General features: G+C 36.9%; 1 protein-coding gene and 1 pseudogene across 1 annotated transcript; both read left to right on the top strand.

Moving 5' to 3' along the window:
- The first annotated feature begins 4891 nt into the window (after nt 1-4891).
- Nucleotides 4892-6043, top strand: NPY2R (neuropeptide Y receptor Y2). Its single transcript, XM_029952391.1, has one exon. It carries the CDS (start codon nt 4895-4897, stop codon nt 6041-6043), a length of 1149 nt encoding a protein of 382 aa, XP_029808251.1. The 5' UTR covers nt 4892-4894.
- Nucleotides 6044-15753: 9710 nt separating this feature from the next.
- LOC115301081 lies at nt 15754-22895 on the top strand (annotated as a pseudogene).
- Nucleotides 22896-68428: the final 45533 nt, after the last annotated feature.

The following is a 68428-nucleotide window of genomic DNA, read 5'->3' as shown; positions in this document are numbered from 1 at the left end:
GTGGCGCCGCTGCCGGGCGGGCGCCGCGCTGCCGCCGCTCTTCCGCGAGCCACTGGCGGTCCTGCGCCGTCGGAACGGACGGAGCTGGGCTTGTGTCTGGGGACTCTCCAGCCTCCGGTGCCCTCTTCAGATCTGACGGCTAGATCACCGTCGCACGGACGGGGCTGTACGCGTCCTGCTTCCACGTCTCAGCAGAAACGCCAAGGCCGGGCAAGTAAGTGTAAGTCCTACCTCTGATTCACAGTCCGAGAAGGAGAATACCCCCAAAGAAGAGCCGTGGTCTCAAGAAGAGGGAATGGGGGAGGTCCTCATGAGTGTGGGGACTTTCTCTCATTTAGACTGAAGGTGGGGATTGGGGTGATAACATCCCCATTTTCTACTTTCGCTAGAAGTTTCCTTTTCTGCTGAAGATTCTTCACTATTTCCATGACCTTTTTTTAGGGAGAGGTTACCATCTTTCCAGAGCAGCGAGTTGTTACTGTTTCTGACTCTTTATTAAAAAAAAATCAAACACCTGTCTAAAGCAGCAGGTCATACTGAATTCTCCAAAGCTGTTCAAGAATGAATACATTTATTTAAGCACTCACTGGTTTTGCACCACAAGGACTCACCCACTGGGTAGGAGCATATGGTGCACAGGGAGGAGGCAAAAGTAAAAGCTTTCAGATGTTTTGCAATAGAGGCATGTCATTTACACGCAATGACATGAAATAGATCATGCTATTTGCAAGGAAAGGCCAGAAGTTCAAACATAGGGAAAGTGATATATTACCAGACTCTTCAGTGAATATTATCAACTTTCTGCTTGTGAACCAAACAGTCATGTCTTATATGTAGCATTCTTGGAGTCCACGCTCCTCCCCCAGGACTAACCAGTATAGGGTCTGTGGCATGATTTCTGGGATATTTCCCTTGGGACAAACGCCTGGAAGGTGTTGTGATTGATCAGATGTTAAGTTTTACTAAGGCCAATCTGTGTCAATAAGGATTCTGTTGCATAAAAGCCCCACAAATTTAAATATACGGTGAAAGCATAACCTGGTTTGCCTCTCAGGTGATTTGAAGTTCTTTATCTCTGAAAAAAAAAAAAGAAAAGAAAAGAAACCTGCAGTCATTTTCCTATTCTGCAAATAGAAAAATATTTCTGTAGCAGAATCTCTAAAGATTCAATTGTTCAAGAAAACTCTACCATTTATAGTTCTTAAATGATTTGACAGATGTGAATGCTTCATATTGCCTTGGTTTAAAGAGGGTTTTCCCCTCACCTACTTATCTTTTAATTTTTGTGCTTTTGAGTTTTTAATCAGTCAGCTCCCTCTGTGTACTCTCTTTTCCTCTTCCACTTTTCTGGAAGTCCGGGCATGATATCATGCATTCTCTGGGCAGTGCTCTGACCTGGCTGAAGGCCAGCAGTGTGCTGGAGAACAGCGATTAGTATCCATACACTAATTGCCTGTGGATCAATAACCATTCCTGCAGAGAAGTTTTAAATAAAGGGGCTTTGAAATAAAGAAAATGGAACTGAAAAGAAAAAGCAAAACAAGTTAATAAATGAACTCATAGCCTTCTATCTCGGGCTTACTCTCAATTTAGCTTTGTGGCAAACCTCAAACTCAGACCTCATGGAGTCTTGTTCATCTTGTTAATGACTTGTCAGCATTGACTAATAGTGCTCTGTAAAGTCTCTTTTAGTTTAAGAGAAACAATGTAGCCTATCAAATATACCCTCCAATATTTAGATAATTAGTTGCACTCCCCCCCAGTTTCTAAAGGATGGAGGCAAATACAAAAGAGGATTGAGGCTCCTTGGAACATGTTATTTGAAATTTATGCAGACAGAACTAGAATACATCAGTAAAACAACATATGAGTGTATGGAATTCTCTCTCTGCAGAAAGCTCCTTGAAAGGGGTGTGTGTGTGTGTGTGTGTGTGTGTGTGTGTGTGTGTGTGTGTGGTAGGCCCCTCAGATAGAAAGTTTCCTTAGGGTCTATACTGACTGGCACTTTTTAATGCTCTAATAAGGGGTTGATTTAAGAGGGATCTTGGAACAACTTTTTTGCAGGGGTGGTTACTTGACTAAGAACAAGAAAATAAACACAAGGATGTCATATCAGAGCAAGGAATTATGCTTTTCTGTAGCTTCATATTTGTTTTGCCAAATTATTGGGTACTGTTAACGTGTTAGTGTGCTAAGGATTACACACTGGATGGAAAAGATCCAGTTCTGTCCTTACAGAAATTGCTGTGGTGGGGAATTGCTTGCATTGTGGCTTGTGCTTCTTGTAGTATGACAAGTGTGCACAGATTGTTGGGAAACTGACAGGATTCCCAGGTTAGAACGGGAAAGCAGAGAGGCATGAGAAAAGCTGATGTTCTTGCAGGAAGGAATTGGGAGTAGTTTAGTATGACAGAAACGCAAGATACGTACGTAGCGGTGTGTGGGGACAGATGAAGTCAGATGGTAGGCAGGAATGAGTTCTCAAAGAGCTTTGAATGCCATATAATAGAGTTGAGATTATCGTCTGTCGGCTGGTGTTATCAACCTAAGAGTACAGAACCATTAGCGGGAGAGCAAGTTAATGAAATCATGTATGCATGGTATCAGCAGATCATGCAAAACAGAACCTATTCAAGAATGTAAGGGAGGAAAAATTAAATGCAGAGAATTTATTATACAAGTAATGAAAGCCAAACAGGATGTTGAGGCCACTGAAGGATTAGCAAGAGCACAGAGTGGTTTGTACCTCCAGCCAGAGAGACACAGGGAGTAGGTGGTATGACCAAAGCCTAGGGACTGGGGCCATCCACTGGAAATAGAATCACTATGGATGGCACAGAGCCCGGTGTGGGGCTCGAACTCATGAACTGTGACGACATGACCTGAGCTGAAACCAGGAGTCTGATGCTTAACCCACTGAGCCATCCAGGTACCCCTTAGACTGATTTTACACACCTTTCTCAGTGGTCCTCATCATTCCTACCACATTGGCTTTGTCCTTGATTTCTTACTACAATTACTCTGATAGTCCTGTGACTTATATCACTTCCTCTTCTCCTGCTTCATTCATTCATTCATTCACTCAGGTAACAATAATAAATTGAGCCTGTGCAAAATGCCCGGCATGCTTCCACCCTTGTCATGTTTACACTTATTCTACCATGCGTTCAGCAAACATTTAAAAACTTATGTCAAGAACCAGGATTTGTGTGTGGAGGGGTGGGGTGGGGTGGGGATGAGGTCGTGCCCTCACTCTTAGGCTCTTGCCTTTTACTAGAAAGAGCCTACTCTGGCATTAAAATGGTCTTCCTGAAATTCACATGTGATCATATCATTTTCCCCATGTCTCCAGATTGCTTAAAACAATATAACATATTGGTTTCTAATATGAAATTCTCTTTTCAAGTTTGTAAAAACATCCAGAGCCCAACATCTTAGTATGTTTTGAATGTATTCACAATGACAAAAGGCTGCTGTCATTAATTCTGAACCTTTTTAAAAATAAATTTGATTTTTATTAATCATAATAGCATCGTCCTACCTTGGTGAGTCATATTCAGCCCACAGCAACGCCTAGTTGGCCCTCAGCTCCATTCCTTCCCCTTCCTCCAGAGGGCTGACTCCTGCAGACTATATTTTCAGGCTCCCAAGTCATTGGGAAGCTTGGCTGAGTTTGGTCATGGGAGGAATTGGCAGGTAGTTAGAGGGCACAGGAACGGAGAAGCCCCTGTGTTCTTCTCCCTCCCTCTCTCTTCTGGGCAGCGCCTCAGTAGCCCCTCTTTGGATCCTGGTCCCACAGGACTCATCCATAGTGATTCTATTTCCAGTGAATGGCCCTGGTCCCTAGGTACTTTGCATTTAGTTTTCCCTCCTTTACATTCTTGAATAGATCCACTTTTGTGTGATCGCTGATAACATGCATACATGATTTCATGAATTTGCTTGGGATTCTCCTCTCTCTCTCTGCCCCTCCTCCGCTTACACTCCCTTTCTCTCTCAAAATAAATAAATAAACTTTTAAAAAATCAGTCTGAGGGTTCTTTTAAATGTGGAGGCTAAAGGAGCTGACCTTCTCTCTGGTGTAATCAATGGAAATAGCATTGACTGACGTAGGGCACCCAGAAAGAAAAGTCTTGGGAGCATGTGATTGAGGAAGAAAAGTGTCCAAACTTTTATATTTCGAGGTTAGACAGAGATACGCTTCAGAGTTGGACATATTTTTCATGTAGATCCTTTGTGGGTTTCTCCTGTGTGTCAGCAGGAAGTTTATTTCAGAAAAAAAAGGAAAAAAGAAAAGCAACCATTTTACACAAGCTACTTATTTTTAACACTAACCCCAACTCTAGAAAAAATGGCTATAAAATGGAATCTGCTCAGTTTGTATTTAACATGTTATACTCCCAAAGTCCCAGCACCATGCAAAGGGTTTTTATTATTTTTCTCTTTTCTGTGCAATTAGTTGTGCTATATTTATAAATTTGAAGCATTTAAGATGTTGAAGGTAATTTTCTCTGTCTATCTTAAAATTAATTTGAAGAGTTAATAAAAGTTATAACATTAATTGATAACGTTGCTAACATTTCTCCCACTTAAAATAGATTGACTCAATTTGGTAACATTCACATTGGATTTATGTCTGCACTGTAGGTATTACATTTTACCACTGTAATACACATTTAAGGGACCTGCTTTAATTCATCCATATTTGTGGATAGACTATTAATGGTCCTGCTTTATTAAAATGTTACACTATGTGCAGTTTGAGGGATCAGGGGACAGGTATTTTGAGCCCAATCTACTTGTGATATTCCTTTGTGTCACCCTTGTTTTCCTTATTCCATATTTCTTCTCCATTTTTTTTTTAAATTGTAGCTTCTTGTGCTACGTGCTAAAAATGGGCCCAGTAGGTGCAGAGGCTGATGAGAACCAGACAGTGGAAGAAATGAAGGTGGAGAAGTATCATCCACGGCAAGCCACTCCTAGAGGGGAGCTGGCCCCTGACCCCGAGCCGGAGCTTATAGACAGCACCATGCTGATTGAGGTCCAGATCATCCTCATCTTGGCCTACTGCTCCATCATCTTGCTTGGGGTAATTGGAAACTCTTTGGTGATTCACGTGGTGATCAAGTTCAAGAGCATGCGCACCGTAACCAACTTTTTCATTGCCAATCTGGCTGTGGCGGATCTTCTGGTGAACACCTTGTGCTTGCCATTCACTCTTACCTACACCTTGATGGGGGAGTGGAAAATGGGGCCTGTCCTGTGCCACCTGGTACCCTATGCCCAGGGCCTGGCAGTACAAGTGTCCACAATCACCTTGACAGTAATTGCCCTGGACAGGCATCGTTGCATTGTCTACCACCTGGAAAGCAAGATCTCCAAGAGAATCAGCTTCCTGATTATTGGCCTGGCCTGGGGCATCAGTGCCCTGCTTGCAAGCCCCCTGGCCGTCTTCCGTGAGTATTCACTGATTGAGATTATTCCCGACTTTGAGATTGTGGTCTGCACTGAGAAGTGGCCTGGAGAGGAGAAGAACATCTATGGCACTGCCTACAGTCTTTCCTCCTTGTTAATCCTGTATGTTTTGCCTCTGGGCATCATATCTTTTTCTTACACTCGTATCTGGAGTAAACTTAAGAACCATGTCAGCCCTGGAGCTGCTAACGATCACTACCATCAGCGAAGGCAAAAAACGACCCAAATGCTGGTGTGTGTGGTAGTGGTGTTTGCCGTCAGCTGGTTACCTCTCCATGCCTTCCAGCTTGCTGTTGACATTGACAACCAAGTCCTGGACCTGAAGGAGTACAAACTCATCTTCACCGTGTTCCACATTATCGCCATGTGCTCCACCTTTGCCAACCCCTTTCTCTATGGCTGGATGAACAGCAACTATAGAAAGGCTTTCCTAGCAGCCTTCCGCTGTGAGCAGAGGTTGGATGCCATTCACTCTGAGGTGTCCGTGACATTCAAGACTAAAAAGAACCTGGAAGTCAAAAAGAACAATGGCCCCAATGACTCTTTCACAGAGGCTACCAATGTCTAAGTAAGCTCTGGCGTGAAAACATGTAGATGGATTTTGACCAGAGCTAAAATTCCGGTTGAGGAGGGTTCCGGGTGCATCCTGATTTCCCATGTTAAGGAAGAAAACGAGGATCTGAGTGGAAGCATCTGCAGGGTAATCGGTGGAAAGAAACCCGGTTGGCAGAGCCTAGGGGAAAATACTCCTATTCAAAGATCAGGCAATGAACAGTTTGCTTACAGCTGCTGGGAGGGTAGGTCATATTATGAGTAAAAGCAGAGAGGAATGCTTTTGACTCTTTCTCAGAACGAAGGAAACCTGAACAAGGAATTGACATGACATCAGCATTGCTAGAAAGTGGTGGCTAAATAAATTGCCTTTCAAATCTTATTAGGGCATAGACTGAGCATGATGTGCAGTTCACTGCCCCCTCATCTGATGAAAAGACTACCCAACACCAGTTTCCCTAAGGAGCTGCAGCCTCTTCTGTATTTTTAAAAAATATTCCTCCTATGGACTAATCCTTCAGGGAACGTTACCAACTATTTGCATGACTTCCAAGAGATAATCCAAAATTTGCTATATAATTAGTATTTTGGTGAGTGATGAGGAAAAACTTTAACACTGAGTTAACGAGGTATTCTTAAAACCAGATACACATTTAGTGAAAAGTTTCTCCAACTCTGAATGGAAGGCTGAAATTCTCAGAGTTTTAGAAATGTAATCCATCATTTAGCTTCTCATGTCAAGTTGTTGCTGCTTTATAAAGATACTATTTATGTAACAAAGAGGCATACAACTCAATACTTTTAACCATTGCTAATTGTTACAACTTTTTGAACATGTATTATTCCTATGTTGGAGCTTAATTTGTTTTCACTAAATTGATTCAGATTAGGAAATAATTTTTGTAGCATTTTGCCACATTCTGTGGTTATTGGTAAACAGTTTTAGCACAGATACATAGCTCTATTGTGTTTACAGATCACTGTAGTGTTATTTTTTGAGATTCATCTTCCTGTTCATGACTAATAAAACAATATAGTTTCATCAAAATGGAACCCATTTAGTAAGAAATATTAAAAACACTGCATTCATTTCACTTTGCAGATGTTCTATTTGGACCAATTTCAACATAAATTATCTTCTTCTCAAAATAACTAGCTCTGTATTTTCGGATAACTTATGCATATATACACAATAAAATAATACTTAGAACTAGTGCTGTAGATGCTGTAGTACTCCACATAGATTTATTTTGTGAATACTGTTTTTACTTCAGTGGTACCCAGTTAAAGATGCTTAAAACCCTAGTATGTTTATGAAAACACATAGGATGTTAAAATAGTTGTATTTCTTCGGAAGCTGTTGAAGAAGTTTCATTGCAATCATATTTTTGTCAGTATGACTGGGTTTGGGAATAGATTTCTTAAATTAAAAAAAAAACTTTAGCATGAATATTACATTTAGTTACAAACATGAGCTTTATGAACTAGAAAATTTAATTTTGTGGGTATATTTAAAATTCATACTGTGACTCCTGTTGAATTATTTCTGAGGTAGAAGTAAAGCTCTTGAAGTGGACTGTACCTTTGGAATACTGAAAAAGAATGAAAACAGTGGAAGACTAAGAAACCAACAAAAAGATATATATATATGTGTGTATATGTAATATATCTTGTAATGATGACTTCAATTTTTGTTGGACTTTACATGACTGTCCAAGAAAAAGAACTTTTTTTTGTCCTTTAAATAGCAATTATTTTGCTTAAGATGCTAATAGATGATTGTAGTTAAAATAGTTGGGTTTTTTTCCCTCTTGGAGAATCTTACCCTGTAAGGAATGTGTATGCTACTGTATTACCAGTTGTAGTAGTAAATTGTTAGAATCAGTTAATGATCCAATTAATATATGTGATCTAATTCTGTTAGCTCATTAATAAAATATCTTTTCATGTAGTGATTTTATCTGTTGCAATAAAATACATTGGGAAATTAGAGAAATTGTGTCATATTTTGTATCGAAGTTTCTGTCCAAAATGAAATAGTAAGCCTCTGACACAACCAAAAGAAGGGAAATAATGGTGGCTTCTAGGCAGTTTAGCTTGCTGTCTTTTCTGTACATGAAAGTGAGTCAGTGGATTCACTTCTATGGCTGCAGTTATAGTCCATATTTTGACAGTGCTTGAATCTTTAAGACCAGACCTTTCTTGTAAACTTCAAACCTGTGTCTCTATCAGCTGACTTGACATGTGTACATGGGTGTCTCATCAGCAGATTAAATCCAACATGTCTAAAACCTAACCTGCCATTTTGATCCATACCCCACTTCACCTCCACTTTTTGTTCCCTGTATTTCTATCCTAATGATGACACTGCTTTTCATCTAGTTCCCCAAAGCCTTTACTTTGGGGTCACCCTTGACTCTTGTGTCTTTTTATTACACATGTCCAATCAATTCCTGAATTTTGTTCTAATTTCTAGATTTTCCTTGAATCAATTCATTTTTCTTCATTCCTATGCTCCCCATCATAGACCTTCCCAGACCTTTATTGTCTCTCATCTGGTTAATGTTGCGGCTTCCTAATTGGTCTCTATATTCAGTCATCTTCCTCTCAAATCCAATTTTTACTCTCTAGCCAGAGTGATTTTTCAGAACCTCAAATTTTATCAAATAACTCTGCTGATGAAAACTTTCCAACGTCCCCTCATTATTGTTATGAGACAGTCAAAATCTTTTTATGACTTGGAAGGCTGTTTAGTACCTGACTCTACCTCTATGTTTTATCCCTTGCAAATTCTCTTTCTCTAATGTTTCTGCTGGATTTTAAGCATTAGAGGGCACTGGACAGGGACTGGGTGAATCATTGTGGTATCACAGGTACTTGCAGCTTCTGGCACCAAATTAGTGACCAATAAATATCCCTAAGTCAATAAGTCAAGGAAATATTAAAGCCAAGATTTGAACATAAATCTTTAAGATTGTAAACCATAAACGTTTCCCAAGTTTATTATACAGCTTGTAGGAAAGTAGGGTTTATCCATACAGGAGTTGAATGAAGATGCATATTTGTTCAGGACTAAGTTTTTTTGAAGCCTTTAAGTATAGACACTGGCATAATTGGAAAGGGCTCTCTATATATACTCCATTTAGTGTTCACTCAAAATTATCTAGAATCTTGCACAAGGGAAGAATGAAAGGGCCAGTGAAATGTACTAGTCATGATTCTGATGGCTAAAGAGAAGCCATGCTAGGTATTTCTAGGAAAAAGTCATTTAATACAAGAAAGTAAAATTTGCAAACCTACTGGAAGAACTGCAGAAGTGAAGGTTAAGAAAAGCATCCACTGGCGTTGAAAAAACCAGGAAGTATGTAATTGTCTGAAACCACTGCTAATGTCTACAATGGAGAGTGGATGATGTGCAGGAAAGAGTACAGGTTTATCTATTAAAATCTTATTGCTTCCTAGTGTTTGTTGATGGACACACACACACACACACACACACACACACGAATACTATTCGGCCATAAAAAATAGATTTTTGCCACTTGTGACAATATGGATGGACCTGGAGGGTATTGTGTTAACTGAAATAAGTCAGAGAAAGACAAATACCATATGACTTTACTTATATATGGAATTTACAAAATGAAACAAATGAACAAACCAAAAGCAGGAGCAAACCCATAAATACAGGGAGTAAACTGATGGTTGACAGAGGGAATGTGGGAAAGGGAAAGGGCAAAATGGCTGAAGGGGAGTGAAAGGTACAGGCTTCTGGTTATAAAATGAATGTCAAGGATATAAAACCTACAGTACAGGGAATATGGTTAGTATAGAAATAATGCTATGATACAGTAACTGGAAGAGAATGTGAATACAAGGTAGGAAAACCTAGAAGTGTGCTGATTAATTTTATTATAATAATAAGTAAACTGATGTTTTTAATAGCTACCAGATCAATCTATAAAAGCTCAAATATAATAATTAAATATATAAATAAAAATATAAAAAGTATGACCAAATACTAGTGTGTATAAGTCTCTGATATTTATTTATTTATCTTGAGAAAGAGAGTGAAAGAGAGAGACAGAAGAGAGAGCAAGCCAGGGAGGGATAGAGGGAGAGGGAGAATATTAAACAGGCTCCACGCCCAGTGTGGAATCCAACATGGGCTCAATCAGGATTGTGAGACTGAGCCCTAAGCTACAATCAAGAGTCTGATGGTCAACTAACTGAGACACCGAGGCAACCCCTCTGATGCTTTTTAAAATGTTTTTAAGTTCTCAGCCCTTATTTCCACAAATTCTGATTCAGGTTTTTGGTCTGGGCTTAGGAGTATGCCTTTTAAGCAATTGTCTTCGGTATAATTGGTATGTGAGCGGTGTTTTTGTGTCATATTAAAAAGTAATATGCAGATTTAATAATAATTAAACTTAAGTCATAATGTGATAGTGGGGAAAGATGAAAGGTGGGAGTAAGAATAAGTCCTTTAAAAGAAAACTACGGATTAATATCTCTCATGAGGGTAGATGTAATCATTCTAAACAAAACGTTAGCAATAGAATCAAAATACATCATGATCTAGTGGGGTTTGTTTGAGTTCACTTTAGATAATCAATAAATGTTATTTACTATGTTAAATTTAAAAAATCATCTTAATAGACACATATAAAACTTGTGACAAAGTAAAAGGTTCATTTCTGATAAGAAATCAATATTATTAAGTATATAATTTTCGTCTTCTACTTATTATTTTACCAACTTTATATTGCATTAATTGAGAGAATTAAATTAAAACTTTCCTGTAAATATTTTATGACTAATTTTTATCTAGATCTCTTGAATATTTTATATTTTTTTAATTAATTTTGATATTTGTGCAAAAAAAAAGAAAAGCCATTATGAGAGTTGAATATTTTTAACTTGAATTTGCTTTATTTGATCATCATAATACAAAATTTATTTAAATTTAATTTGCATTTTCTTGTTACACATTTGTCCATCTTTTTTTACCGTTAGTATCTCTATTTTGCTTTTTGAAACATGTTTATTTTGTACAGAATATGATTGGGCTTTGAACTTAATTCTATATAAGTCTCTATTTTTCAACTGAGCTTATCCCTTTTGTATCAATTGATTTGCAGATATGCTAACTCATTAAGTCTGTTTGTTACACATTTTCTGCATTGAATGTACACTTTGCTTTTTTTTTTTTTACTATAAATATATGGTCCATGCTTTCCTTAATTTGTTGGTTGAGGTTATAGTGATTGTGACAGTGGTGGTAATGCATGTGCTATAATTTTGATATCTTTCTAAGATTTATATTCTGTTTTTAAATCTTCTAGTGTTTTTAAATCACTATCTCTTGCTTTATCAATTTTAGAGCACATCTGTTGACTCCCCACCATGAAAGATTAAGGAAATAAAATTCAAACAGTGTGGTACAAGCACATACAAAATAATGAAAATGAAGAGGACAAAATACCAATATTAACTGGAGGATTTAGAGAAACTAGAAATCCTTTTATTTTATTTATTTATTTATTTTATGTTTATTTATTATTGAGACAGAGAGAAACAGAGCATGAGTTGAGGAGGGGCAGAGAGAGAGGGAGACACAGAATCTGAAGCAGGCTACAGGCTCTGAGCTGTCAGCATAGAGCCCAATGCGGGGCTCAAACCCATGAACCATGAGATGATGACTGGAGCTGAAGTCGGACACTTAACCAACTGAGCCACCCAGGCGCCCCTAGAGCCACTAGAAATCTTATGCAGCATGCATGGGAATGTAGGTTGGTCAAATTACTCAAGAAAACCTGTTTGGCTACCATAGCTAAATAGTCCTACCCTATTACCAAGCAATTTCATTTCTACTTACATACCCAAAAGAATGCATGTGTATGTTCACCAACAAACATGACAAGAATGTTCATGTGTTCGTATGCATCATTTGTAATAGTTGAAAGCTGAAATGTAACCTAAATGTACGTTGACAGTGGATTAGATAAATAGCTGTATATTCATGGAATTAAGTACTAGCGAGTAATTTTCAGCTTTATTGAGTTGTTATTATTGATACACAAACCTGCTTATATTTAATGAATACAATTTGATGGGTTTTAACATATGCACATACCTGTGCTACCATCACTACAATCAAAGTAATAAACACATCCATCACTTCCAAAAGTTTCCTTGTGTTAGAAGGAATAAACTCTTGTTACATGCAGCAACTGGAATATTTCAAAACCACCACAAAAGCATAAAAGGCCAAACACAATGGATTATATACCATATAAGTATTTTTATATAAAGCTAGTAAGTAGTCAAAATGAACCTGTATTGTCAGAAGTCAAGATAATGGCTACGTTGGTGGTGAGATAGTTCTTTGGAAGCAGGCAAAAGGGAGGCTTCTGAAATGCTTTTAATGTTCTGTTTCTTGATTGGATGTCCACACATGGGTAAGCTTCACTAAGCAGTAAAAATATTTCAAAGCTGCCAGCATTGGTGCTGGTGAGGTCAGGAATATTAGGGTTTTTCTTACATTGATGAAGGAAATGCCAATTGCTATAATAATTTTGGAAAGCAACTAGCAATTGCTATTAAAATGTAACATAAATACAAAATTTGAGCCAACAATCCACTTTTGAGAATCTGTTCTATGGGAGAAAAGCAGCATTATAGCAGGCTACATAAAAATATATTTGAAGTGGCCGAAAACTGGAAATAATTCTAATACCCATAATTAGGAATATGGTTGAATAAATTATAATACAATCAGCCAAGGTATATTATGTAGCTATTTAATAAAATGTGCTTTAATATAGCTGATGAACCATAAGAATTTCCATGATGTGTTATTAACTGAGAGATGTCTAAAGCAATTACACACAAAGAAATATATTCAAATATGGATTTCAATGTATAACTAGATTAAGATTGTTTACTTAATGGGGAAAAGGTAATGGGAAAAAGAAAGTAATTTGGTTATAAAGATCTGTGTATTTTTTTAATGAAGGTAAAAATTTGAAAGTAATTCTTAGTTTCACATAAGGTGTGTAGGTTAAATAAAATTATCTAGAGTCATTAAAAATAATGATAGTGATTATGATTTTTATGGTGTGTGTGCACATCTGAACATAAACTATTTATCATTTCATGTTTAGAAATTTTTCTTGTAGTAAAAAAGTATTATGATATAATATCATCTACTTATAAGCTTATATGAGTATAAAAACTTATCTGGGTAGTATACCTCAAAATAGTAAAGGTAACTATCTATAATTGCTGAGGGTTTTAGTCATTTATCTCAGGTGTATTTTGTAGATTTTTCTGAATTAACTAAAATTAAAAAAATATTTAAATATATAATAACAGAAAATAGGAAAAAAGGAAAGAACAAATGAAGATAAGTAATCTAAGAATTCAATCCATGAAATAAGAACAAAACTAAACCTAAGTTACCAGAACAAAGTAATGATGATGATAACAACAACAGAATAAAATTAATAGAAAAAAAGGCAAAACAACAAATAATATCAAGAAATAATATTTTGCCGAAACCTCAGGTATAAGGCATAATAAATATCATAATCATAAAAAGGTAAATTTCAACAAACCAAAATTATAACAATTGGACAAAGAGCCACATGTAAGTTTAAATTAATTTTCCAAATAATTTTCATGCAATACTTTACATGCAGGCAAACTTGAAAATATGAAATGAATGGAACTCTAGCAAATATTCATTGCCAACATTACCCTTAATAATGATATAGAATCCAGACACAAATCAATAGGCCAAAGGGGAAAAAATTGAGGAAGTTAACAGAGAGTCATTCTCTCCCCTCCGCCTTCTCAGGAAAGCTCCTACCCAGTAGACGAGTCCCCAGAATTAAAGAGACAAGACCGTGTCCATTATGATTTACCCTCTTGCTTGCCCTATTGATTGTTTATATTGTGAATCCCATTCCTCCCTAGGTCCAGGCGGTTTCTTTTCTTTTCTTTCTAAAAATATTCTTAAATATTTATTTATTTTGAGAGAGAGAGACAAAGAGACAGAGAGAGAGTAGAGGAGGGACAGAGAGAGAGAGGAAGAAAGTGAGAAATTCAAGCAGGCTCTATGCTGTCAGCACAGAACACAGTGAGGGACTTGAACTCACAAACCGTGAGATCATGACCTGAACTGAAGTCAAGAGTAGGATGTTCAACCACCTGAGTCACCTAGGCGCCCTGGCCCCAGATGTTTCTTTTCCCTTTTTTTAAAATGTCTTTTATTTATTACTTTTGAGAGACAAAGAGAGACAGTGTGAGCAGGGGAGGATCAGAGAGAGAGGGAGACACAGAACTGGAAGCAGGCTCCAGGCTCTGAGCTAGCTGTCAGCACAGAGCCCGACGCGGGGCTCGAACCCACGAACGTGAGATCATGACCTGAGCCGAAGCCGGACGCTTAACCTTCTGAGCCACCCAGGCGCTCCCCCAGATGGTTTCATAAGTGAATTCAAACAAGGCTTCATGATACAACAAACTAAAGAAGAGCCTTCATATTTTTTCGTTTTTCAAAGTAAGCACAACATGGTTACAAACATTTGAAATTTTTAAAATGAAAAATATCTGGGCAATTTTGTCAGTGATTTTCTAGCATCACCTATCATATTAATAGGTCTATTCCTCTTGGATATTAGTGTTTTATAAAGTTAGTTATTAAAGTTTTCCAATTTGGAAACATGTCTGGAAAAAATGTCATTTATCATGATGCATTATAATTTTAATGTACTATAGGATTTGAATGGCTTTTAGGATTTAGAATACTTACTTAAAAAAATTAAAACTATTTTAAACAAAATTCTGGGATCATGCTTAGTCATGTGATACTAGAAATATTTTCACTTAGGTTAGGGACAAGTCATGGACACACAGTAATTTTAAAGTTATTCTGAATGTACTCGCTATGCAATTGGCCAAGCAATGTTAAACCAAGTAGACAGTGAAAATCAGGGCCAAAATAGTTTTATTTGTAGACAGTATAATTGTATGCATAAATCCCAGAGATTTAACATAAAAAAAAAGTGACAATTGTTTGGTACAGATTTAATAAAAAAAAAACCCAGTAGTTTTGCTAACAATAATAACATAACTAATATGTAACTAAAATATAAAACAGAAAAAACAGCATGAAAAATATTAATATTTTAATTATTATTAAAATGTTATTTTAATATTTAATATGCTAAATGACCCATACACAGGAACTACATGAAGAACATTTTAAAATTCTACAGAATAAAGATATATTTTACTCACAGAGGGAAAAATACTCAAAACTGTAAGGATATTAAGTCTTCTTAAATTCCAATTAGATTGGAGAATCTTGATAACAATTTTAAATTTCATTTGGAAAACAAAACATTAATAACTTGAAATTTTATGAAAAAGAATGACAAAACCCCTTTTCTATTGGAAATTAACTATTGTATGAAGCTATACCATTTAGAACCATTATACATTATCTAATTAATAGGTTGAGGTATCAGTGGAACTGGTAGAGGGTTCAGTGAAGGACCTTATTACATTTAACATTTGTTAAATGTGGGATTTCAAATCAGTGATAGGAAAAGAATTTTGCAACAAATAGTGTAGGGATAATTTGGCTTTTCATAGGTTATAGATTTCTGGGAAGGAAACACATATACATAGATACTACATTACAAACTTATTTAGCCAAATATGGAACAGGACAGAAGCACATTTGGCACTTCTTTGGATGCCCAGGTCCTAACCTGGGCAAAAGTCTCCGGGGACAGTGACCAAATAAGACAGCATCTTGATGATTTGGAAAACTCAAGTCTTGCAATATCATTGACCTTTATAATCCAAGTTACTATCTTCATTTTGCAAGAAATTCTATTAGCAAAGCTTGTGCTTGTATTTGAGGAAATGTTTACAAATATCAGATTCCTTTTAAAGAGTATATGAAGCAATAGAAGTTAAGTACTTTGGTGAAATTAATCCAATGATAACCATTAGAAAACATTTGCTTACATAATTCCTTTGGCTTTATAAATCACGTTTGCCTGCGGCGCCTGCCTGGCTCGCCTGCCTGGCTCAGTTGGTTAAGCGTCTGACTTCGGCTCAGGTCATGATCTCACAGTTTGTGGGTTTGAGTCCCACATCAGGCTCTGCGCTGACAGCTCTGTCTGGAACCTGCTTCGGATTCTGTGTCTCGGTCTCTGCTCTGCCCCTCCCCTACTCACGCTCTGTCTCTCTTTCTCCGTTTCTCAAAAATATACATTAAAAAAATATAAATCATGTATGTCTGACTTCATGTATGCTTCAACTATAGACCATCAAATAAGGTAAGATTTTAAAAAAGATTTTATTCAGAATATGTTATACAGCAGTGAATTTAAATATTAAGTAGCATTGGGAGGGGCAGGTTAATTAATATGTGTAACCTAGCAACTGAATTAGAACTCAGTTATTCTCAGTTCTGCTATCTCTTAACCCAAATACCTCTTTAACACTATCTAGAAACACATTTTAGGCAGCTGCAATTAATTAAGTTAGAGAATGAATATTTTATGTATTAAATAAATATCAGCACCAGTTTATAGGATTAAAAAGGATTTGCTAATGAAGAGGGAAAACTTCCATAAATAGTGTCAAGGATTTAAAATTTTTATGCTTATAATAATGAAAGAAAATTAAAATTGCATGGAAATATATGTAGCCCAGATTGAGCATGGTGTTGGGCACTGAAAGCAAGTAAACCCAGAGACTAATCAAACGAGAAGATCACCATAATTGTGATTTAGCCTGGAGCCAAAAAAACCTCTGGATTATCAGGCTTTCTTATATGGGTTTTTATAAGAAGCAACTTTCTTCCCAATGAAATGTCAAAATTGCATTGATTAAAAAAATGTTTAATGGATTGGATTTTGAAGTTTATAGAGCCTTTCAATTATCAGAAGTTAGATGGTTCTATCTGACTTTCTAAGATTTTTCTGCTTTTATTTCTATGATGTGATAATTAGACCAAATCAACCAAGCACCGCATGGGGCGCTGAGGCCTCTTGAGTCCTTGGGGTTATTTCAAGAGGTCTGGGACTCCGTATGTACACTAATCATTGTTGATTGAATAAATCATAAATAATGCATGGCATACACAATTGGAGTCTTCTATTTTAAGTGCATGAGATTCTGTTTTGATTAATAAAGATTCAGGGTAGCATTTTGTCATTAGGCATCTTATCAACAAATTGTAAGAGCATACTTTTACTCCAGTGAGATCCATAATTTAGTTTAGCTCATGAAAAGAAATTTTCACACATGAAATTGCTAGAGGGACGCTTGGATGGCTCAGTCTGAGTCTCGATTTCAGCTCAGATCATGACCTCATTGTTTGTGAATTTGAGCCCATGAGGGGCTCTGTGCTGATAGCGTAAAGCCTGCTTGGGATTCTCTGTCTCCTTCTCTCTCCTTCTGCCCTTTCCCCACTCATGCTCGCTCGCTCTCTCTCTCTCACTCAAAATAAATAAATTAATTTAAAAAAATAGGAGTCCCTGGGTGTTTCAATTGGTCAAGCATCTGACTTTGGCTGAGGTCATGATCTTGCAGTTCATGAGTTCAAGCCCCACATCGGGCTCTGTGACGACCGTTCAGAACCTGGAGCCTGTTTTGGGTTCTGTGTCTCCCTCTCTTTCTGACTCTCCCCTACTCACACTATGTCTCTCTCTGTCTCTGTCTCTCTCTTTTAAAAATAAACACAAAAGAAAAAAAATTGCTAGAAACCATGCTTTCAAAGTTAACTATTTACTATTAAGTTCTAACTAATCACAATTTAGCTTCAAATAACCAGATTTGTCAAACTTTATTACTAAATAACTAATCAACCTCAGCTATGTGTAATAGCCAGTGATAGACACCAAAGATATATTTAGTATAGGATATCCAGAAGTGGTAGAGAGGATTTCTAAATTTTATCAGCCTTTCTTCCTTGCTCTGAAGAAATTCAAAACTCCAGCTTCCTTCACACATCTTTTCCTCTTGGTTATATTTATTATCATGTTTAATAGTACTGGCATTCAATCCTTAGTTTGGACCACAGCGCTATCTTGAATTCCCCTATCTTCTACAATAAAAATCTTTCCAAGAGTCCATCTATTTTCATCACTACCACCTCTGCTCCTAAGCACTGCACCTGCTTCAGTGAGGAGCACTGAAGCTCCCTACTAAGTGGACCTTTGTTTCCAGCCTTGCCTCACTTTGATGTATATTCCATACTTTGCCAAGATGGTGTGAAAGTAACCAGCTTAGGAGTCATTCAAACTTAGCCCTATGTCAGCAAACTAAAGCTTAATTAAGTTTCTATGCTCAGCTCTCCCACAAAAGGAAGACCTACGTCAATGAATCTGAACATGCCTATTCAGCACAAGTTACCTTATGTAGCAGTTTCAAGACTTCCCTTTGCTCCATATAAGGAAACTAACTGCGTGAACTGGTTAGAAATGCCCACCATAGCTTCCTTGTTACTTGTCCCTTCTGCCTATAAAATCTCTTGCCTTGTATAGCTTTTGGAGCTCCTTTCTCTATGTTAGATGGGATACTGCCCAATTCACAAATCACTGAATAAAGCCAATAAGATCTTTACAATTCACTCCACTGAATTATGTTCCTTAACAATAGCTTATAAACTGTGATTTTGATCACACCATCCACTGCTGAAATCTTTTAACTACTCCCTATTATTTTTGAGATGAAATTCAAATTCCTTTTTTTTCCTGCCCTACTTTTTTAAAATTATACTGAAAACATTTATCATGTTCTTTTAACAAAATTTAAAGGGCACAGTATAATATTTATAGGCATGATGTTGTACATTAGGTCTCTAGAAATTGCCCATCTTGTATAATTGAAATTGTAATAATTATTGAATAACAACTCCCCAGTTCCCCTTATCCCTGCAATTCAACTCTCTGCTTCAATGAGTCTGACTATTTTAGATGCCTTATGTAGGTGGAATTATACAGAATTTGTTATTCAGTGTCTTACTTTACTTAGCATAATGTCTTCTAGCTTCATCCATGTCATACATGGTAAGGTTTCTTTCTTTTTATTTTATTTTTTAAATTTTTATTTATTTTTGAGACAGAGAGAGAAAGAACATGAGCAGGGGAGGGACAGAGAGAGAGGGAGACACAGAACCTGAGGCAGGCTCCAGGTCCTGAGTTGTCAGCACAGAGCCCAGCTCATGGGGCTTGAACTCACGAACCAAGAGATCGCAACCTGAGCTGAAGTTGGACGCCCAACCAACTGAGCCACCCAGGCTCTTCTTTCTTTTGAAAGGCTGAATAATATTTCATTGTATGTATATGCCACATGTTTTTTTATCCATGCATCCACTGATGGGTATTTGGGTTGTTTTTGTATCTTGGCTATTGTGAACAGGCTGTAATGAACAGTGCTGTAATGAAGACTGCAAATATCTTTTCAAAACCTGATTTCAATTCTTTTGGATAGTGATCACTTTGGCAACATATATACTCAATTCTTTTGGATAAATACCCAGTAACAGTATTGCTGGATCTTAGAGACTCCACAAAAAAACTGTTAGAACAAATAAATGAATTCAGTTAAGTTGAAGGTTACAAAATCAACATACAAAAAAACCAGTTGTGTCTCTATACATTAACAATTAATTATTTGAAAAAGAAATTTAAAAAACAATCCCATTTATAGTAACATCACAAAAGCATTAAATACTTATGAGTAAACTTCACTAAAGAGATGAAACACTTGTGTGCTAAATACTACAAATCACTGATGAACAAAGTTAAAGACATAAAAAATAGAAAAGTATTTCATACTCTTGTATTAGAAAACTTATTGTTGTTAAATATCCATACTACTAATGTGATCAGTCTATAAATTCAACACAATCCCTACCTAAATCACAAAAGCATATTTTTATGGAAACAGGAAAAATTATTCTGAAATTCACATGGAACTACAGAGAGCCCTAAATAATTAAAACAATCTTGAAAAAGAACAAAGCTAGAAGCATCACATTTCCTGATTTCAAAATATATTACAAGCTACAGTAATTAAAACAGTATGATGCTGGCATGCAGGCAGACATATAGACCAATAGAATAGAATAGAGACCCAGAAATAAACCCATGCATATACATTTAACTGATCTTTCATAATAGTGCCAAGAATATACAATGGGAAAGGGTGATGTCTTCAACAAATAGTGCTGGATATCCACATGAAAAAAAAACCTGGAAAACTGGATATCCACTTAAAAAAAAAGAAGCTGGAAAATTTTCTTACACCATACACAAAAATAAACTATATGAATTAAAGACTTATATCTGAAGCTATAAATCTCTTAGAAAAAAATGGGGGAAAGCTTTTTTTCTTTTTAATTTTTTAAACTTTATTTTAGAGAGAAAGAGAGGAGGGTCACATGTGTGTGCAAGTGGAGGAGGGGCAGAGGGCAAGAGAGAGAATTTTAAGCAGGTTCCATGCTCAGTGTGGACCCCAACGTGGGGTTCAATCTCATGACCTGGGATCATGACCTGAGCTAAAATCAAGAGTCTGACACTTAACCCACTGAGCTACCCAGGGAAACATTTATAACAAGGGCCAAGGTAATAAATTTTTGAATATGACACAAAATTACAGGAAGCAAAAGAAAATTATTTTGTGATACACATCAGTCTTTATAATCTGATTGCTATGAACTTTGTAAACATTGTGTCCTATCCATTTCTTCACAACCCTCCAGCCATTCCAAGTTAGAAGTGTTTTTTTGTTTTGTTCTGTTTTAGGTTTTTTTTTTTTTTTGCATATGTCATCTTGTTTTATACTTCAGGCATACATGATTGGTTCTATTCAAACAACTCTACTCCACCTTTCTTACTAGCAAAGTGTCAATTTTGTTCTGGTATTCGCCTTCTGGGGATATGGGGTCAAGGGAAAGAGACTGTCTCCTTAAAGGACTAAATTATGATTAATTAGCAAACTTTCTGTTAAATGCCAGAGACTAAATATTTTAGACTTTGTGTGCAAAGAAACAAAATCAAAGATGTTATGTATATGCATACATAAAAAGAAAAGAAAATTCTAAAACTGTTGATTGTCAAAATTCCAAATATAATCATGATATTGAGTATAATTTTAATATAAATCTAATGAGCAGAATGGAATTCCTTTTGGGGGAAGAAAATTTTGCTTAATTGGGATTTAAAGTTAGTTTTCTCTATTATCAACTTAGTTGTCAGTGTTCATTTGTAAAATCTTAGTTCATGTGCAAGATTTTGCCCAACCATTGGCCTAAACACATCGTGTACGCTAATTCCCTTTACTAGAATGGCTTAAGCATGGACATGTTACCTATTTCTACCCAACAGGATTGAGGGAAAGTGTATCTAATGCTTTTGGAAAAGTGGATCCTCGTTAACAGAAGGAGCTCCAGAGGAGAAAATGTCTCTTTTCTTCAGTGGAGATGATGCGTCTACATGTGACAGCCTGAGCTGGTGTTGCTATCTTGTAACCTTCAGAGTTATTGCTAACCTACTGAAAAGAGCAAAATGGAAAGTGGGAAAGGACACCGAGTAGGATGAAGTCATTGTACGGCTTAATTGACAGACCCTGGGACCACTCTGCTTCTAATCTTGTGATGCGAAAAAAATAAGTCCTTTGTTGTTTAAACTACACTTAATCACATGTTTTTGTTAGTCACAGCTCAAAGCTTTCTAACTGATCCAGTACTTCTATTCTCGGTGTCTAAAATGACCTCTCTCCTGCCATTTGAATAAGCTCATGCCATTACCATAAATGCATTTAAATACCACATTGATTCTTTTTCACAAGCTTTTTCGACTTTTTCTGGTGACTTCCCCAAACATACATGTAGATGGACACTAAAAGGTTGATGCTCGCGTGGCACTTTACGCTATACCTCTGTTATTCTTATATTTCTATATTGCAATTTTTGTATATTTATTTGTCTGACATCTGACTTTGCCCAACTTTGCGCAGATTGATAAGAGCTCTAGTCCAAGAACTAAACCTTATTTGTTGTTTAATTCCTCACATTCAGAATACTCTTCAGTACACAGCATATCCTTCATGAACGAGTTCATAAAACTGTAAGTGATTGGAGGTGTCAGCAGGTCATGACCTGGAATGGCCAGCGGTGAAGCCACCTAGTTCATTGCAAACAAGTGAATTTGACTCATCAGACAAAGAGCCTATTGAAGATGAACGGTCTCCAATTCAGATATCATGGCTACCTCTGTCATGAGTGAATTGTTCTCTGTTTCTTGGGTTATGTGCTTTTCCAGATTGTAAATTTAAAACTGTCAGAAGAGACATCCAAAAAGATACAGAAGAACTAAAGTGCTATGGTATACAAGACATATTTATTTTCTGCACTGTCAAAATAACTGGGGAGGGGAACTGTCAAAATACAGAGTCCCAAACTTTTGGACCTCTGCCATCTACCATCAGTATGGAATTACCACTCATCATCATCCAGTCTCAGATGGAGGGACTCCTGACATAGCTTTCTGCTGTGAAATAATGGAGGAGCTTGTAATCGGCATTAAAATAACTGAAAAACCTTAATACACTGTTACGGGGGATGTGGGAGATCTTGTCTTGTAGCCCCTTGTCTCCTACTATACCTGTCTCACACAGTTTCACCTCAGCAAGCTGTAGACAGCCTGAGAGACCCCAGAGGATCTGGAGCAATGCAGTCTATAAAGCAATGTAATTATTAACATTATTATGAGTTTTGGGACAAACTCGCTGCACATATATCATCAAGAGATTAATTATCTAGATCTGCAACTAGATAAAAAAATTCTTTAAATTACATATATATGATCATGTCTGAAATTTAAGAACTATTTAACATGATTTCTATTAAAATGGAACTTATTAGTGTTATCAACTTGAGTGTAAATGTATATGTGCAGATATTCCTAAAGCTCTTATTGACAAATTTCAAGAAAAAGTAAGTGAATAAATAAATGAATCAAGAGAATGCAATATAGAAAGGAAGATAGATACTTGAACACAGATTTATGAATCATGTTTGGTATTGGAAATTAAAAATGAAATGTCCTATTCCATAAATGTTTTTGTAATATGTATAGTTAACATAGTCTGCCTCCATCTCTAGCCACTGTTTATATAAAATCCAAGAAGATAATATTGTGCCATTGTTTGGCAGCTCCAAAGTTCATAGCTTTACCAACTCCTTCTGCTCTATCTTGACTCTCTTTTTTTATTGGTATTGAGAAGTTTCTTAGTCTGGATTGTCGTCTGTGTTCAGATATTATGCAATAGGACAACCATCTCCCTGTTACATGGCTTTTTGTGCTTCTCATCTCACAAATCATTGCAAGACTTATATGAAGGCCATAGCAAGGCAATCTATGTATGTCTTGTCTGACTACAAATTGTCAATTCTGCGGAGCTTTACTCTGAAACACGTTCTGAGTATCAGTGACAAGAAACACTCCTCTCCCAACATTGAAAGGTACTTGAGATAAACTGGTTAGACCTGGAGGTGACCATTCTGGGGCAAGGGGGTGGGGCACAGTGTGCTGGTGATTTGTGTAACCATCAGGATGCTTTTGCCACTTCATTGCCCTAATCTGCTGAACTCTAGTGCCAGGTTACAAATAAGATCCATCTCCACACATTCCACGAATAACAATTTTTGCAAAGCGTTGACAATACTAGATAGGTGGTAGGACCATTTTCAAAGCAATAGTGGAGTGGTAGGTTGACTACATCACGAAGTAACTCTTTGACCCCAGCTCAGTATCCTATACTTGAATTCAATTCTGACCCTATTTACCTGGAGATAGCATCAGATTGCATAGGTTCGGGGCTCAACTTTTCAAGACTGCTCCCACAGCTCCCTTCAGATGTCAGCCCAGGTTATTATCTGCACTTCTGACTTGCTGGCTATGAATTAAAGATTCCCAACCTCCTCTTTGAATTCCATTAATTTGCTAGAGTGGCTCACAGACCTAGGGAATATTTTACTTACTCGGTTCCTGGTTTACTAAGAAGGTTATAACTCTTGCTAAAAGCCCCAGTTAATACTTCACATAGGGCTATTGCACAGAAAACTTGTCTCTGCCAGCATTCTATGTTCTATTTCAGACCAGGTGGGCTCAGGCAGTCCTACTGGTTTTCATTTAGCATGTTCAATGAATATTGCATGAACTGTGGATTTACATGCCGTCTGTTTTATAATACTAGGTAGGGGAAACAGTCTCCAGTCAGAGACCATGTCTATCCCCCAAATATAATCAGGTAAAAAAAAGAAACAAACATTTCACATAAAATCTGTTCAAATCTTGATTATATGTCATAGACTCTGGGTCTAAAGTTCTCTCTTGTCTTAGCAATAGAGCAGATGCAGGATTAAAAAGTAGGAGAAAGAGATGGCTAATGAAAAAGGGTCCTTGCCCCGTATTTATTAAGATCAGAAGGCTTACAAATGTGATGGACATGCACAAAGAGATAAAGAAACTATGAACATTAACTTAGAGAAAGGGGAATTTCTGAAGATACACAGGCAGATGGGCAGATGGGCAGATGGGCAGATGGTTGTTAATGGCAGATAGGAGGTGCCACATCTGTTTATTTTAGCTGGTCTAGGGGAGAAGACAGATTAGGGAAATAACCTCAGGGTTCACAAGACACCTTTTCTTTCATTGACCATCTCTGCTCTGGGCTGCTTTGCCTGCAGTGCAGAGGTCTGTAGTCCAGTTTACTTCTTTTGCCTAACTTAGCCCTATTCTCCTGAAAAAGCAGCTTCTCTGCTATGGTACTAAATTGGAGGGGCCTTTTTTTCCCTGCACGCCTAATCTTGCTTACCTCATATGCCTATGTATTGGGAACCTTTGCACCCATTCCTATCTTGGGCCTGTGCCCATCCTCTCTATCTTTGTGGTTCAGCACCCCACTATTCTTGGGATGCCTTTGCACCATCCTGTTCTCGTGGTGCCAATCATGTTTACCCAAAGTCAGGCGTGAGCATACTATGGCTTTTTATTTCTCTAGGCCCTGTTAACCCTTTAGTGTAAGCCCGGGGGATTCCTAAGCCTATCCTCCTCAATTATCCCTTCATTTTATTAGCCATTACATTCCTAACTAGAGCCTGCCTTAGGACTTCAACAGATTTTGGTTTTATACTAGGTAGTGGAAGTGTTCCCCACCAGATATAATACCCATTTCCATGAAATATTCAGGTAAAGGACACACAAATTCTTTACCTAATGCCTGCTTAAACATTCCAACTTTTATAATCCTATCAACCATTACATACCCTTTTTTTTTTCCAATTTAATTGTAGCCCAAGTTAGGACTTCACCAGTGGATTTTGGTACCACTCCACGGGATTCCTATATCAAGGCATCCTGGAAATTTCTCTTCTCCACCCAGAGTTCATTTTACCCACACTTGTGCAAAGGCTTTGGGTCCCCAGTAAGGGATCAGACCAAGAAACTCAGGCTCTTTTGTTAGTCTTTAACTTCATTACCCTGCCTAAATAATGCCACAAGAAAATTATTGGTTTGGGTCAAGTTTTTCATTAAAATCTCTACCTTATGGTTTTGTAAATTTCTCCAAATGGGTAAGCAGAGGGGACTTGTTTAGGACCCGTTAGTGTTGAAAGGACAACACTTTTTGGCCCACTGAACTTTAGGTTATGTTGTATTAATACCTTTGTTTTAACCCAATCAATGTTCATTTTATTCATTCCATTCCTTAATAAGCATCTAAAGACTTCTACCCTGCTGGGACCAGTCCTGTGACTTCCCCTTCTGTTTCCTCTTTCTTTATTTCTTAATAACTGTCTGAAAACTACTACCTTGCTTAGACAAGTCTTTTGACTCTCCCTCTGCTTCTTCTTATTCTCTTATTAATTAACTGGATGTTTTTATTAGCATTTGTAAGACCCATGAAGAGAAGCTGAGACAGCAAATTCCATTATGTTTCCTGAACTATGTTTTGGTTTTACAGCAATGAAGTTATATGGGGTACCCATGTAAAAGGAGCTTCCTTAACCATAGTGTGTACCATGGCCTGAGTGATGAGTTATATTCTGAGGGATCATTATAAAACCAGTCCTGCGTGGCTTGCATGTAAAACGTATCAGCTCTTTAATCCGGAGTGCTCCCTTTGGCATTCATGAAGGAGAGTTCCCCTTCTCAGAGTAAACAAATCTTAAAGTGGCTTTTATTTACTTCACCAGGCTGGCAGTTCCCTCAGGAACATATATAGACATTTGTGATTATTCCATAGTGAGCTGTGGGTCTCCCATCAACCCAAGCGTGCCCTCACTCTGCAGCATTCAAAATCAGACCCTCTTTTCCAAAGAATCACTCCTATCATTCATCTCAATAAAGGTTTCTCAGGAAGCTGATGATACTAATACACAAAATGAAACAACTCCTTCATATTATATTCCCTTGTTTCAGCAGTTTCTTCATTTGTCCTTCCCCCACATTTATTATTTTCTTGGTGACCACAGGTCTGGGAGGTACTTTCTGCTGTCCCTGTACAATTTTCCCTATCTGGACAGTTTTGAGGCTAATGGCTCAGATTGACATCTGAATCTAACCTTCGTTTAGCATCAAGGCCCAAAACCCAGTGCTTTCTTTCACTTTCATTTTAGCTATTACAGATAGCAATTATCAAGGGATTATATAACTATCCTCCTTCTTTTTATTGTTTGTTTCCTTATGCATCCAGTAAACCAACTCCCTTGGAGTTGGATCCATCTCTAAATTCCATTGGTAACTTTTACCTTTAGTAACTGAGTGCAGCACTGCTGCTGGTCCATAACACAGGTGACCGCCTGACCACCCAGGAATTGAAGGTTCTTCACACCCCACACTTTCACCCTTTCTCTTCCCAAAGCACATGTTTCTATGGGCCAAGGCCATACTAGCAAACCTCACTTCTCTAATGTTGATGACATAGATTCTGGTACCAATTCCACTGTGAGGGAGGGTCCCCACACTGACAAGCCAGTCTCTGACAGCAGCTGAGGATCTTACAATTCAACTCAATTCCAGATACCCAGAGATAGCATCAGATTCTACAAGTTGAGGTCTTAGTCCTACAAGACCACCTCCTCCCCACTTCAGGTGCCAATAACAAGTGTAGGTTATCATTTGTGTTTCTGATGGTCTAGATATCAGAGGTTCCCATGATTCCCTTCTCAGGTTCAGTTTATTTGCTTGAGAGGCTTACAAAACTCAGAGAAATATTTTACCTACTAGATTACTAGTTTATATTTATAAAGATATAACTCAAGAATAGTGCAATAGAAAAGATGCATATGGAAAGGAATGGGGAAAGGGCACAGAGCTTTCATGCTTTCTCTGAGCAGCCTACTCTCCTTGAATCTCCATGTGCTCACCAACATGGAAGCTCTCTAAATCCAGTCCTTTTGAGTTTTTATGGAGACTTCATTACAGTGGCATGATTAATTAAATCATGGGTCATTAGTGATTGAACTAATTCATTCTCCACCTCCTCTCCCCTCCCCAGAGGTGGGAGAGGAGAGTATTGAAGGTTCCAACCCTCTAATCACTTGGTAGATACACCTCTAGACCAACATCCACTCTTAGGTGGGATCCAAAAGTCACCTCATTAACATAAACCTTTGCCACTCTCATTGCCAGGGAAATTTGAAGGGTTTTAAGAGATCTGTGCCAAAAACATGGACCAAATATATATTTCTTATACATTACAATATCACATCCTCCTCAAAATTCATTCTTTCTTGTGTCTAGTGAATTAAATCCATTGACTATCCAATTATCCAAAAAGTTCTAAGATAATAATAGCTTATTTGAGAAACAGGGGCATTAGTGACATAATTTCACTTGAACCTTAAGTATTCAATAAATTCTTATTATCACAAATGATTATATGAAGATTGAGACTTAACCAAGTTAAGAAATGTGCCTCACAACTAGAAAATAGAGTATCCGGGATTTTAGTCACTTTGGCTGGGCCCTAAGCCTCTCATCATATAATTGCTATGCTGAACTAGAATCCTTAAATCAGTCTTTCCTTTTCCTCACAGAAATCAACCCTATCTTTTTATATTTACTCTCCACAGAGCAATCAGTGGCAATGGCAGTGTGGCTGACACACCAATCTATTAACCTGGGTATAGAGAGGGCCCTGTGGCACCAGAAAGAGGTATAAGGCAGGTTGCTGACTGAACGCTTTGGATGACCAACAAGGCAGAACTCTGTTTCCTTTTTTAAAAATGTTTATTTATTTTTGAGAGAGAGAAATTGAGAGAGAATATGTGAGTGAGGAAGAGCCAGAGAGAAAGGGAACAAAGGATCTGAAACAAGCTCTGCACTGAGATCACAGAGCCCGATTGGGAGCTCCAACTCACTAACCGTGAGATCATGACTTGAGTTTAAGTCAAACACTTAATCAACTGAGCCACTCAGGCACCCCAGAACTCTGTTTCTTAAAATCAGGTATTTGAGATACACCTATATCCTTATAAATATATTTTTATTTGGGTTAATTTGGATAGTTTTTTATTTCTTACAATTTAATAATTCCCAACTCTTTGTATTATTTATTGCTATATAATAACCTCCTTCAAAACATAATGTTTTAAAACAATAGTTTTAAAACAATTTTGGTCAGCAATTTGAACAAGACACACAAAAAGTGTGGCCAGTGTCTATTCCATAATGTCTGGACCCTGAGTTTATTTAGGTTGAGTTGAGTTGACTCAAGGGTTGGTGTCTGGAGTGACTGAGAGCCATCTCTATAGTTATTCTTTCACTATTTGTTCCCTCTGTTTCTTATTATGCTTCCATTGCTTTACTTTTGTTTAATTGAGATGTTTTTATGGTTCCATTTCATCTCACATTGATTTATTATTTATGTCATAGAATTTACAATATAATTCCTTAAATAATCAGAAAAATTCAAATGCCTTACCACTTCTTAAGTACAGAGGATCTGTGACAGTATATTTCTGATTCTTCTCTCTCATCCTTTGTGTTATCAGTGTCACTTATTTTACTTTTTTGTATGTTGTGAGTACAAACTACATTGGTATTATTTCTGCTTTATACCATCTGTTAGTTTTTAGATTTGTTTAAACTAAGAAATAAAAGGGTAGTTTACCTTTATTCAAGCCCAGCCCTCTACATTTCTTTTGTAGTTTCAACTTCTTATCTCAGAATATCTCTTCGTCATGAAGACTTGATTAAACATTTCTTATGGTGTATGTCTGCTAGCGATGAATTCCTATATATATGTATATAAGTACATATAAGGCTGTCCAATATGGAAACTATTGACTATTATGGTCTTGTAATATATTTAATCCAACTTGGGATATTCTATAACTGAAAAATTCACATGAGATTTTGAAGACCTGTTATTTAAAAAAAAAGAATATAAAATATCTCATTGAAGATTTCAGTAATCTCTCTAAAGTGTAGAGAGCAGGAAAAAACATCATTCCCACCTTTGTTTAAAAAAAATAGCTAGAGGAGCACCTGGGTGGCTCAGTTGGTTAAGCGTCTGACTTCAGCTTAGGTATTGATCTCATGGTTTGTTGCGTTTGAGTCCCGCATCAGGCTCTGTGCTGACAGCTCAGAGCCTGGAGCCTGCTTTGCATTCTATGTCTCCCACCCTCTGCCTCTCTTCCTCTTGACTCAGTCTATCTCTGTCTCAAAAATAAATAAACACTAAAAAAATACCTGGAATAACTTCAAATTCATGACTCTTATAATCTGTTAGAGACCTGAGGTTCCAGATCAACCACCTGTCCAAACACTAAGGAAAGACCAGAACCTTCAAGAAGAGAAGAGACATGAACATTTACCTACCAGATTATTAGGTACTAATAAGAAGAACCTAGCTATAATAGTTGACATGTTGTGAAGGCCCAGGGTAGACTTGCAGAAGAGCAGAATCCAAAGGACATTATAAATTAGAGGGGTGCATACTCTTTTGGAAGATTTTCTCCATGAATCCAACATAGAATTGCAAAAAAGATCAGAGAGCCAAAAAAGTATTCTTTGAGTGTAGACCCCTGGGGTGGGAATAGCACCTCTGTCAGAAGGCCAGCGAGCTCCAATGACCCTTTCCTCCATCTCCTCATAAGAAAGAAAGGTTTGTACAAGAGAAGAAGCCAAACATTTTCACCTTTAGAACATTGGTGGGGAAGAGAACAGAGAAATCAAACTCTTAGAAAAATGTAAGAAAGCATGTGGAGGCCCATCCACCCAGAATATGGACAGAAGAACTGAGAAGGCTACACCTTTGACACCGAGGGCTGAGAATCAGAACAGAGAATAGTCACCACTACTCACAACCAACAAGCAAAGATGCTTCAAGTAACAATAGCGTACAAAGAGACCCTCTCTTGAGATCCAGATGCAGACCTAGCAGATGGAAAAGTGTGTGCATTTCCAGGCTGAACAAATACTTATGAAAAGATGCATTCTTGAGAAACAAGGTAATCACTGGACCCAAACTCAGAAATGACACAGATGTTGAAACTATGCAACAGGGTATTTAAAACAATTGTTGATTAATGCTTACTATGTCTTTAATAAAAATGGTAGACAGCATGCAAGGTCTAATGGCTAATTTCAATAGGGATGGAACATTAAGAAATGATTAAATGGAAATATTACAAAAGAGAAAAACAGTGAAAAAGATAAAGAACACCTTTCGTGTGCTCATGAGTACCCTCAACACATCTGAGGAAGACATAAGTGAACTTGAAGGTTAGGCAATAGAAATTATTCAAACTGAGGCATAAATAAAAAAAAGAGTGAAACAAAAAGTAGAACAGAGCATCTACACACTAAGACATCAAACAGTATAACATATGTATAATTGGAGCCTCAGAAGGAAAGAGAGAGAATTTGGCTGAAGAAACATTTTTTAAGGGTACCTGGGTGGCTCAGTCAGTTAAGCATCTGACTTCGGCTCAGGTCATGGTCTTGTGGTTGAGGAGTTTGAGCCCCAAGGTGGACTCAGTGCTGACAGCTCCGAGCCTAGAGCCTGCTTTGGATGCTATCTCCCTGTCTCTGCCTTTCCCCTGCTTGTGCTTGCTCTCTCTCAAAAAATAAATAAACATTAAAAATTTTTAAAAAGAAATATTTTTTAAAATAATGGGCAAGAATTTTCTAAAATTGACACACATTGAACAGCAAATCCAAAAACTCAGAGAACAACAGGAAAATAGCAAAAGACAAACAACAAAACAAAACATAGCCACATACATAGGTATATCATATTCAAACATCAGAGTGAACATTTTGGTAACAAATAAAAAACACATTAGTTACAGAGGAACAAAGTTGAAAACTGTAGCTGAATTTTTATGAGAAACCATGAAACAATGCAATAATATATTTAATGTACTGATGGATAAAACAAAACTACCAATCCAAGTGTCTACCATCAGTAAAAATACCTTTCAAAAAGAAAGTAGATTCTCTCTCTATATATAATATTTTATCTATATATTGTTAATAACAGTTATTCAAAATCTGATGTGATTTTTCACTTACAGCATATCTCAATTTGGATTAACTGACTTCCCAAGACCACAACAGCCACATAGGGTTGGGGGCTTCCATTTTGGACAGCCTTAACCTTACAGATTTTGAATATCTTTCATACTATAGTCATGATATGAATATTTTAAAATTGATGTTACTGCACTTCATTTTATAAGCAGTGAAGAGTTTAGACATTTTTTTCAGGCTTTTTATTATTGTTCTTAGTATTTTCTAAGTGTGCATTTGATCAGAGAATAAAAGAAAACCAAATGTCATATTATCCTAAATGTATGCTTTACCTCCATTACTTTTTTATAAACCTGAAGGTATTTGGAGTGTTATCTGTACATAGATAAGATAACAATGTGATCAATAGAACATTTTCTAGCACATAGTTTGGTACTTATCTTTCAGCCTAACTTAGTTGCTATGTTAAGTATTTTTTTGAATGATATATAAATGTCTTCAGTTTCTCCATGTGTAGATCCTTATTACTCTTTAATGCTAAATTAACAATATGCTTTTTGTCCACCCAAAGCAAGTTGTAAGGTATTATATGAATCAACCTATTTGCTCAAATAGCAGCACCGATCAAGTATCCTTTTACAAATGCATCAATTTTGATTTGTGCCAGATGTATAAATAAGAATTTGAATGTCTAATATAGTATTTAAGTGAAAATGTTGAGGGAGTCTATAATGGCAGAAATGTAAAATGTCATACAGTTTATTTTATGAAATTCATTATTTTCCAGATAAAGTATACTTTCAGCCTACTTATTTTTGTGACATTTATAACCCTAATCTTAAAATTTATCCATTTAATGCAGTTTTGTTGATTTCACTTCATGAACAGTTCTGTTTTCTGCCTTCAGCTGTTTCAGTATGAGAGAAACTGATGAAGAAAAAGTTTCAGGAAATCAGTTCCAAGGTGCCCTCTATCTCTCTCTTCCCCCCAATCCTATGGTATTTTCTAAATTCTGCTGTTCTGGTGGCCATAATGACATCTTTTTTACATTTCATATTTGCAATGATCCTATGATGACAATTAAATGTATGGTTATTTCACAAACAACCCTAACTAAATGCAATATAATTGAAAAATCAACCAATTAAAGTTTTGAGATAACTGTGAATCACAGAAAGGCCTGAAGTAAGCCAACAGAGAAGGGGCACAGCAACAAGTAATAAATGTTCATGTTGGTCCTGGTTCATAAACATAACGCCCCAAATATTTCAGGTAGAAGGTCAATCAGTGTGAATTTACATGAAAGGTTTAGACGGCCAGTGTGTAATAGTAGTTAGTTAATGTGGCCATGCTTTTGTGACTAACAGTTTCCATTTCTTCTAAGCCTGTTCTATGTCTTTTCCTAGGCTCACCATACATAGCTGTGCATTACTAAACCTTTTTGGGTCTGGTAACTTGCAGTTTTGGTGGAATGGTGCAGTTTTGATTGCAGTGGGCTTAAAAGGAGAATAGTAGGGAAATTGAAGGAAAAAAGTACAAATAGCACTTTTGAGGAATTTTGCTGAAAGCCAAGCCAAAAAAAAAAAAAAGAAAGGTAGGAAGAAAGAAAGAAGGAAAGAAAGAAAGAAAGAAAGAAAGAAAGAAAGAAAGAAGGAAGGAAGGAAGGAAGGAAGGAAGGAAGGAAGGAAGGAAGGAAAGAAAGAAAGAAAGAAAGAAAGAAAGAAAGAAAGAAAGAAAGAAAGAGAAGAAGAAAAATAAGAGGAGTAAATATAGAGGAAAATATGGTCAAGAGAGTTTTTCTAAACATGGGAGAAGAAAGAAAGAGCGTCTCGGCACACTAATGAGAACAATCCCGCAAGGAGAGAGATGATGGAGGACAGAAAGAGGAGTTACTGACATTGAGGGCAGATGGAATCAGGTGCACGTGTGGACAGAATAGCCTGAGACAGAGCTTGGACAGGATAGGCAGGCTGACAGCAGGGGACAGAATATGTGGGTGCTGCTGATGCTGGAAGGTGATGAGGAAAGTGCAGTCTGGGGGCCCCAGAACTTATCTTCTGGTTTCTTCTATTTCCTTAGTGACTCAGAAACAAGGATGTCAGTTGAGAATAAGGATACAGGGGATAGCTATAGAGAGGGTGAACATAAAGGCAAAGGTATGAAATAGACACCCAGAAAAGACCAAGACTAAAAGGACCACGGATGAATTATATTATAGGCTGTTAGCAAGAAAGCACGTATCCACTTCAATTCCCTGTCCTGTAAATTTTAACTAATCAATCATTCCCAAGTCCATCCACTTCTCTCCGTTCCACTATAACCCTCATCCAAATTACTACCACCTCTTGCCTAAACTACTGCATTCATTGGCTTCCCAATTGGCTTATACATGTCCACTCTTCATCCTCACCAGTGCATTCTTAGCCTTGCAGCTGGGATCATATTTTCAAATGCATGCTTGTTTACGAGATCACTCTGTTTAAAGATTTCCAAGACCTTTGGGTAGAAACAACCCTTCCTAGGGCAGCCTCACCTCAGCTCCTTCCTCCCTGACTCTTAGCAGTTCTGTGAAAATGGCTTTTTTCTGCTCCTCTAATGAGCGGCGATTCCTCATCCAGCAGGCTTCCTAAATGCTTCCTGAAAACTCCTTCTCTTCTTGCCTTACTTATTTTAGTCCTACTTTTTCTTCATATTTCAATTGAATCATCACTTTCTCTTAGAAAATGTGCCTGTTCTTTAACTTATATTCCTTTTTACATGCTTTTATAGTGTCACGTAGTTTTCAATCATAATTTTAAATTTATTTGTAGGATTATTTGATTGATCATGTTCCCTATTAGACTGCGAAGCTCTAGGAGGATCGGCACTATGTTTGCCATTTAAAACAAAATACAGACTATGCTTACTTTTGTTAACCAGTTTATCCCTCAATAGTTAGCACATACTGTCTAGCATACAATAGACCTCAATAAGTATTTGTCTAATGAATTTTGACTGAGTAAATCTAATGGATGCTAATTATTTAAAATAATTTTTAAATTTTTCTTTTTAATGATTATTATTTATTTTTGAGAGAGAGAGACAAAGACAGGTGCAAGTGGGGGAGAGGCAGAGAAAGAGAAGGACTGAGTATCTGAAACAGGCTCCAGGCTCTGAGCTGTCAGCACATAGCACAATTTGGGGCTTGAACTCCCAAACAGTGAGATAATGACCTGAGTCCAAGTCACCTGCTTAACCGATTGAGTCACCCAGATGCCCCCTAATGGGTACTCATTATTAAAAATATACTATGTGTAAAACTCTACAGAGTTCTGTTTTTCTTTTTAAAGTAAAATCTATGTCCAACATGGTGTTTGAACTCACCACCCTGAGATCAAGGGTTGCATGCTGTACTGACTGGGTCAGTCTGGTACCCCCAAAGCTATGTTCTTTAAAATTAATTAATCTTTACAAAAACTTAAAAAGTAAGAATTATAATCTAATTTTAAAGATACAGATATTGAGGGTTTTTTTTAAAGTTTTTATTTAGAGACACCTGGGTGGTTAAGTCGGTTGGGTGTCCACTTCAGCTCAGGTCATGATCTCACAGTTCCTGAGTTCAAGCCCTGCGTGGAATTTGCTGCTGTCGGCACAGAGCCCACTTCAGATCCTCTGTTGCCCCTCTCTCTGCCCCGCCCCCGCTCATGCTTTCTCTCAAAAATAAATAAACATTTAAAAGTTTTTATTTAGGGGTGCCTGGGTGGCTCAGTCGGTTAAGCGTCCAACTTCGGCTCAGGTCATGATCTCACAGTCCATGGGTAGGAGCCCCGCATTGGGCTCTATGCTGACAGCTCAGAGCCTGGAGCCTGTTTCACATTCTGTGTCTCCCTCTCTCTCTGCCCCTTCTTCACTCTCTCTCTGTCTCTGTCTCTCAAAATAAAATAATAAAAGACATTAAAAAAACTTTTTATTTAAATTCCAGTTAGTTAACATACAATATAATATTAGTTTCTGATGTGCAATATAGTGATTCAGCACTTCCATATATCACCTGGTGCTAAGCACAAGCCTGTTCCTTAATCCCCATCACCTATTTCACCCATCCCCCCACCCCCACCTCCCCTCTGGTAACCATCAGTTTGTTCTCTAGTTAGGAGTCTGATTCATGATGTGCCTCCCTCCGTCTCTCTCTTTCCCTCTCTCTTCCTTTTGCTCATTTTTTTGTTTCCTAAATTTGACATATGAGTGCAATCTTATGCTATTTGTCTTTCTCTGACTGACTTCACTTAGCATAATATTTTATAGCTCCATCATGTCATTGAAAATAGCAAGATTTCATTCTTTTTATGGCTAAGTAATATTCCATTATAGGTTTTATATATATATATATTTATATATATATATATATCATATATATGGATAAAGAAAAGAAGATATGGTGAGTGCAGGCATGCCTAAATATGCCATTATATATACCAATAAATATACCATATCTATATCTATATATCTATATCTATATCAATACACCACACCTTCTTTTCTTTATCCATTCATCAGTTGATGGGTACTTGGGCTGTTTCCATAATTAGGTGATTTTAGATAATGCTGATATAAACATCATGGTGCATGTATTCCTTTGAATTTACATTTTTGTATTTTTGGGGTAAATATCTAGTAGTGCAATTGCTGAATGGTAGAGTAGTTCTATTTCTAAATTTTAAGAAAACCCCATACTGTTTTCCAGAGCGGCTGCGCCAGTTTGCATTCCCACCAAACACTGTAAGAGGGTCCCCCTTTCTCTGCATCCTTATCAAGATGTGTTGTTTCTTGTGTTGTTGATGTTAGCCACTCTGATGGTTGTGAGGTAATACCTCTTGGTAGTTCTGATTCATATTTCCCTGAAGATCAGTGATGTTGAACATCTTTTCATGTATCTGTTGGCCATTTGTATGTCTTCTTTGGAAAAATATCTATTCACATGAAAAAATTGAGTCTTGAAGATGTTATGTAAATATCATCAAGTTATGCAGCTGATATATAAGCAGACAGATCTGACTCTAATGCATGTGCCCTTAACTAGTCTGAATTGTGATTTTACCAGTTGGCTCATTTAATGCTCTTGATTCTGTCTTTCAGTCTAGATAGAGTTATGTTTTTCTGGAAAAGACTTCAGCTTGTGAAATATACCTGATTAACTCAAAATAATTTATTTTATAGGTACATGTTTCAGGGACATACTATTTTCAAAAGACACATACCGTCTTCTTGGCAAAAATAAATGAATGGCATTCTGGATTTTGTTTGTATTAGAATACATCATTATTCTGTACATTTATTTCTATAATAGAGTATTTAGACTAAATGAAATAAAAGCCAGAAAACCATTAGGGGTTTTTTTGCTATCATTTTTTTCAGACTAGAATTTAGTGATACATCACTTACATATAACACCCAGTGCTCATTCTAACAAGTGCCCTCCTCAATGCTCATCACCCATTTAGTCCATCCCCCCAACCAAACCCTCTCCAGTAAACTTTAGTTGTACTCTGTACTTAAGAGTCTCTTATGGTTTGCTTCCCTGCTTTTGTTTTATTCTTCCTTTCTTCCCCCCATGTTCATCTATTTTGTTTCTTAAATTACACATAAAGGTTAAATATTATATTTGTCTTTGAATTATTTTGCTTAATACAATACATTAGTTTTAATAGATTTTATTCATTATCCCAATATAAAGTGAAAAAAGTAGAAAAGAAATATTTTAGTTTTTATATGATAGATAAAAGAATAGTAGAGTGTTAAAGTTACACAATACTATAGAAAATCTATGTTTCATCTCCAGTATGTTTTACAATATGGGTTTATTATCAATGAATGAGATTTTCAGCCCTCAATTTACCAACCAGTTATTTAAACGAAGAGAACATTAAGGTACACGCTCAGTAATTTATATTCTTAATTTTAAACTTATCAAAGCAATAAAATCCTCCCATGCCACTTTACTTGGAAAGTACCGATCTTAATGCATTTTTAAAGACTGAAAAGTAAACTCTGACTCAGTCAGAGAACTGCAGGCTACCCACAGAATGCTATTCAAGATTTTCTTGAACATAGGACCATAACACGACCACCTGTTGCAACCATTAATTACTTCAGGCAGCAGCAGTAGGAATATTTGTGACTGAGGTTGGTTTCACTACCAAAACCTATGGTATTGTATTTTCAGTAAGGGAAAGCAATTAAGCGGCAGGAATTCCCGTTAAAGGCACATATCAGGACTGAGAGGTACAGGGCCTGTAAGTCATTTAAAATGCATTATTAAAGGAGGCAGCAGTAACTAAACACTTGACCACACTGTGCTGTATTCGATATATTTTGGGGTGAATGAAGGCACAGGGATATTGCATTTGCTGTAATGAAGGTCTTGGTTATGTAACCTCAGTCCACATTTCCCAAATGGCTAATTGCTTTTACAGAGTCATTTCATAAATGTACATTGACTTATTTCCCACTTACAAAGAGCACACTGAGTCCCTCCTTTTTGTTTTTGCATACTTACTTATACATTTGAAATTTTGTTGACAAGCCATTGCTTCAGATCTGAAAGAGAGGTACCATGATTTATAGAAAATGCAATATTTCATCAAGTATATGAGACATGTTCCTGGAAGGACTTCTGACACCCTGTGCCAGACTGACCACAAGTGATGCCCTGAGTTCTTGGTGCCCGTGTGAAAGCCAGGGTAAAATATTATCTTCAGAAAAGTAAGGCTCTATTGAGCTTTTAATACTCTTACTAATAAAATCTGTTTGCACAGTTATAATTGAAGTGTCCTGATTTCCTCACTGCTTACTCCACCTGTAGTTGCAAGGAGCCAGTTGGAATGAGCATTAACCCTTTTGGCTCACATGGATGGTTCCCTGCTCATTTGTATACCTGCAATACTAATGATCCCATTCTTGGGAGATGTAAGGCAATCAAAAGGCCAGTCTTTTACGTTCAAATCATGTTTGGTTTTGTTTTAAACCTTTCATGGTTAAGCTAAAGCTCTTTAATCATTCTGATGTGCTTTCAGAGTAATGAGGCACAGGTCTCTGGTTAGTGGAGTGCTCTCTGTCTGCCTGCTAACACAGCCAGCCGTGCTCGGCCAGCCACCATCCACAAAGTTGAGAAATACGGTGAAATGTGACTTCTCCACTGACCCATTCTTCCTATTTTCTGTCTAGCTCTCTATCCTAGAACTAGCCATCAGCTGTGAAAGTCAAGAGTTAGGTAAGCTATTCTTTCGTCTTTTTAATTTTTAAAAAATGTTTGTTTATTTTTGAGAGAGAGAGACAGAGCATGAACGGGAGGAGGGGCAGAGAGAGGAAGACACAGAATCCAAAGCAGGTTCCAGGCTCTGAGCTGTCAGTGCAGAGGCTTGAACTCAAGAACTGCAAGATTATGACTTGAGCTGAAGTAGGACGTTTAACCCACTGAGCCACCCAGGCGCCCAATAGGTGAGCTATTTCTGATTGATTGTAAAGAGTGAAAAAGTCATTTGTTCTTGAGCTAATGTTATATTTTCCAGTGGTTCTGTAAGCATAATCCATTCAAAATTATGTTTAGGAAATACAAAGTAATCAATCTGAAATGTATGATCAGAGAGGAAAAATCATAAGTATAATATTGTGTACTGGGCTACATATATCATGGAGGGCAAAATAGCTCTTCAACACTACCACCGTTTTGAACATGAGAAACGACAGAAGTCTTGTTCAACTTGATTGGTTTTCTCTCTCAAGCTTTCAGTTTATCCTCACTCATCTCTCTAATAAGTAAACATTTTCTGTTTTGTTGGTTTTATTTCTTTTTTATATTTACCTCTGACACAAAAGTCCTTGAGTGTTGTTCCATATGTCTCTTACCATGACTTATTTCTCAACCTGTGTTTGGGAGATTCTGAAAATATTCTAGTGGGTCTGAGAGTATTCTGTGAGAAGCTGTATATTTTACTTTTTAATCATAAAAATGTATAAATGTATAGTATAAGCATATCTTGAATCATCAGGATCATTTTATAACTTAACCCTGCAATAAAATGTATTTGCACTTATTTATACAAAGTGTTTGTTCCATGTTAAGACTAATTGATATCATGATGTTCTGTACAAATAAAGTTTTCAAAGGAGTTCAAATAGAGATGAGCAGTGAGAGAATTTGTTCTCACTTATTCCTGCTAATAAAGACACGTCAAATTAAAAACGAGAAACCTGCATTGTGACAGTCAGGACCATACTCATGTTGTAAGGGAATGTATTTGACAGATCCCATATTTGCAGGTAGAAGGAAAGCTAAAGCAGTTTATTTGCAATACATATTAGACAACAAAAACTTCTTTTGCTCTTGATTCGAATGGTGATTGTTTTATATACTGTAGTCAGTTCTCTTGATTACCTACTACATGTCTATCACTACTTTTCTTTCTCTTTCACAGAACGTGATTATGTTAACCACTTGTTTCCCTACATGGCTATGCCCTAGCTCCCATCCCTTATTCCTTTATTATCTGTGTGACACCCAGCATACACATTCAGAAACTACAAATACTGAAATAACACTTCTTGAAGTTTGTCCTATACTTCGAAAATAACAGTAATTGATTTAGAAAATAAACACTTAAATTTTAAAATACCAATTTTTATAGTATTAAGTCATGCAAATAGTTAATCTCTGCATTCATATTATTAAAGGCCAATTCAGAACCTGATTTAATATTAAAGCACACTTAAGGGCACCTGGGTGGCTTAGTTGGTTGAGCATCAGACTTCTTCTCAGGTCATGATCCCATGGCTTATGAGTTCGAGCCCCACATCGGGCTCTGTGCTGGCAGCTCAGAGCCTGGAGCCTGCTTGGGATTCTGTGTCTCCCTCTCTCTCTGCCTCTTTCCCACTCATGATCTGTCTCTTTCTCTCAAAAATTAATAAATGTTGAAAAACATTTAAAAAATAAAAAAGCACACTTAGATTATATCATTCTACTATTAAAACCAACTTTGATTTTAGGTTTAGCAAAATGATATCATCTTTTATATTAAATTAATGTTAATATGAATTTCTCTGGCATCATTGTTTTGTTTGTATGAGTTCATTAGTTTGGGTTTTAAAATTACATACATATACATATACAAAATGAGTTTAAGCCTACTTATCAGATTGTCAGGCTTACCTGGCTATCTAGTTGTTTAGTTGTTGTTTTGTTTTTGTTTTTTTTTTTTTGATACAGAGAGAGACAGAGCATGGGGGGGGTGCAGAGAGAGAAGGAGGTACAGAACCGGAAGCAGGTTCCAGGCTCTGAGCTAGCTATCAGCACAGAGCCTGATGTGGGGATTGAACCCACGAATGTGAGATCTGACCTGAGCCAAAGTCGGAGGCTTAACTGACTGAGCCACCCAGGTGCCCCCTGGCTATCTAGTTTAAATCATGTGGGTCTCTTAGGGAAAATATACTATGATTGTTAATGGCATGAAATGTGGAAGGAGAGCCCTTTATTTGAATCCCAACTTCACCACACAGGAGCTGACACTGGGAAAATATAGAAATGTCTCTACAACAAGAGACTACAACCAGTACTTCTTCAGTTTATTATTAGAATTGCTCCAGTTGACCTGTGGGAATGACTTAAAACAGTACGTGGTCCACACTTGGTGTAAGTGTTAGTTTTACTGTTTTTCACTGTTATTTATTTTTCCTAGCATTTTATTATGAGAAGTGATTGGGGTGGATATTGACAGTACTGTTCTTGAGCTGATGATTATAAAGCAACCAATAAAAAAATTGAATGCTTTCAATTTTATGTCTAAAGAAGCTACTTGAAAACTAGTCAATCTGCCATGATTCTTAGGTATTGACTATCTTAGTCTGTTCAGGCTGCTATAACAAAATGCCACAGACTGGGTGGCTTATGAACAACAGATATTTATTTCTCACAGTTCTGGAGTCTGGAAGTCTGAGATCAAGGCAACAGCATGGTCAGGTGAGGTCTTTTCTGGGTTGCAGACATCTTGTTGTGTCCTCACATACAAGAAGGTGCTGGGAGTTTTCTGAGCCTCTTTTATAAGAGCACTAATCTCATTTATGAAGGTTTCCCCCTCATGACCCAAAACCTTCCAAAAGCCCCACTACCTAATACCATCATAATAGGTACTAGAATTCTAACATATGAATTTGAGGAGGGGGGACACAAACACTTAATCTTAAAACTAGCCAAGTTTCAAGTATGTGTATAAAGCTACATGCATAGCTCACATGGACTTACTTTCTCATAAATACAAATATTTTTTAGTTAATTTCTGGTACTTTACCTTTGGCTTTTACTAAAGGTTAACATTTAAATGACCATATTTCTTTGCAGAGAATATTAGGCTATTCACAAGCTGTTATTCCCCCCACACACACCAGGGATTGTTCTAGAAGGCATAATTCAAACTTATTTTTTTAGAAAAGTTAGAAACCTGCAGTTGAATTTATGAATAATTATCACACCTTCACTGTAGGGATCTTATACCTTAGTTTGGTCACCTGAGGATGACATCTCTTACAGCTTTGCTCTGCCCAGTGGTTTACACAACCAACTCTATTTTTCTGCATGTTCCCTGGAAACCCAAAGTGACCTACTATGTGGAAATGAAGGTCTCATTGGCATGTTTATTTCCTTAGTTTATATCCGTTCCTCTATAATGTTCAATGTCAAACAGACTGATCTATGGGGAAGACTTTCATGATCCTCTTTGATCAGTTCTTGCCCTTGTTTGGCTAAGCTTCCAAATGTCAGCTAGATAGATAATTGTTAAAAGATACTACTAAAACTTCTTCCATCTACACTACAGATCCCTATTTTTATAAGTATCTTGAAGACCAAACTATTAAAATTAGAGTTTTAATTGTGACTTGTATATCCATTACTTTAATGATAGGCTAAACTGATTTGTAGTAGGATCTTACTTGACTTGGACAAATATTATAGAAATCTTTTGGGTTCCTCCAAAATTCAGTGACAAAATGTTACTCTTTTTTCCTTAAATTCCTTGAGGTCAAGGAATATAGTTTGAAGTGTGGCTTCAAAAAATTACCTTGCCTACTTTCCTAATTATGCAAACTTTTTGTTTTTATAGTTAATTACTGGTGATAATTTGTACCTGAAGATGTCAGATATCCATTAAATATGTGTTGATTTAATTGCTGAGAAAAATTAACATCTATCTCTCATTTCTTTTCAGAATATTTTATGTAGACCATTGCCATACTCTTAGTTCTTAGGATCTTAGGATTCATTTTAGTTATGGAATTGTTTTTGAGATTAAGAAAATAAGCTGGGCCTACTATTGAAAACAATTTAAATATTATGATCAATAAAAAGAGCTATTTTCCCCTGTATCATCCAAGAAGTACACTAGAAAATTTTTGTTATTTATACTAGGCCCTCCACAAAGAATTTGAAGTGGTTCATAGAAATGTGTGAATTTGACAAGGAACAATTGAATAATGAAGGAGTTGGGGTGAAGGAACTTCAAGGAAAAGAAATGCAAATGAGGAAGAAAGTTTCCACCCAACTATTTATGGCATGTCATCCTTTAACATTGCCAGAAGTGGGACTAGAGAATCTTTCTTAACTTTAGAAAGAGGGGTTAAGTAGTATGCATTACAAAATCAAAATCCATTCACAAAATGCTTTTTCAATAAAATATTAGGAAGATGAAACAATACATGAGATTTTTAAAAATCATGAATATTCAATAAACAGCATTAATTTCCACAAGAATAATGAAGAGACTCACCCTGCCTATTTGCCAATTCACTTATAAAAGTTGGAGGGGATCCTGGGTGGCTCAGTCAGCTAAGGGACTGATTCTTGATTTCTGCTCAGGTTATGAGCTCAACGTAGTGAGATCAAGTCCCACCTCGGGCTCCACATTGATAGCACAGAGCATCCTGCTTGGGATTCTCTCTTCTGATCTCTCTCTCTCTGTCCCTCCCCCTCTTTCTTTCTCTCAAAATAAATTAATGAACATTTTATAAAGTTGGTATGGATATAGCGACATAGAAGTCTAGACAGAGAAAATGGTCTACTATGTCTTATTTAGCTTTGCAGCTTTAGTGACCAGCAGTGTCTGGCATCTATTGATGCCAATAAATATACATTGAATGAATGAATGAATGAATGAATATAGGAATAAGTGAAAAAAGATAAATATGGCTCTGTAGATCCTGATGACTGTTTAAATTTTAGGATCGATGTGAGAAAACATCTGAAGACACTCTATTTTTAGCTGTATCATTTTTTTATATGCAGAAAACCTTAGAATCAGATTGTGAACTGTTAGATTAGTGACTGTAGCTTATTCATCATTTACCTTTTCTTCTACCCTTGCCCTTTAAAAAAACAGCAGTTATCATTAAAAACAAAACAAACAAAACTGAATACAACAACTTTTACTCTATGCCGGGTATTTTTCATTTGTCTCATGCTTGTCTATAGCTTGAGTTGCTATAACAAAATGTCATAGACTGAATAGCTGGAAGAGCAGAAATTTTATTTCTCTTGTTCTGGAGGCTGGAGATCAGGATACCACCAGGGTTGGGTGTTGGGGAGAGTTCTCTTCCTGACTTGCAGACAGCTGCCATGTTTGAGGAGAGTTTTTTTCCTGGCTTAGACAGCCGCCATATTTGTGGAGGTTCTCTTCCTGACTTGCAGACAGCCGCCATGCTTGGAGAGAGTTCTCATTCCGGCTTACAGACAGCTACCATGTTGCTGTGTGCCCACATGACCTCTTCCTTGTATGTACATGGAAAGAGAGAGCTCTCTGATGTTTCTTCTGTAAGGGTACTAATTCCATCATTAGAGTCCCACCCTTATGACCCCATCTAACCCCGATTATTTCCCAAAGGCCCTATTTCTAAATACACCACATCTTAAGCTTGATAAATATGTTAAACTAGAATGTGAAATTAATATTTTAACATGAGAACATTACTGTCAAGTAGACAGTGGTTGATTTGACAGATTAGTAAAACCTGTTCTGGTATGAAAAATGAAGTAAAACTAAATTTTGATCAAAAGTACCAATGAATGAATTCATTCCCTATATTTTTCACGTAGTAAAGCCTCATTAATTGTCTTTCAGGTTTTCTGCCAGAAGTTTGGAAGAAATGAGAAAATTATTATTGGGAGGGTGCACTTATATACTTGGATGATCAATAACCTATGGAAAATTTACCTGCTAAAGCTGGAATAAGCTTCTGGAACTTTTCCAGTTCACAACTGGAATTTGTCTAACAGGACACTGCCCACTCTGTGATAACATTGTATGGTTGTAGAAAATGCATTTTCTATGGTGCCAGGATACCTGGATTTAAATCCTGGTGCCACCGTTTCAAAACCTTAAGCAAGTTAATTGGTTGTGTTGAAACATCATGCTCTTGTAATAAAGTATTTCTCAGGGTTATCATGATAATTCAACAAAAGAAAAATAAGAGCTAAAATGTATTTTTAAATGTTCATTTATTTTTGAGAGACAGAGAGAGAGCACAAGTGAGGGAGAAGCAGAAAGAAAGGAAGACACAGACTCATAAGCAGGCTCCAGGCTCTGAGGGGTCAGCACGGAGCCCAACGCAGTGCACTTGCTGTGCCTTCCTGTAGGTGGAGCAGACTTCCCCGTTCTGCCAATTTTGCTTGGCTGAAGGGATGTGACTGGATGTAATTTACATAACGTCCAAGCAACTGTAAATGAACCTTTGCACTTTAGTTCTGCCTGCTCCAATTTCTGCCCTTTGTCATGAGAAAAGCAGGTCTCAGTGGCTACTCTAGTCTGAGGCTTGAAATGAGACATGGGAAGTGTAGAATTGCCCAGAAGAGCCACAGCCGGCTCAAGTGCTCATATAATTTGTTTAAGTAATAAATATTTACAGCTACAGGATAATGAGACTTTGGGGTTGTTTTCTGATACAGTGGCTTCTGGAGGTCAATTTCTGCCACAGTAATTTCGGAAATATATGCTGTTGGCTTTGAGGCCAGGTGGTGGATGCCCAAGAAATGCTTCCAGATATCAGTTCACTTATTGTTAGTCCATGAGATGCCACAGTATTTAAATAACATTCTTTTAAATTATGCTTTAAGTTCTGAAGAGTGTGTCATTATTATTCACGTAGTAAATTGTTTTAAAATTTATTATATAATAGGTTACTGGTAGTATAAAAATACTATATTTTTATAAATGTAGTATAATACTTATGTAATTTTGTATTGTTTGCTAATTATCTTTCATTAATGTAAATATTTGTGTATTATAAGTAATGAGTACTTTACCTCTTCACTTCTGGTCCTTATGTCATTTAATTTCCTAGCCAGTTCTGTTAAACAGTAATGGTGATAATGGCTTTCATTATCATACTTCTTACCTTAAAATAAATGTATTTATATTCATACATTTGTTAAAATGTATTTATGAATATTTAAAAATAGCTTTTATGAGCAGAAGAACATTCTTAGCTATTTTTCTAATTTTTAAATATTTTTATCAGTCTTGTTTTGGTCAGTAAAATGAAATTACTCTATTTTTTGTATTCAAGGTGTTTTTTGAGTGTTTATTTTATTATTTTTGAGAAAGAGAGAGCAGGGCAGGGGCAGAGAAAGAAACAGAAGATCAGCAGAGAGCCTGACGTGGGGCTTGAACACAAGAACCATGAGATCATGACTTGAGCTGAAGTCGAACACTTCACTGACTAAGCCACCCAGACACCTACCCCTGTAATAAAGGTGTTTTTAAAGGAAATTAGACTAATATGAATATTTTGAAAAGAAAAAAAAAAAAACCTTGAATGAGGGAAGAGCTAGAGTAGAAGGTCAAGAAGTCACTGAGTTCAGTCTAAAGCACTGAAACAAATGAGTCTCCCAGTCTCTCAAGTTCTGAAGAAAACTTCAGTGACGGTCAAGTCTCTGGAAAAGGGTGAGGTTTTTGTCATGGTCTGTGGCAGCCAAGAAAGAACTTGTGGAGAAATCTGTGAAGCCATGGTATCTGGCTGCCATAACCTCCCTGGAATGAAAACCTCTTCCCCAGTTATTCACTTTCCAAATACTGTGGACGACCTTCTCCTTGGCAAGCTCTGGCCTGAAACTATGCGGAGAAGGGGATTCTGGAAAATGAGGTTCTTGGTATCTGCAGTGCAGAATAAACCTTCGAAGAGAGGATAGAAAGGTTAAGTTGGCAGCTGAAAGACCACCAGAATGGCAAATATAGATATAAGCAAGGAAATAGATAGACGCTAGATAGAAAGATAGATAGTACACACTGAGATGACTGTGTAGATTTTTTTCCCTGTTACTCATATGGCGAACCACACTGGTATATCTTCTGATGTGGAGCCTTCTAGAATAAGCCCTATTTGGTCATGGTATATCATTTTTTTTAACATTTTTTAAAGTTTATTTACTTATTTTGAGGAAGAGAAAGAAACAGAGAGAGAGAGGCAGAGAGAGAAATCAGGGAAAGGGCAGAGATAGAGGTAAAGAGAGAAAATCCCAAGCAGGGTCCGCACTGTTAGAATAGAGCCTGATGTGGGGCTTGAACTCACAAACCATGAAATCATGACCTGAGCTGAAATCAAGAGTTGGACACTTAACTGACAGAGCCATCTGGGGGTCCTATGATTTTTTTTTTTTTAATACTTTCATGATCCAAGTGGCTGAAAAATTCTAACCACACTATTAAGTATGTAGATCACACATAAATATTCTTTGTAAAAGAGATCTAAGAGGTTGTATTCTTCTAAGAAGGGAATGGATTCAGGAGAAAAATATGAGATATGGGAAGTGAGGACAAATAAAAGACTTTTAATAATAATTATCACTTTGAAAATTAACAATGACAAAAGTCATTATCAAGGACGCTAAAGTGTTTGACCATGGAAATGTTCATTCGATATTCAAGACAACTTTCAATATTAGTATTTGCTTATTTAATAAGATACTACTTGTATAGTATTTATTATTTATCAGACACTAGCTGACTTATAAATATTAACTTGTTTAATTCCTATGATAATGCTTTGAGGTAGATAGTACTATTATCCCCATTTTACAGATGAGAAAAGGAAGACATAGAGAATTTATTGATATGCCCAAAATGACAGATCTGTTAACTACGGAGCTGGAGTTTATACCCAGGCAGTTAGTTCCTATTATTAACTACTGTACTCTGCTACTTCAATAATGAAATTTAGTTGGGGGGAGAATGGAGAGACTAGAGGGAACACAGATTTGTAGAAGTTCTTGTCCTTTTCTACAGGAAAATATGGAATAGGAAGCATTAATATTTTCGTTCTTCAGATCAGATGCTTATATAGTTGACATGATTGAAGCTGGCCACTCCACAGCTGCTGAGTTGACAAATTATATTTCTGACCACCCACATATGTTAACTTGCTATCATGATTTCAAGTTTGGAGCTTATACAAACTGATGGGCCCATCACAGACTATGTGATTACTCTTGGTTTAGTGAATCATGGTAAGTGAGAAAGACTCATGAATACAAACATGTCTGACAGAAATCAACCTTTTTTAAAAAAATGTTTATTTTAAGAGAGAGAGAGAGAGAGAGCATGAGCCGGGGAGGAGCAGAGAGAGGGAAAGAGAGAATTCCAAGCAAGCTCCACAGTGTCAGCTCAGAGCACAACACAAAGCTTGAATTCACCAACTCTGTGATTGTGACCTGAGCTGAAACCAAGAGACAGATGCTTAACTTACTGAGCTACTCAGGGGTCCCAGCCTTTTTGAACTAGAGGACAGTTCTCAAAGAATAGGACATTGGGATATTGCTGCAAATCTCGGAAGGTTTTACAAAAATGGGCAAATCCTAGTTGTGTTTGTGGCCCCACTTGGATTCTAAAATCTTGGAAACTAGAACTTTACTTTGCCCATCTCCCTTTCTTGCTGCAGGTCTCAGTATAATACCTTGCAATTGGTAAAAAGAAAGAACTGGGATAAATAATACTGGATATAAAAAGTTCAGAGAATCTTCAAAAGAAGGATGATAAGATCTTTTCCATTTCCAGTTATAAATGAGAACACCAAAACAAGCAAACAAAAATGGTTATTTACTGTAAGAGATATTTCATTCAAATTCAGAAGGAAAATTTACTGGCCATTAGAGTTATTAATCTGTGACAGAAAATACTTCCTTTACTGTCACCTTCCAGTTTATGCTTTTAGTAGATCACCATTCTGAGTTTCCCTTCTTTCTGGAATCTTGGCCCTTGATGTCTTCCTGCCTTAATAGTATTCTTGCTTCTATGTGTGCTTTGTTTAATATTGCAAAGTTGATGGTGGCTGGAATTCTCTCTGTGCAATCTTTTGAGGTCTAAGATGAAAATATGTTTCTTTAAGAAAATGTATTTATTTTTTCTCCACTTGTCTGGAAGTGTTCCTATCCTAGAATCATTTCTTTAGAATGATTTGACTGAGGTTTTTTTCCAGTCATACATGAGGCCTGAAAACTTACATGAGGGATGTATAATGGCTTCAAATTCTCATGTAATATTTCTTCCCTCTGCCTAGCATAATAATTGATACTAGCTAGGTTCTTACTGTCTCTTTCTGCAGAGTGAGTTTATTTCTCATTAACCTGTAAACACGGAAGTTCCTTCTTTAGGGACAGGGTGCCCATTAGTCTCCCTCATGTATACAGAACCTAATCTCTATCTCTTATTGCTGTCACAATGAATATTTGTCATCTTGAGCTCAGAAAATATCCTCAGGATGGCACTTGGCTTATGCACTTGCCTCTACATAGAAACCTGCTTTCTCTTTGTGTGTCTGCTTGCTTTCCTCCGTACATAGCTTGCTTTCTTGCTAGTACCAATACTTTTAAAAACATGATTCTGAACATATTTTATTGAAGCATTTCAAATAGTTTTTCAATGGAAGGGAGGAAAATTGAAATATACTACTGTTGTTTAAACAAAGGATTTCTTTATGCTTTAGTGTAAGAAGAACGTTTAATAAAATGTTATCTTTCAGGGCACCTGGGTGGCTCAGTTGGTTAAGCTCCGGACTCTTGATTTTGGTTCAGGTCATGATCTCACAGTCATGAGATCAAGTCCCACATCTGGCTTCACTCTGGATGTGGAGACTGCTTAAGATTCTCTCTCTCTCTCTCTCTCTCTCTCTCTGCCTTTCTCTGTTTTTCCATTGAAGAAGAAGAAGAAGAAGAAGAAGAAGAAGAAGAAGAAGAAGAAGAAGAGAAGAAGAAGAAGAAGAACAGAAGAAAAGAAAAGGAGGTGTTACTTTCTAAAAGAGGTGTGATTGTGGAACATTTTTGTGGAAGGATCTATGGCAATACATCCTAAGAGTGCTCTTTATCTCCTTCTCTGAGACAATTTTAGGTCAATATATATATTTTTTATAACAAAATTTTTTCTTTTTAATAGAATATCTCATAATTGACCTCTGGCATTCCATAACACGCATATATCAAAGAAGGTATCATTAAAGAATTAGAAAGTTGCATACACTTACCTCTCTTTTTGTCAAAAAAACACCCCACCAAACTTAGCTAGTTATTGGTCATTATTTCTTCATTTCCCTGAAATGTGGTTCAGTCTAGAATCATTTCATAACATTTACTTCGTGGATCACTCTATTAGCAATAGGAGAGGAATGAAAAACAGAGAAGCCTGGTTGTCGAACACCGTGTGTCTAAAGAACATTTTAATTAAGAAAACCTACCAAAAGGCCAAGATACGGCAATATTTTTATGTTGTAAAAAATTTTAGAGACATTTCTAAAAAGTTTAATATACAAAGGCTGTTAATTTCTGCTTTACCTGCATGATTCTCCTGACGGTGACTTGAGAAATAGAACTCCTCACCTGCTTCTCCTGTCCTCCTCACTTCCTTCCTCCTGCTCTTGAGAATTTGCTTCTGTCTCTAGAATCACCTGTCGTTAATGTGCCTGTCTTAGAAATAAATGGTCTGAAATCAAACTGTAGGCTTGTAGAAAGGGTAGGATATATACTGGAAACAGCATAAATGGAGAAAAGACCAGGCCTTGTGAGGTCCTAAGAGGGAAAGTGGTTTAGAGGATAAACAGCTGAGCTTTATTGCTAACCCTCATACTTAATAAAGTCAATCAATGTGAGCAGAACAGCATCTCAGAACCAAGCTAGTCACAAGCACTCAATTTTTCCACTTGGCTTCATTACATCGTGATAGAGCAACAAAACACTAAACAATGTGGAAAGTGATTCTGTGTATTTATCAGAGGAGGAAGAATGTTGTTTTGTTGTCTTAGTGCTGAACAAGATTTAGGGGTAAAAAACTAGATGGAATCTTAACTCCTGGTACCACTATGTCTTCACTGAGTCAGTTCTGTGCTTTAGAATCTGTTACTTGTTTCATCACACTCTTGGGTTCAAATTCCGGATCACTTAAGAACAGGTCCAGTAGCACATGTGAAATAAAATCATGCTAAAAGTGGCTGAACAAAATACGACTCTTGTTGTTTTCTCTTATACAACCAGGAGTTTGGAAATAGGTAAAAGGGCAGGTACATTAGCATCACATTCTCAATTAGTGTTCCAGGCTTACTCTTGTCTGAATGGTTGCAAGACATCTCTCTTCCCAGTTCCTCCAGTATCACAACTGTTTGCCAGAGGAAGGAAAAAAGGAATGCGTTGGCTAAGCTTGTGCTTATTTTACTAAGTATTCCTAGAAGCCCATGCAATGGCTTCCATGTATTGTGACCCAGGACCGTGTCAATAGCTGCCTCTATCTACAAAGGAAAATGAAAAATGTAGGTTTTAGGTATTTAGCTTCCCATCTGAAGGAAAACAGTATTTGTTGATAGGAAATAAAGAGAGATTAGATATTGAGTAGTCAATTGAACACAGTGCTTTGTGTGGTATACACTTCACTATCTAGTAGGGGCAATAATAATATCATATGTGATTGTTCCTTAGCCAAATATTTATGATTCTCCTACAAGTCATATTGTCAGAATCGTGTTGCCACACCTCCCTGAAAACATGCATGGCCATGTTTTTTTTTTCTAGACAAAAGCATTGACGGAAGTGATATATGTAATTTCCTGGGAAAACTAAGAGCAGATATACATTTGCTGCTCTGGTACAGAATGGGTAATGCTCCGGAGGCCAGCTCCAGCTGGTCCAGGGTCCCCTGAAGGGGTTGCGGCATTGGCGAAAAATTGGGTTGAGAGAGATCCAGGTAGTTTCTTTCTTTCTTGGTCACCAGCCTGGCATCATCTCTGGCATCATCTCTGGCATCTCTCTGGCTTTCCAGGTTTTGGGCCTTTATTTATAGACTTAAGTGTTAACATGACATCAAAAAGTGAAATTTTTACAAATAATTCTCAGTGATAAAGATGCTTTGAAAAGGGTGCAGAAACAGGTTTTACAGAGGCATTTTTTCAGAACTACTCTAATTACAATGGGATAACTTACACATCATAGGATAACAAGGTATTCTCAATGAAAAGCAGATAACATACACATTTGTTTGAACCAGTTGTAAATCTTACAACTAAGAAGATAGCAGGATGTTTTCAGTGAGAAGCAGATAGCAAACACATTTTATAACAATAACTCTAAGATTCAGGCATAAACAAGGCTAGGAGGCATTCTATTTGGCTCACAAGAGGAAGAATATATTTGCGATCATTAGTAAATAAACCTTTTGTCAACCTTGTTCTTTGATGTTGAAGGTGTAAGCGCCATAGGTGCCCTAGATGTGCCGGCCTTTGTATATGAGTTTAAGTTGTAACTACTCTTACCCATCCTCATAGTGGGCACCAAATTAGCATATGTATGCACAGTAGCTTATGCCTGGCTCTTGTTTGTTTCTTATTCCTAAATTAGGCCTTTTTTCTCCGGGCCAGAGTAAATATTATTCTTGTGTTCTTTAACTCTTTAAGAGAGCCTTTTGACAACATCAGCAGTGCTTTGTTTAAATTCTTCTTTATAGAGGTGGGAATATGCTTCTTCACATGAGGTATCTGTGTGGGGAATATCGGTCTGACTTGGAACATTGTGAGGCCTAATCAATAGCAACAGGCTTAATTTTACATGAGCAGTAGTAGCAGAAGGAGATGCCAGTTTCCGCCTCTCATGGCAGGAGCCCTGCACGTCTGCCATTTCCTTACTGTGACCGTGTAGTCCAACAAGGCCAGTGCGGCTCCCAGCAGAAATGTTCCAGACTACAGCTGCTACACTGGCCTGGGACTGTGAGTGATTACAAGGAGCAGAATTTCTCTGTTGATCATGATAGGTATGGAGCATGCAGCTTGTATATGGCATCAAGCCACAAAGATTCAGGGGTGACTCTTTGTTACCACATTACCTAGCTTACCAAAACTGTTGCCTCTTAGCACTAGATTCTAGAAAGCATCTGGTCATTTTTATTTCTTTATTTTTTTCACATTATTTAAAAGTCTCTTTTATCTTTCTCTTCCTTCCTTTCACTGGTACCCTTGTGAACCCCATACCAACCTCCCTTGCCTACTCCTCCACCATCCTCCCCTGCCATCCCTACGTCCCCCTAGACATGTCTTTCCAAGTGAATAGCACTATCTAGCTCCATTATTAACACTGAGGCTAAAAAACCTACTTCCTCTGGGCTATGGAATAAGATAGCATAACTTAGAGTGAATATATTAGAGCAGTAAGGTTTGACCAGCCAAGTGCTCTGTCCAGAATCTCATTGTCTTTTTTTTCTTTTTTTCAGTTTTTTTTAAAATATGGATAAGAATGAAGAGTGATACAAAAATACGTTTCTACTATGCAATTTTGTTACTAGATTAAACCTGACAAAAGCTCAGTAAGTAAATGATGGCTTTAATTTAAATTTCTATGGTACCAGCCAAGAATAAATGCAAAGGATAAATAGGAAAGTGGATGCCAGATCACAAGATATAAGTCCTGAAATGCAATTCAAATGACATAAAAGTGCATATTTCTTGAAGCTTCACACATTCTACTTAGAGTAGGCTTAATTGGCTATATATTGCTATATTTAGAAGTCATGATTATGGTATGTTTTTAAAGTAGAGACAAGTAATGGCTCCCATTGTTAAGAAAGTTTTTATGATTATTACATCCTACAGAGATGAGAGAAATCATCTAAATGTGCCCTGCTTTAGAAGCAACACATTGGCTAGTAATTAGGTCATAATGACCAGATTTGTAAGGAGTATGTTAAGTGCACATTAATAGTAGAAGATGAGTAAGACTGTTAAAAATTAGAACTAATTTTTGAAAGTTTAATTATTGTAACTCAAGGAGTGTCATGGAATGAAGATTAGGAGTTAAAGATTCATCCCTACCATTCTCTAATGGTTTAGGGGTCTTTTTAATGAGACATATTTCTCTCTCTGTCTTAGACACTTCTCCATTGGTATTCAGGGAGGTACACTCATTTACTCAAGAGAAGATAATATCTCTAAAATCAGGGTTAATTATCCCTAACAAACAAATGTGTAATTATATTAAAAATAATTAGAAATTATATCATTTGTGGAAGGCCCCTGTGACCCTGTGATTTTTGTTTATTGTCTTTTCCAACTTCCCATCTTTACTCAGTGGAGCTGCTCCCCACTATCCCATATAGTTCTTGTGTGGTAATCAATCCATGCACTCAGGGGGCAGTTCACTATGAACTACGTACTGATGGATTTGATCTGCTAATATTTTAAAGGTACTTTTTCATCTATTTACATGAGGCATATTGGTCTTTAATATTTTTCTGTTTTTAAATATCTACCAGATTTTGGTATTTGGTGCTATATTTGCCTTATAAAATGAGCTGAACATTGATTCTACCTCCTCTAAATAATCTGTGCAAGATTAGGGTTATTTCCTCCTTGAATGTTTCTTATATAATTCACCACTGAAACCATCTGGGCCTGGAGTTTTCTTTTCTGAGGCTTTTGATAAGAAATTTAATTTCTACAATAGATATAAATCTGTTTCTTCCTGTGTTAGTTTGGTGAATTACGTTTTTAAAAAATTGGTCCATTTTTTCCCGGTTGTCAAAGTTGCATAAAATTATTCATAGTATTATTTTATTAGCCTTTTATTGCCTTAGTTGATAAGCACACCATCAGAATCTTTTTCCAAAGACTCCTTACTTTTTAAATTTTTAACCTTTTAAATATCAACATCCTCTAGTCTATGTATTTACTCCTTTTCTCATTTTATGAGCTTTCTGAAAGATGTCATGTCTACAGGCATAATTTTAATAGCACTTTATATTAATGGTATCTAAGCTTGCATGCACATGACTTGGCTACTTTTAAAACAATATGATATTCTATGCTTCTCTCAAAACTAAATATGTTAGGATTTCTGGGGTTAAGACGTAGATATTATTGTACCCAACATTTCCTTAATGGCTCTGACATGCAGCTATCATTAAGAATTACTGCTTTAAATGCAGAAGACCCTGCAGTCAAATCTCTGCTCAGTATACTTCTAGGAACCTGAAGTAATATTTTTCAACTGCCTACTGGGATGTTTGAAAACCTGAGTTCATTACCTTCATCTCTGAAACTTGCTCTTTCTTCTTCTTTTTTTTTCCTTTATAAACCAACTCATTTGAGGCAAATTTATGCTAAAATGCATCATTTTTAGTATAGAGACTAAAAAGTTTTGGAAAGTGTATTTGCCTGTGTAACCACCATCCTAATCCAGATATGCATTTCTGTCTTCCCAAAAAAGTCCCTCATGCTTCTTTGCATTGATCTGTTCCATCCCCAACTGTAGCAAACACTGATCTGTTTTCTGCCATCTATAGATTAGTTTTGATGATTCTAGAATTTTGTATAGAGCCATCATATGATATGTCTAGTTTTGTTTGTGGATTCTTCTCTCTTAATATAGTATTTTTGAGATACTATCCATTTTATTATGCGTATCCATAGCTTGTTCCCTTTAATTGATGCATAGTGTTTCATTGTATGAATATAACCTATTTTGATTCTTTATTCAGTAGTCAAAACAACATAGAGTTGTAGGCTATTATATCTCAAACTACTTATCTTGCAGCAATAATAAAGCTTTTTTGAATTGTGATCTTAAATTTCTGGAAGTCAGACTGCCATAGGTCTAAACAAATTACAAATCCTTAATTCTTTTTACCATGTCAAATTAACAAAACCAAAAGCAAGTCTAATTGCGCCTTGGGAAAGTCACAGAAATAGAATTGTCAGAAGTCTAGCCTTCCTTTCAACTTCCTACTGTGCCCGCTCTCCCACTGCAGTCAGTTAGAATGCTCCCAGGTGCAGAGAGCATTTTCACCTGCCTCATCACCCAAGTCTAAGGTTGTGAGGAAGACATGATGGTTCATCTGGCTAGTAGGCCACCAGCTGAGAGTCCAGCCTATCAAGAGTAGAGACTATTGTTGAGCTCTTTCCTTGTTTTCATTCCTTGGGGAATCATCCAAACGTTTGGTGGTGGATTGATGACAGAGAGGCACCAGTGACAATTTGTTCTCAAACAGACACTTACTCTGGGTATGAATTTGCATTCCCTACCCTCATTGCTTCTGTCAGCATCACCATCAGTGGAGTTACTGAATGCTTTATTTGCCATTGTGGTATCCTACACAACTTTCTTAGCAAATAACTTATTTTATAGTAAAAGAAGTGAGGAAAAGGCAAGATTCAAAGCTATCATCACATACTCCATCTGCTGGCCTAATGGAATGGTGAAATAACCTAATAATGACTCAGTTATGTCTCTTCCTGGATGGCAGACCATGCAAAGACGCTGAACTGCCCTATAAAGTTTTGATGTATATTTTGAGACGATGGCAATATATACAGGTTTAGGAAACAAGGAATGGAAAGGGAGTGGTTTTCTTTTTATCATTTTACATAGTATTCTCAGTTGGTTGTGATTTTGCTTCCTATCCCCTTCCCCCCAAAACATCTGGGAATGTCTGCAGACAGTTTTTATTTTCATGACTCTTAGGGTGCTTACTGGCATCTGGAGGCAGAGGGGCAGGGATGCTGCTAAACATTCTACCATGCACAGGGCAGCCCTTATAACTGAGAAGAATGCAGTCCAAACATCAATAGTGTTAAGGCTGATAAACTCTGTCCTACACTTAACGACATATTCAGAGAATGTGTGATTCCCATCAGTGCAACCCTGAGCTCTATGGTCTAAGGGATGGAATTAAATATCATCTATGTCCTCCTAACTAATTATAGTGATGAGGACTATCACAGCTACATGTGGTTTCTTTCTTTCTTTTTTATGTACATTCTCATTATGTTTGTGTTTTCCCACTTCATTTAACTGAGTATCTGACATAAGAAAGACTGATGGTAGGTAATTTAATAATTTAGTCTCTAGGTTATAAAACAATCAGGATTATAACTAATTAAAAGAGGAAATAACATAATGCAGATATGAATACTGTCTTTTGGGACTTCATGTTTTCATTTTGGGGGGAGAAGTTAAGCTCATCTTGGTTTATACATGAAGAATACCATCATTATAAATGGAAGCATGTTATTTTTTTTATTTCTTGGAAGTTTAATATGGGCATAAAAATGGAAATGGATGAGTGGACGTCAAATGGGGTAGACTTTGAAATTTTCCTATCAGTAACATAGTACAATTCACATGCCCTTCCATGCTTTTTCTACATCACCAAGATCACCCCTATCTTTACAGAATTATGTTGGTTAACTTTCCCACCTCCAACCCTTTTAGTCTAAACTCCTACATCCTCCATGTCTATATATGTTTGTGCATGGTGTTCTCTAGGATTCCTCAACCCTGTATTCTAAAGTTGTTGACATGTCTTTTAAGACTCAGTGTGAATGCCAACACACCAGTAAAAATTCTCTGAATTCTCTAAAAATTTTTTTTCTAATGTTTACTTATTTTTGAGAGAGATTGAGAGCACAAGCAGGGTAGTGGCAGAGAGAAAGGAACACACAGAATCTGAAGCAGGCTCCAGGCTGTGAGCTGTCAACACAGAACCCAATGCAGGACTTGAACCCACTAACCATGAGGTCATGACCTGAGCCAAAGTCAGACGCTCAAACAACTTAGCCACCCAGGTGCCCCAATTCTCTGAATTCTTTAATCATAATCAATCACTTATTCTTCTAAGCTCCCTTACATCTCTAGCCCAACACTAAATATATTGTAGATTTTTGGGCTGATATTTATCTATTTACATTTAGACAGTAAGATTATTCCCAATGTATAAGCAGTGTCTTAAGTATGGTAAGGGTGTAATAAATGAATTTTAACTATAGTATGGGTCAATAAATATTTAATGAATTTATATTTGAAGAATTTAAAACTGTATTTATTAAAACGTCTTTATATATTCTCAATAGGAAAAAAACAACATAGTTTACTAAATAAATAAAGATACATGTATTATATTTTAATTATAAAAAGGAACAGGAATTCAAAAAAGCAATTAACCTCTGATATGGACAAAACAAGATATTAATTTAATATACAATTACAGAGCCTTGACACTATGGAATAGAAACCACAGAAAGTGTTTGGAAAAATAAGATGAAGTCCCTGACTTTGAACAGTTCACAGTTTAGTTAGGGGTCTAACAAGAAATTAGACTATAGTTCAATTATGTATGTCTTATTAAAATGCCATAGGAAGGCTCTTTTTAATACCTGGGAAAGGTGGAGAAGACACCTCTTGTCAATAAGCCAGTGGACATTTTAGTTTGGTCTTGCTAATACTCTTGCCTAAGAGAACAATATCAAAAGAACAAGAAGAGAACTGGCTTCATGAACAACTTATGTAAAAGGTATTTTTATAAAGGGAAAGGATCATGCAAAATTATAATGTATTTAGAGCTGAGTATAAAGCAACAAAGCAATACTGAAAAGCAAGTTGAGGCTAGGTAATGGGAGAGTCTATGTCATGCCAAGTAACTTGGGCTTTCCCTTGTAAGTCATGAGAAGCCAGTGAAGGTTTTTAATGAGAAAATTACATTCATGATTGTGCAAAGTATGGACTACAATGTGGAAAGACTGGATAAAAAGTAGTGGACAATGAGGGATCCTGGGTGGCTCAGTTTGTTGAGTGACTGGCTCTTGATTTCAGGTCAGGTCATGATCCCAGAGTCATGGGATAGAGCCCCGTATCTGGCTCCATGCTGAATGTGGAATCTGCTTATAATTCTCTCTCTCTCTGTCTCTCTCTCTCTTTCTTTCTCTCTCTCTCTCCCTCTGCCCCTTCCCTCTCTCATGTTCACAATCTCTTTCTCTAAAAAGAAAAAAAGAATTAAAAAAAAGTAGCAGACAATGATAATAGCTCAGATGTGATAACTAAGATGGAAAGGAGGAAATAAATCAGAACAGTATATATTTAGGTAGTATAATTGTACATCCCTACCCTCAGATATGCCAAGAGGGAATGATTAATAGGAAAGAACCTAAGATAATCTTGATTAAATATTTGCATCATCTTTTACATTAAAGTTTTATTCTGAAATATATTATACATGGTCTTGAAAACATTAATGTATAGATTAATGCTTTTGTGCTAATACAGATTCTGTGGGAAACAAAAAACAAGCTTGAAGTCTAGTATCTTTAGGTGAAAAATGATACATATTTCTGTAGAGGAGGTAAATTATTTACATTTCAGTGTATATTTTCTGTTTGACTTTATCACCTCTGGTAATTTTTTGTTTATTATGAAATATGGGTAGAATTATGAGCACAGCTTGGAAGATTCTTTTTAGATCCACTGGAGTTTAAAGTTTCAGTAGACATGGTATATCTTTTCTGGTATTCAAAATATTTTAATGAATATGGACATTTGATCTGTTATGCTCTTTGTCTAAATTGGTTTCATGAGAGGGTTGTGTTCATATCCCCACAAATGATGCATAAAGTTTCTCTTCTTCGTTCCTTGCCAACACTTGTCATTTCTTTTCTTTTCCTTTCTATTCTATTCTTTTCTTTTCTTTTCAATAATAGCCATTCTAATAGGTATGAAGTGATACCTCACTGTAGTTTTGATTTGCATTTCCCTCATGATTGATGATACTGAGTATTTTTTCATGTGCCTTTTGACCATTTGTATGTCTTCTTTGGGGAAAAAAATGTCTATTCAGATTTTCTGTCCATTTCTGTAATCTGGTTGTTTGGGTGTTTTGCTGTTGGATAATATGGGTTCTTTATGTATTGTAGATATTAACCCTTTGTCAGAAAAAGGATTTGAAAATATTTTCTCCTGTTCAGTGTTTTTTTTTTTAATTTTTATGATGGTTGCCTTTACTATGCAGCAGGTTTTTAGTACAATGTTATTCCACTTACTACATTGGCATTTGTTGCTTTTGCTTTTTGTGTCAGATTAAAGTAAATCTGTGCCAACACCTATGTCATAGAGCTTACCACTTATGTTTTCTGCTATGAGTTTTATGGTTTCAAGTCTTACTATCTTCCACCATAGACAAAAATTAATTCCAAATGAATTGAAGACTTAGATGTAGTACCTGAAACCATAAAACTTCTATGTAATTTTTTAGTGTTTCTGATCTCACCTATGGTAGACAGAATATAAAATGGCTTTCCATGATCCCCACATCTTAATATTTGTAGTTCTGTATAATCTCTTCTGGAGGGTGAGTAATTTTGTGACTTGCTTCTAGCCAATAGAATATTGCAACAGTGATGAGTTATCACTCCTGTAATTATATTACAGTATTAAGACCTTTTTTTGCCAGCAGACTGATGCTAGGGATTCTCCTCACTGGCTTGGTTAAATAAGTAGCTGTGTTGGGAAGATCACACAGCAACGTACTATAGACAGCTTTTAGAAGCCATGCCTAATCTCTAGAGCTGAGGGCAGCCTCATTACATTGCATTACCATTTCGTACCTAGCAGGTAGCTGAGGCTTTCAGTCCTATAATGAAAGGGGGAAAATTCTGCCAACAACCTCAGAGCACTTGAAATCAGATTTTTCCCCATAGAGTGTCCAGATAAGAATGCATCTTGGCCAATACCTTGAGCATGAGAGCCCAAGTAGAGGCCTCAGTTAAAGGGTTTCCAGGCTCCTGATCCACAGACACTATAAGACAATTCAATTCATGTGTATTACTTTAAGCCACAAAGTGTGTGGTAACTTGTTGTACAGCAATAAAAAACTAATAGCTCTCCTAAACTCAATAGCTAAGAATGTCTTGAAGATAACTGAAGACTGAGATGCTTGGTTCTTCATCAGGCACAGTTCACTTGAATGAACACACTAAATAATTATCTGGGTAGAAAAGAGAGGGAGGAAGAACAAAGTAGAATATGGCAGAGAAGGGATAAAGGCAAGGACATGGGGTGAAAATTCATCTTAGGGAAATTAAGTAGATAAATTTTTGGCAACTATTCATATTTCCAAATTATAGTCTTTTTTAACTAAGAACTATTTTTAAACTTGAGTCTATCTTCAGTGCTGAGCTCTAAAGCTTATGTACCAAATGTAGGCCTGACTACTTGAGGGTTTAGTCACCCCCCTGTATGATTTTTCAAACCTGTGTTTGTGTCTAGGGACCCATGGATAACAAAGGTCCCTCGTCTACTCAAAATTCTGAGGAGGCAGGGAGAACAGGGTGTGGGTGAGGAAGGGGGGGCCTCACCTGTGGCTGATGGCTGCTTTCTGAAAGTGTATTCCTTTTGTCAGATACTTTGTGACAAGTGGATTCTTTCACACATGATTTCTCTTTAATATGTACATTTCCCTGTCAAAACATCTATGGGGTGACATGATAAGAAGTTTGTATTTGGTCTCGATCCTTGGTTCCTGGCACAGAGCTCCTAAAACCTTGTTTGGGACGATAGAAGCCTTTTTTTGTGATAGTATGTGGTTTTATTCTCTGGTTCCAATACAAGAGCCTCTGAGACTCTTGGAATATCAAAAATGATGAATGTCTTTTTATTATCTAATGAGATGATTGATGGCAGGGGCTCTTAGATTGCGTCAGAAAGGGAGCTGCTTGCCAGAAAGACCAAGGCATGATTAGATGGTTAAATCTTTTAGTTAATCACCAATGAACATGGCTTACTCCATAGTGCCCACATAAAGAAACCTCCACAAAACCCCCTAAACTATGAGATTTAGAGAGCTTCTAGATTGGTAAGCCCACCATGCGTCCTGAGGCTGACATACTCAATGTCACCAGGACAGAAGCTCCTTCTGGACCTTGGCCTATGTACCTTTTCATCTAACTGTTTGTTTGCATTCTTTATAATATCCTTCATAATAAACTTATGACTATAAATAAAGTGTTTTACAGGGTTTGGTGTACTGTTGCAACAAATTATCAAACCTGTGGAGGTTGTAATTAGAACCTCTTATTTATAGCTGATTGGTCAGAAGTACAAGTGACAACTTGGGACTTAGGACTGGACCTGAAGTGGGGGGGGGGCAGTCTTTTTGGGATTGAGTTCTTAACCTGTGGGGTCAGCTTTAACTCTGAATAGTGTAAGAATTGCAGTGTAAGTATAAGAATTAACTCATAGGTCATTCAGTTGGTGTCTACAGAGAATTAGAGAATTTCTTGGAGTGGAAACCCCGCACATTTTATGTTGGAAATGTCAACTTTGAGTGCCTACCAAATGTAGTCGCCAAAAGAGATAACAGTGGGATCACTATGTTATATACTCAAAACTAACATAATATTATATGTCAACGATATTTCAATTAAAACCTTGAAAAGAGAGGGCCATCTTTAGGCTCAGTTAAGAGTCTCAATCTTGGTTTCGGCTCAGATCATGATTTCCCGGTTCGTGAGTCTGAGCCACACGTAGGGCTCTGGCTTGACAGCATTGAGCCTACTTGGGATTCTCTCTCTCCCTCTCTCTCTGTTCCTCCCCCACTCATACCCACACACATGTCTTCTCCCCCTATCTCTCAAAACTAGATAAATAAGCATTTAAAAAATTTAAAAAGAGAGATAATGGTGAATTGCATTAGGGAGGACATAGAGTAAACAAAATGAAGAAATGGATATGGAGTATATTTTGAAAGCAGGGCCATAAGGACCTGTTTATGCTTTGGATGTCAGCTTTGAAGGAAAGAAAAGAAAAATAGAGTATCTATAGATTGTATTTAAAGCCATGGGAGCAAGTAAGTTTCCCTAGTGAGAAAACTAAGTCCACAAATTGATGGAAGGTCTAGGACTGAGCCTTTTTTTGCTCTAACATTATTTATTTAAGTAGAAAAGAAGCCAGTAGAGACACCAATAAATATCCTCCATTGATGATGTCTAGAATGATGGTTTTCACAATTTGAGCAGTGGCAACATTTACTTGTTGAGAGGAGGGGGACAGGTCTGGCATGAGAGCAATAAAAACAAACAAAGTTGAATTCAAAATTTTTTATGTTTTTATTTATTTTTGAGAGACAGAGAGAGACATTGCGAGCAGGGGAGGGTCAGAGAGAGCAGGAGACACAGAATCCGAAGCAGGCTCCAGGCTCTGAGCTAGCTGTCAGCACAGAGCCCAATGCAGGGCTCGAACCCACGAACCGTGAGATCATGACCTGAGCTGAAGCCGGACACTCAACCAACTGAGCCACGCAGGCACCCCAACAAAGCTGAATTCAGAAACAGCAGAATTGTGTTTGCCAGAGTGTGAGGGGTAGGAGAAATGGAGAGATGTTGGTCAAAGAGTGCAGACTTCCGGTTATAAGACAAATGAGTTCTGTAGGCCTAATGCACAAGTGGGGACTATGGTTAATACTGTACTGTATACTTGAATTTGCTAAAGAAGAAAATCTTACGTATTCTCACCACACACTCAGAAGATAACTATGTGAGATGATGGATGTGTTAATTAACTTGATTTTGGTAAACATTTCACAGTGTATGTGTATATCAACTCATCATGTTGTCCACTTAAATATATACAATTTTGTTTGTAAAATATACCTTAAAAACAGAGAGAGAGAGAATTTGTTTTTTTACAAATGAGGGGATGAGGCCTAAGCTATCAAAGCAAAAGTTTTTCTGCCATAACTATGCTTTCTTTCTGCCAAGCATTAAAGTCACTCCCAAAGGTCAAAAGTTAGTTCTGGATAAAAAAAAAAGGATTGTGTTATACAAAAAGCTAAGAGAAATAAAAATTTTAGTGGAAACAGACAAAATATTTCATTTCAGAAGAGTGATTAGCAAACAATGCATAGATGTAGAGTACACAGCCTGGACCTGGTCGTTTCCCTATTTAAAATACAGTTTAACCCCACTGCCAGCAGACTGTTCCTTCCCTCTGTGGACACTGATATTTTCCAAATGTCAGGAAGAATTTTCTATCTGCTTTAGGATAGTTGTTTCCCACTAGAGGAAAACCGATGTATTTATCTACCTCTTAGAAGACACCATCTGTATTCGTCCAACTTTCTCCACAATGCAGGAATCGGGCTGTGTGCCTTGCTCACATTCTTTCTGGTGACTTGCTATCAATGACACTTGTGAAGGACAAAGGCTCTTAAATTCTTCAAGGTTGAGGGGGTGGGTGTGACATAGCTTAGCCCAGTGAAATTCTGTTTGTCAAAGACAGATGACCCAATCTGTGGACCTCCCAAGTCTTTTTTGATTTCCCTTGCCCTACTACTTCTTTGAAACTATACTGATGGTGAGAGGAGTGACTTAAAAAAGAAGAGAAAAAAGAAAGAAAGAGAAGTACTTAACATTTTCAGCTCTGATACTTCTCAGCAAATCTGATTTTAACTTCTGTGTGTAAATGGAAACAAATAAATATGTATCAATTAAGTATCATGGCCATTTAAATCCAATTAAGTAGAATAGTTTTCTTAAACTTGCAGGAAGCAAAGGTTGGCTTTAACTCAGACATGCATTTGTGATTGTTGTGATAGGGAAGCAGGAGGGGAGGCAGAGCAGAGGAAGTATGGAGGAAAAATCCATTTCATTGTTTAAACTAAAATTCAATTGGGGTGCTGATAAAATTCCCCACTAGGCAGAGAGTAGGGGCCTGGAACAGAAAGAGACAGAAAGAGAGCACAAGGTAAAAACTAAGGAAACCTCAATAAAGTATAGATTTTAGTTAATAATAATAATGTTGGTTCATTAATTGTGGTACATGTTTAACCATAATGTAAGATGTTAATGGATGAAATTGGGTATGTGGTATGTGAGAACTTTCTGCACTATCTTTACAAGTTTTCCATAAATCTAAAACTATTCTAATGTAAATTTTTTAAAGTTTATTCATTTATTTTGAGAGAGAGAGAGAGAGAGAGAGAGAGACAGAGCATGCACACATAAGGTAGAGGCCGAGAGAGAGGGAGAGAGAACTCTAAGTAGGCTCTGTGCTGTTGGTGCAGAGCCCGATGTAGGGCTCAAACTCACAAACTGTGAGATCATGACCCAAGCCGAGATCAAGAGTCAGACACAGCCAACTGAGCCACCAAGGTGTCCTGTAACATAAAATGCTTATTAAAAATCATACTGACCTATGACAGGCTTATCTACCTTTTTATTATATAGAAATTTCACTCATTATTGTCACTGCAGTTATCATTGCCTATTTGCTTCATAGGAAAATCAAAAGCAAAGCTCTTTTTAAATTTCTAAGGTTTCTAAAATTTCAGAATTTTTCTGTGAAGTAATAACCTAGTATGCCAAGATTCTGGAAATTTTGACTTTTATTTAGTAGTGAACTCATGCATTTTAGAGCCGATTCCTGGATGAAGTAGAGCAATAAACTTTTTAACCACAAAGGGTAAATGTTTCCATTTCAAGCTGATTCATTTTCATAATATTAATTTTCTGATTAATGAATTCTAATTTCTTGCTAATTCTTTTTTATGAATTATTTATCACTAGTAATGAAAATATTCCAGACTACCAAAATGACATATAGAATCAGAGAAAATATATCCCACTTACTTGTTCATACTAAAAAAGAAAGTTCTTAAGCATACAGTTTTTAATTAAGCATTTTATGAGTTAACTCTAAATTCACATGCAGTTGTAAGAAATGATACAGACAAATCAGGATTTCCTTCAGCATCCCCCCAAAACAGCATCCTACATAACCAAGAAAATTGATACTATCCACCAACCTTATTCATATTTCACTAATTTTACATACATTCAGGTATGTGTATGTGTTTGTGTGCTTAATTCTATTCGATTTTGTCACAGGTGCTGCTTTATTTAACTGTCATCACAGTGAAGATGGATGAGATTTCTGCAGTCCTCTTTGCATTCCTGGATGGGTCTGAAAATGATATTGACAACAACAAATTATCAGGAGAAAGAGTACACATTGTATTGAATGTGTATTTGTAAATGGGAGTCCTCAGAAGACACTGAAGACCTGAAGAAGTGAGTGACCAGAGCAAGAAGCTTTTATACCTTTTATTTTTTTATTTTCTTAACGTTTATTTATTTATTTTGAGATGGGGGGCAGAAAGTGGCAGAGTAAATCCCACACAGGCTCTGCATTATAAGTGTGAGCAGGAGAGGGGCAGAGTGAGAGGGAGAGAGAATCACAAGCAGGTTCTGCACTGACAGTGCAGAGCCTGACATGGGGCTCCATCTCACAAAACATTAGATCATGACCTGAGCCAAAATCAAGCGACAGATATTTAACTGACTGAGCCACCCTGACACCCCATTTTTATACGTTTTAGACCGAGAAGCACTACATTGGTGAGGAATTGACAAGACAAAGGTGTTTGGGCTAGGTGTAGTAAATGATGAAGAAGAAATTAGGAAGATAAAGGTAGTTTAATCAAGTTTGCACAGATTTCTCAGCCCCCAATACCTGGTCTCTGGTGATTAAAATGTCATCTTTCCTCTTGGTTCAGAAGGATTCCTTTTACCTGAAAGATTTATCTCCTGATTTTAGGGAAGAAGGGAACAGGTGGTCAGAATGACCTATTTTTGCCATTTTCTCAAACTCTTTCAGCCTTTTTTTTTTTTTCTTTTTTTCTTTTCCTTGACAGAGAGAGACAGCATGAGTGGGGGAGAGGCAGAGAGAGGGAGACACAGAATCCGAAGACAGGCTCCAGGCTCTGAGCTAGCTGTCAGCACAGAGCCGGACGCGGGGCTCGAACCCACGAACCAGGAGATCATGACCTGAGCCGAAGCCAAAAGCCAGATGCTTAACCGACTGAGCCACCCAGGCACCCCTAAACTCCTTCAACTTAAAATATTCAATATGCCGACATACCATATTTTGGGGGTAGTGTGTCCTGAACCCCATCATCAATCATGTTACATAACAGTGTCCACCACAGTCACATCTGTTATCTTCTCTCTCTCCCCGTTTCCCAGAAACCACTAATCTGCTTTCCATCTCTTTAATTTTGTCATTCAAGAATGCTTTATAAATGGAATCACATAGTATATAAACTTTTGAAGGTGACTTTCTTCCTGTCAGCATTGTTTCCTTGAGATAATTCAAGTAATTTTATGTATCGCTAGCTTGTTCCTTTTAATTTTTAAGTAATTTTCTGGGTGGCTCAGTTGCTTGAGCATCTGACTTTTGTTTTTGGCTCAGGTCATGATCCCAATGTCATGGGATTGAGCTTCATGTCAGGTTCTCATGATGAGCATGGAGTCTGCTGAAGATTCTCTCTCCCTCTCTCTCTCTTTCTCTCTTTCTCCTTCCCCGCCTCTCCCCCAATCACACTCCCTCTTTCTCAAATAAATAAATAAATAAATATATACTAACTCTTTTATATGAATTATTTATCACTAGTGATGGAAATATTCCAGACTACAAAAATGATACTTGTTTTTGTATGTATATTATATATATACATGTATATTATATATATAGATATGATAAATTTTTCAAAAAGTAATTTTCCATGATATGGATGCTTTTTCTTCATCCACCCATTGAAGGACATCTAGATTCTTTCTAGTCAACCTAGATAATGATAAAGTCACTGAAAACATGGGTGTCCATGTCTTTGTGTGAACATAAGTTCTAATTTGTCTGGAATGTTCAAGAGCACAATTGTTGGGTCACGGTGTAGGGACAGGTGTAGCTTCATAACAAACTATGAACCTCTTCTTCAGAGTGGCTGTTTTAATTCACATTCCCATCAGCAATAAATGAGTTATCTAATTTCTTTGCATTCTCACCAGCACTTGGTATTATCACTAGTTTCTTTTAGTCATTTGGATAGATATATAGGAATATTTAATAATTGTGGTTTTAAATTTGCATTTACTTAAATTTAATAATGTTGAAAGCCTTTTATATGATAACCATCAATATATATTCTTTTCAGTGAAGTGTCTATTTATGCCTTTTATCCATGTTTATTTGGATTGCTGGGTTTTCTTATTGTTTTGAGAATTTTTATATACTCTAAATACAAAGCTTTTCTTGGATATGTGGTTTGCAAATATTTTCTCCTGGTCTGTATATTATCCTTCCATCTCCTTAACAGGGTCTTCCACAGCGTAAAAGTTGTTCTTTTTTTTTTTAATTTTTTTTAATGTTTTATTTATTTTTGATACAGAGAGAGACAGAGCATGAGAGGGGGAGGGGCAGAGAGAGAAGGAGACACAGAATCCGAAGCAGGCTCCAGGCTCTGAGCTAGCTGTCTGCACAGAGCCCGATGCGGGGCTCAAACCCACGAATGTGAGATCTGACCTGAGCCGAAGCCGGAGGCTTAACCAACTGAGCCACCAGGCGCCCCAAAAGTTGTTCTTCTTAAAAAAATTTTGTTGAGGTCAACTTTAACAATTTCATGGATCATGCCTTTGGTGACAAGTCTAAGTACTATTTGCCTAACCCTGAGTTTCAAAGATTTTTTCTTATATAT

The sequence above is a fragment of the Suricata suricatta genome, chromosome 1, assembly GCF_006229205.1.
Source record: "Suricata suricatta isolate VVHF042 chromosome 1, meerkat_22Aug2017_6uvM2_HiC, whole genome shotgun sequence".
Classification (NCBI taxonomy): domain Eukaryota; kingdom Metazoa; phylum Chordata; class Mammalia; order Carnivora; family Herpestidae; genus Suricata; species Suricata suricatta.
Note: the sequence above shows the minus strand (reverse complement) of the source record. Positions and strands in the feature narration are given on the sequence as shown.

Coding starts and splice junctions, on each gene's coding strand:
- NPY2R (XM_029952391.1), top strand. CDS start 4,895: ATGGGCCCAGTAGGTGCAGAGGCTGATGAGAACCAGACAGTGGAAGAA.